The sequence below is a fragment of the Dreissena polymorpha genome, chromosome 2, assembly GCF_020536995.1.
Source record: "Dreissena polymorpha isolate Duluth1 chromosome 2, UMN_Dpol_1.0, whole genome shotgun sequence".
Classification (NCBI taxonomy): Eukaryota; Metazoa; Mollusca; class Bivalvia; order Myida; family Dreissenidae; genus Dreissena; species Dreissena polymorpha.
In genome coordinates this window covers 94,185,724-94,257,812 of record NC_068356.1, presented here as the reverse complement: position 1 = coordinate 94,257,812, position 72,089 = coordinate 94,185,724, and the positions used below count along the sequence as shown (strand labels likewise).

At 34.5% G+C, this 72,089-nt stretch overlaps 3 protein-coding genes and 2 long non-coding RNA genes across 5 annotated transcripts in view; 3 read left to right on the top strand and 2 right to left on the bottom strand.

Moving 5' to 3' along the window:
- Positions 1-2,502, top strand: part of LOC127868106 (gastric triacylglycerol lipase-like) — a 6,648-nt gene extending 4,146 nt beyond the window's left edge. Inside the window, exons 6-8 of the mRNA XM_052409707.1 lie at positions 1,220-1,291; positions 1,534-1,602; positions 2,231-2,502. Coding sequence (XP_052265667.1) covers positions 1,220-1,291; positions 1,534-1,602; positions 2,231-2,464 — 375 coding nt within the window. The 3' untranslated portion in view covers positions 2,465-2,502. The remainder of the gene's footprint in view (positions 1-1,219; positions 1,292-1,533; positions 1,603-2,230) is intronic.
- A 16,626-nt stretch (positions 2,503-19,128) lies between these two features.
- LOC127868105 (toll-like receptor 4) lies at positions 19,129-24,406 on the top strand. The gene is made up of 2 exons (XM_052409706.1): positions 19,129-19,288; positions 20,202-24,406. The coding sequence occupies exon 2, from the start codon at positions 20,202-20,204 to the stop codon at positions 22,974-22,976; it is 2,775 nt and encodes a 924-aa protein (XP_052265666.1). The 5' UTR covers positions 19,129-19,288; the 3' UTR covers positions 22,977-24,406.
- A 6,057-nt stretch (positions 24,407-30,463) lies between these two features.
- Positions 30,464-58,354, top strand: LOC127869911 (gastric triacylglycerol lipase-like). Its single transcript, XM_052412569.1, has 9 exons — positions 30,464-30,624; positions 50,948-51,173; positions 52,647-52,761; positions 53,484-53,685; positions 54,698-54,941; positions 55,968-56,126; positions 57,113-57,184; positions 57,860-57,928; positions 58,307-58,354. The coding sequence occupies exons 4-9, from the start codon at positions 53,576-53,578 to the stop codon at positions 58,352-58,354; spliced, it is 702 nt and encodes a 233-aa protein (XP_052268529.1). The 5' UTR covers positions 30,464-30,624; positions 50,948-51,173; positions 52,647-52,761; positions 53,484-53,575.
- A 1,178-nt stretch (positions 58,355-59,532) lies between these two features.
- Positions 59,533-62,144, bottom strand: LOC127870423 (uncharacterized). Its single transcript, XR_008044815.1, has 3 exons — positions 61,390-62,144; positions 61,094-61,221; positions 59,533-60,126 (listed from the first exon to the last, which is right to left on the bottom strand). It is a non-coding gene; the product is annotated as an uncharacterized LOC127870423 (long non-coding RNA).
- A 2,996-nt stretch (positions 62,145-65,140) lies between these two features.
- On the bottom strand, positions 65,141-66,712 carry LOC127865562 (uncharacterized). Its single transcript, XR_008042685.1, has 3 exons — positions 66,539-66,712; positions 66,069-66,242; positions 65,141-65,201 (listed from the first exon to the last, which is right to left on the bottom strand). It is a non-coding gene; the product is annotated as an uncharacterized LOC127865562 (long non-coding RNA).
- Positions 66,713-72,089: the final 5,377 nt, after the last annotated feature.

Here is a 72,089-nt window from a genome sequence, read left to right as displayed (position 1 = left end):
AGTGTCAACGAAAACTTACAGTACTCCAAAGGTAAATCACATTAAGAAGTAATAAGACACTTAACACAATTTATTTGTGTCGTTTTAACGTGATCGAGATGCGCATGATCACCGTGTGTGACGCGAATCTGGTAAACGTGGTGGAACGCATTGGTAAGCGTGGTATAACGAATTGGTAAACGTGGTAGAACGCATTGGTAAACGTGGGAGAACGCACTGGTAAACGTAGTAGCACGTATTGGTAAACGTGGTAGAACGCATTGGTAAACGTGGTAGAACGCATTGGTAAACGTGGTAAAACGCATTGGTAAACGTAGAAGAATGCATAGGTAAATGTGGTATAACTAATTGTTAAGCGTGGTAAAACGTATTTGTAAACTTGGTTGAAAGCATTGAAAAACGTGTTAGAACGCATCGGTAAAAGTGGTAGAACGCATTGGTAAACGTGGTATAACGAATTGGTAAACGTGGTAGAGCGAATTGGTAACCGTGGCAAACCGTTTTGACAAAGGTGGCAGAACGCATTGGTTAACGTGGCAGAACTCATTGGTAAACGTGGGAGAACGAATTGGTAACCGTGGCAAACCGTTTTGTCAAAGGTGGCAGAACGCATTGGTTAACGTGGCAGAACGCATTGGTAAACGTGGTATAACGCATTGACAAATGTGGTAGAACGAAATCGTAAACGTGGTAAAACGAATTAGTAAACGTGATAGAACGCATGGTAAACGTGGAGGAACGTATTGTTAAACGTGGTAGAACGCATTGTTAAACGTGGTAGAACGCATTGGTAAACTTTGTAGTTCGTATTGGTAGACGTGACAGAACGCATGGGTAAACATGGGAGAACCCACTCGTAAACGTGAGAGAACGCACTGGCAAACGTAGTAGAACGAAATGGTAAACGTGGAAGAAAGCATTGGTTAAAGTGGTAGAGCGCATTGGTAAACGTTGTAGATCCCATTGGTAAACGTGGTTGAACGAATTGTTTAACGCGGTAGAGCGTATTGATAACCGTGGTAGAACGTATTTGTAAACTTGGTAGAACGCATTGCTAAATGTGTTGGAATACATTGGTAAATATCGCAGAACGCATTGTTAAACGTGGTAAAACGTATTGGTAAACGTGGTAGAACGCATTGGTAAACGTGGTAGACATTATGGTAAAATTGGTAGAATGCTTGACCGGACATTCAGCGTCGCGTTCTTTCTGTTACAGAGCCGACTGCCAGTCTACATCGGCCAACACCCTGCAGGAACTTCCACCCAGAACATCATCCATTATGCGCAGGTTCAACAATCAAACAATCTGATTTGCTTTTTTTAAATAGCATAATGTTGTCCAATAAAAGTTCAAATTTAAATCCGACCTAATAGAGATGACTTTGGTCGTTAAAAAGAGCAATTTTTGATTATTGTTAATTTTATTATACAGAAGATCCTTTTTACTCACATGATAAAGAGACGTGTCTCGGACCGAATGTATAGTTATTGTTTAGTTTTTACATAATTGAATGCACGTGTATGTTTCAGTCAATCAACTCTGGCAAGTTCCAAATGTACGACTACGGTTTCCTAGTGAACCTGGCCAAGTATCATCAGGTATAATCTATGCTCATTTTTTAATATTGTTCGTACGAGTTGTATAACTTTTAAATATTATGTCCCTTTATTATGTGCGTCTTTACACATCGTTGAGTAATTTTTGCTCGTATTGTTCTGTTATGTATGGACTGAGCAGAAAATAAAGAAATTTGAAAAACTTGATACGTAAAACGCCCGTCAAGTAAAACACGTTATAATATGTTTTTCGTACCACACATATCTAGGCGTCAGCATTGGTAAGAAGTTAACACATGTAGTTTGTTACGAAAAATCCCATATCCTAATCTTTGCAATACTTATTAATTTTATGCAGTTAGTTCACGCCGTTAACGTATACTTATTAGAAGTTCAAATCATTCTTGAATTAGCAACACGTCGCGAGATTGCATCGTAAATATCTTACCTTAATGATTTTGTTTTGTTGTTCGGAACGATTTGTCGAGATGTATTAAAAGCAAATAATATCAATAAAAGCAAAACCGTCACGAGAGGAGCGATTTATATATTGATTTGTTTACTATTATCCTGCATAGTACAACGTACTTCTCTTAATACAGATTTTTTAACATACCGATTAAAGAGTGTAGTATTAAGCCAACAATCTTTAAGTCCCATTCTGTAACAGACGTCGGCTCCGGAGTACCGTCTCGAGGACGTAACCACGCCCATCCTGCTCTACACAGGCACGAATGACGCCCTAGTCACGCCCACTGACATCACGAAGCTTGTGTCACACCTGCCCAGTCTGGTCAAGCACACTATCATCAACGGATGGGAGCACCTGGACTTCATGTGGGCCATGAACGCGCCTGAAATGTGCTACAATGACCTGATTCGCGAAATGAAATTGCGTGTGTAATGTTTTCGTCAAATAATAAACCGTTCCCTTAAAAAGTTGTTTTCACTTTTGTTGCTGTTTTATTATGGTGCATGTTGTAATCAACTGCAATGAGCAAGGCCCTTCTTAAATAAAACTGGAGATGCCACGAATAATTGCGTGCTTTTTATAGCGATAAGATTAGCCCTAGATCAGACTTCCAAGTGCGCAGGCTTGGATTGAGCTACGCTGCCCGCTTATGCTATCAGACCATTATTAGCATGATGCAAATGTAACATTGTTATTGAATGTATATAACGAAAACTTCGTCTTGAGCAGATATCAAAGGTTTCGATGACGAGGCAATAAAGTCTTCATAAGCAACGTTAGGACAAATATGATGTGATCACATACGGGTTAAATATACGTGCACTTCATATCAAACACTTCATGCGGTGGATGTGCGACTTTTCAGTGAAAAAAAAAACAGCACAAAAATACTTAAATCTTTGTTTAAAATTAATAACTTACAAAAGTAAATTTTCTACCTTTGTTTTATAGTCAGGATATCCGCCGATTACCTGTAAAAATATACTTCTTTTTAATATGTTTAGATTTACTAAATCGGTACAGAAACTAAACGATCCATCATCAACACCTAAAAGCGCGTACACACCCCTGGAAACCCGAGATGCCGTGAAAAGATGGATGTGCTTGGAACAGTTGCCGATATATTTCGCTGAATTTCGGTAGAGTAAGTAAATTAAGTTCTATAATTGTTTAAAGGCATTTTTGAATTAAAATATATTTTGGTAAACGCAAAGGAGGTATTGTCATGTATGTTACTAAAATCCTGGTTACTATTATTAGGATTTATTGAAATATGGCTATTTAAAGTCGACGATGCAGGGATTTGTCCCATATTTAGCACTTTATTTACAAATTTCTTTAAAGGTATGCCAGTGAAAAAGTTTTTGCACCGACAATTATATCAACCAATGTTCCCGAGTAACATATCCGCAAGGGTTTCTTAAAAAAATTCGTATTGGTGGAAACATTCGACTTTACATTCAACATGTTGATGAAAAAAATATATAAACAGGTGCAGTTCAAAAGATGTCAAGATATGACAGGAGCGCAGTTCGTTTATAAAATTAAAAACTCACTATTACAGCTGATTAATGCGCTGTGCATGCTTGTTCCTTGCACTGAATTTTTTCATACTTACTATTTGGTTATCGTTTGAAATAAATGTCGAGTAAATGATACTCTAACGTAGAAACCCACACGTATATTTCAACCTCGTAAGAGCGATTTTTTACGGAATGAACCTCATTGTGTCAAGTTGTACAGAAAACCGGACATAAACAACCCCCTACTGTAGCTCTGGTATTTACGGACAGACAGACAGACACTTACAGAGACAGACAGAGAGGAGAGAAGCAGAGTGAGAGAGATTCACGACATGTATGCGAGAGCCGTTAATTAATAATCTACCTTATGTGGGTTTCTCGACTTGTAAACAAACTGTATGTCGTACTTAATATTCAATACGATAAATACTCTTTATCCATGACGTGAAACTTTAAATGACTTGTAAAGTAAAACACATACAATGACGTCATTTAATGAGAAAAGTGATACAAGACCAGAGCTATATAATTTAAAGGGATCTTTTCACGGTTTGGTAAATTGACAAAATAAAAAAAAATTGTTTCAGATTCGCAAATTTTCGTTTCAGTTATGATATTTGTGAGGAAACAGTATTACTGAACAATTACCATAGTCCAATGTGACCATTATATGTATCTTTTGACGATTTGAAAACCAAAAAATTATAAAGCGTTGCAACGCGAAACGATTGATTAATTTGGAGAGTTCTGTTGTTGTCGTTTAAATTTACGAAACTACAAAGATTGCTTATATAAGGTATAAAATACTTGCCCTGTGTATACTCGGCGGAATAGCCGAGAGGGCTAATGCGTTTTTGCTTCAGACTAACTCCAGGACGCCGGCGGTCACTGGTTCGAGCCCTGGTACCGGCTACTTTTTATTCCTTTTTTAAATTTTATTCTTGATTTTTTACTGGAGCTTTTAAGATCCAATGTTTACATTTATCAATATAAAGCATTTAATGACAAACTTCAAAATATGCCAAAATCTGTGAAAAGGCCCCTTTAAATGCAATCTTTAGGATATCTAAATATGCGTTTTACGTTCAAATGGAAAGTACGTCCTAGTTTTAAATGTTATAATTTGCTGAAATCTGACTGAATATATTACGCATAAGCAGGAGGCGTGAATTGTGTTTAAAAAATAAAAGTTTACAGTTTGCATATATCATTACCAAAAAGAACGAAAATAAACAGATATTGACACACGTGAATTGTCGGGGATGTTTTCAAATCTGTCAACTTTAAGCCATGACATATCATAGATCCAAATTTATTTCAGATTTATGAAAGTCTGCCCATAATTGGAACTTTAGGCAGACAATATTATTTTAAATGTTAAGATTGCCTAACTGACGTATATTTTTACCTGTTTGAATCAATTGCTTTACAATAACAATGATTTTCAAACAATAAAAAAGATACAAATCAGCTGGAAATTAACTGAACGTCAGAACGGATATTATTATGAAACCTCAAAGTTCAATTAAATCGATCTAAATTGCATCAGAGTGAGCTTAAATCAGCTGTAATAGTAAGCTTTTAAGTTTATACACGAACTGCACACCTGTCATATCTTGACATCTTTTGAACTGCACCAGGTCATATCATTTTTACATTTACATGTTGAATGTAAAGTCAAATTTTTTAACCAATACGATTTTTTAAGAAACCCTGGCGGATATGTAATTCGGGGACATAAGTTGATATAATTGTCGGTGCAAATACTTTTTTACTGGCATACCTTTACAGAAAGTTGTAAATATAGTGCTTAATAATAAATATGGGATAAATCCCTGCATCGTCGATTTTAAATAGCCATATTTCAATAAATCCTGAATAATAGTAACCAGGATTTTTATAACATATATGGTAATACCTCCAAATATATATTATATTTTAAAAAAAATGCCTTTAAAAAATTATATAACTTGATTTACTTACTCTATCGAAATTCAGCGAAATCTATCGGCAACTTTTCCAAGCACAACCAACTTTTCGAAGCATATCAGGTTTTCGGGGGTGGCACAGTATAATAGTTTAAACACCGATTGGCCGTGTATGGTGAAATTTGCTCCGGATTTTTAACATTAACACGACTACAGCTATCTTTCAGAAGCACCGTTTTTGCCTATCGGTCTTCTAAACCCGGCCACTCCATCATTAAACTATGACTGGAATTAGGTAAATAAAATTCGTGAAAAAGGAGGACACAATGAAAACAGAGCATTCCAATAAACACAGCAAAAGAGCTTTGTTTGTGAAACACACTGTCCCTTACTGCACTCTGAAGCCACACAGAAGCTACTCTAAACAGAATTATCAAGTCCAAGCAAGGTCGGTACTTTAGTTATTTAATCTGCAAGTCATTTTGGTAGACTCACACACCAAAAATAAGTCAGCATCTGAAAATGTTTCGAAAACTGATATATTTACGACAATTTTTAAGTCCAAAGCCCGTTACTTCGTCAAAAATCTATAGACTAAAATTTAACTCAAATTTGATCAGTAAAACATGTTCCTAGACTCACACATATACAAGCAGGTCAATAACTGCAAGCGTATAGGAAAAAAGTCCCGAAAACTGTCAAGAACATTTCGAAGTCCAAGGCCCGTAAATTCGTTAAAAATCTATGGACCGGAACGAAACTAGAACTTGATCTGTATGTCATGTAGGTGAAAACACACGTCAAAAATCGGGTCAATATCTGAAACCGTTTAGGAAAACAGTCCGGAAAACAGTTACTAGTATTCTAGAGAACACGTCTAAGTCTAAGGCCCGTAACTTCGCCAAAAATCTATTGGCCGAAACGCAACTCAAACGTGATATGTAAGTCATGGAGGTAGACTCACATACCAACAGGCAGGTAAATACCTAAACGCGTTGAGGAAAAACTACAGAAACAGAATACTGGACGGACTGACGGACGGACGTACAGACTGACGGACGGACGGATAGACGGACGGATAGACGGACGGATAGACGGAATGATTGACAGACGGACAGTCCAACTGCTTTATTCCACCCTGATGGAGCATAAAAACAATAAACATAAGCCATTCTATGAGGAAGCCCTGCATATTTAATAACTTCGAAGAAGATTAGTAGCCAAATGTGTGAAGGAATTCTCTCAAATGAGGCAATCCAATTATATGAATTATTCATTCGGTGTTTGCGATGAGAATGTTCTTCGGCATTTGACTGGCTGCTGTTAACGATCGACACAGGGCAAACCCGAGTAAGATTGCTCCGCCGAAAAAGACCTGAACAGACTTCCCTACGAACCAAAGCATACTCTGTAAGAAATACTGTAGGACCTGTAGACCCGCTCATCTGACTGACTTACATCTTTAACATACGCGTATGGTTGAATAGCAAATGCCGTGGGAAAATATGCCAGCATGTTGACACATGCAGCTCGGCTAAAATATGAAAAGTCATTCATTACCAAAGTCGTTTTATAACTTATTTCGTAATATGAATACGGTACGTATGGATCCGAAATATGGGGACAGAAATACATTTTGTAGATTTTGAAACAGTCAGTCTTATCTCGATGAACACCATGTTTTACTCGTATCGTAACTTTATACCTTATATTAAGGCGAGCGACATTTATGCAAGTCAAGTATATGTTAGCAAGGTTTGGCTATCGGTCCTTCTTTTAAATATGCTGGTGGCAGTTCTGAAGGGACAAAATCCCATTACAGCTCCAACAGCTTTTAACATGGACGGCTTTTGGAAGTTTTGTAGTTCCGAAAGGTTTATTATTTAAGGGCCACATGTCTTTTATTTAAATTATATTTTTGCTACGCAATCTCTGGTAAAAAAGATCTACCGTGTGGGGATTGGTCGTTATGTTTAGACCGCCACTGCAGCAAATAAGAAGGCAATACTCAATACAATTGTCTGTGAATAACAGCAACGCCTAGTCAACCAGACACAATAAGAATACATTTCAAGTAAAACAATAAATATCTTTAAAAAAAGATATATGGCGTTGATTGTGGTTGGAGTTGGTGAAAGGTAAAGAGTTCAATGAATGCGATCAAAGATAGCGAATGTCTTTTTCTGTGCAGTTCTTAGCTGCATCACACGCAGTACAGGATGTTACGTGGAGTTTTCGCGGCTTATTTTACATTATTACATATTGCTGGTCATAAACCTATAGATACACAACAGAAAACCAAAACAAGAATGGAAGTGAAATTAAAACATATGAGTCAACCGGCCACACGCGAAATATCCGTATATATTTTAAATATTCATACGCGCGTTCTTCGAACAAACCTGATATAGTGGTGTGTCGGGAATAGCTATTTGATTCGATTATTAACAGTATCGAGAATCATAGCGCTCATGCTTAATACATTAGTCACTATGGTGGAATACTTCTTGTTAAATTAATCAAAAATACTATTTATCATGGTATTGTTGAAAACATATTAAGAATCTATTATTGACATACCATAATTATATCGCCGAATATCTTCATTTAACATATTTCTGGTCTAAAGAAAATTCCAGTTCAACTGGTTCACGCGAAAGCGTCTATATTATATAACGATTATTTTACTGGCCGCGAACTGACCCTGATACCTGGCGGGTGAGGCCACGCTTCCACTGCTGGAACGACGGCTTGTTTAAAACTGTATACTTTTAAATGTTTAATGTTCAATTTCGAAAACAATTTAAAATGGTTTTGCCATTACGAATATCAGGATATGGAAAAACGATACTTTTAAGAACTTAAATATACTAGTACACAGACAGGAATATGGAAGTAATTACTAAATTTCGAGAACATAGCCTTTAAGTACAAACACTGGCGCTGGTAATCCTCTGAAAATAAAAGGTGCACGCACACACTGTATTGATGTCAAGAGTTGAGTGTAAAACTGTTCCATCAAGCCTTTTCATTATAATTTTTTTTTCATGCTGAACACGCAGCAAAACAGTGTTACAAAGTCGCGGCCATGATTCCAAAATACTGGAGGTTATGCTCAAATATGCTCAAATCGGCCTATGGAATAAATGAAGTGTATTCATTTGTGTCTAGCCGCGGGAAATTTTATTTGAATTTTATTGGACACTTACAAAGGTCAGGTAATGTGACGTTTAACAGCTACGCCGAAAAACTTCGCACACATAATTAAAGTAGTATGGATCAGCGAATGTCCCACCAACATCCTTTTTATACAACTAGCGCACAACGTGCTTCACACAATGTACACGAATGTCTTTACAATTCACAGTTTATATAATTAAATGAACACACCGATTTATACTGGTATACTTGTAATAAATCTGCTAGAGTTTTCCCCATTTATAGGTCATCCGGTTGCACGTTTTAAAATGCTAGTAAATATACATAAATAATACCAGCCTCCGCGCAGAGATTTGACTGCAGCCAGCATAGCTGGGTCATATCACTGCCTTCATAACTAACCACCTGATGATAGCCTAGCTGCGTGGTACAATGAGTTCACTGTTGTCATATTTAGTTGGTCGCGTAGTGAGCAGCTAATGTTGTTACTCAAAATTTCAAGTCGGTTCGGCTTATCTACGGAGAGCCTACTACCTGCCACATCATCTCGAGAAAGAGTTGTAAAATTTATACCACAGGTTTAAATTCTCCAAATATATTCATTCACAAATGGAACCATTATATGAATATCATGTTAAATGTAATAGTTTCGAACGGAGCTTATATAGAAAAGAATCAATACACAATGATTGTATTATACATGTCGCGGAAGAGATTGTTTATGAATGATTAAGATTGTTTATGAACAGAACAGAACAGATAGTTTATTTACGACATAAGCATATACAGCTCATTGTCAAAGTACAATAAATAAAGCAATAATACATGCACATGCGTCAAAATAACAACAACTTTGTTTATGCATTCTACTAATATAGGGTTTTTGTGAGAATGTTATATGTAAGAGAAGGCTCTTTACTATTCTTTTAAATCAACGATACGTGGATGTTCAAAATCCGTAAAATAAGTTATGCAGTTAGATATCATATACAAATTTGCAATTCTGAGGAAAAAATATTCTCTATACATTTCGGCTCTAAGTTTCAATGCTTTAATGCAGAAATAAGCAAGACGAATCAGTATAGATTTTCTAGTCACGTTCAATAATTGTTAAAATTTAAACATACTTGGTCTTCTTCTGTAAACATCAGGTATAAGTGTATTTCTAAAATTATCATATAAAGGACACATCAAAACGAAATGGTATTCATCTTCAATTTCATTAAGTGTACAAAATTTACAAATTCGTTCATGTCTTGGAATGTTTTGGTGCCTACCGGTTTCTATAAATAGGACATGAGAAGATAATCTTAATTTAACGTTCTAAATTAAGAGTTTTCTTTTTTGTCCAAGTAGATTGATCTTTCAAAAATCGGTTTTCATTCCTTGTAAAAATATAATGATGAAGTGTCATTAACATCAGTTCGCCATTTTGAAATAAACAGATCTTGTTATCTATTGCGAAACATTACACTAAAGCTGTTAATATTAACAGATTCTGGATATATCCATACGTAATTAAAACCGGTCTCTTGTAAAAGTTTTCGAACATTGGATGCCCATGACTTGTTGTGAGGGTAATCACATGCATCTTTACATTGTCTACGAATGATATTGCTTAAAATACAGTTGGACGATTTTTCGTTGAACAATTTTAAGAAATACTTAACTAGTAAATATCGACATATATACATCGGGTATCTTCCTACTTCGGCATACAAAGCATTTGAATTTGTAGAAGCTTTCACATTTAATAGCCATTTGCAGAATTTGCGTTGGACTCGCTCAATATTTTCAGCTTTAGTAAATCCCCACACCTCGTACCATAATTAAGAATGGAGGCAACATATGCATCAAACAAATTAAACATGATTTTAACAGGTACATTCAACGATTTTGTAACAATATAAAATGAGTTCATCGCCCTTAGCGCTTTGCCTGGCAAATTCTTTGTTGCTTGTATAAATGCGCCGCTGCTTGACATAACTTTTCCTAGATAATTGAATTTGTTCACGAATTCAAGAGAATTGTTGTTATACACCCAATTGTATCCTTTTGTTAATCTGCCTTTATGAAAGATGACAATTTTTGTCTTGTCGATATTGACCGTTATATTCCACTTCGTGCAATACTCAAGCAAATTGTTTAGAGAAGATTGTAATCCTTCAGCGGATTCAGAGATTGATACTGCGTCGTCGGCGAATAATAGAAGATAGATTGATAATTGATCAATAGTTATGCCCGCATTTATATCAGCTTGTAAGTGCAACTCAATATCATATAAGAATAATGAAAACATGATCGGGGAACATATCTCACCTTGTAATAAACCGATTTCGGACTCAAACAATTCTGAAATACTATTCAAATGTTTAACATCCAATTTAATCTGATTATACAAATATCGAAAAACGGACAACAATTTATCATCGATACCAGACTTAATTAGTTTGAACCAGAGATGCATACGATCCGTTAAGTCATATGCCTTTAAATAATCGACGAAACAGCAAAATAGTTTTTGTTTATTATTTATATGACTTTCAATCAACGATTGAAGCACAAATATTGCGTCTACAGTACTGTATCCCGGCTTGAAACCGAATTGTGCGTCTGTTAAAATGTCATTAGCTGTAGCCCAGTTTTGTAAGCGTTCGTTAAGAATATTAGTGAATAACTTCGCAAAACAACTCACAAGGGTTATACCTCGATAATTATTTGGTATAGACGGATCGCCTTTTTTATATAGGGAATAATCAGACCCGTTGACCAGCTGTGTGGGAATTTCCCGGACTTGAAAATATGATTAAATAACAATTCCAATGCGTTACCTATTATATGAACACTTTCTTTAAAATATTCGTAGATTATATTATCCAAAGAACATGCCTTATTATATCCTAATCGTTTCGTGGCAATGACAATTTCTTCCAGTGATATTGGTTTATCGAGTTCCGGGTAGGAACTATCAGAGTTATGGTTGCTGTCAAAATTGCGAACAAAATTTACACTGTTCTCATCATTTAAATTACCTTCATTTTTCGCAAGGTTTTTAAAGTGTTCAACGAACTCTGTTATATCAACTGTTTCTCCGTTCGGGGTTGCGGATCTTTTTTTTAACATTTTCCAAACTTCTTTAGGTGATTTTGATTTCATTCTGTCCATCTTGCGCCCTAACGTTCGATTAAAATGTGACTTACATTTGCGACAATAATATTTGTATGAGTTCTTTTTTTCGAATACTGACTGGCGATTGGTTTCATTGTTAATTTTGTTATATTTGTATAAAGCATCCTTAAATTCTTTGCGTTTTCGTTCACACTCCGCATTATACCATTTTTGTTTATTTTTGTCGTGTGAATCGAATTTATTTGAATCGGATTTACTAGTGCGAGCAAAATACGGATTTCCTTTAGTCGTTAGATACTGAGTAAAAATTGACACTAGGTACTCTGTTTCATCGTTATTTCTCGCGTATTAGACTTGACTCAAGATTTACAATATCGCTCGATAATTCAGAGATAAAAGTGTCCCTGTGAAAAGAATTCAATTTAACAAATGTTTTGGATCCTCGCGTATTTTTTTTTGCAATTTGTTCCAGTTTTAATATTATATTCAACGGGGGCATGATTAGAAAATTCATTAAAATAGTCAACTAAACTTTGCCCATTATGTGTAAAACACGTTATTCTTCCAATATTCTTATCATTATGTAATCTACCGTTAACAACTCGAATATTTGTAGCCATACATAAATCTAACAATGAGTCCCCGAAGCGGTTTGAATTAAAATCACAAGTTGCCCTAGGCATAGGATGGTCAATGTCTATAAAATCAAGATTAATTAAAATACGATCATACGCAATATCATCTAATTTTCGCCCAATTTTTGGATTTGTATCTCCAGTTAAATACACCGTGCCTAGCTCGCTGAAATGGTTAATATCAATAATCTTAAAAATATCCCCATCAAATCGAGAGTAAACAGGTGAATTTTCGGGTGCTATATATACTACAGCAATATACATGTCATAATCAGTATTAAAAAAGTGTTTATCAAGTTTAATCCATAGTAGACTTATTGAATTTTTTGCAATCGATACTCATTTTCTTATATTATCTCTAAAATATACACAATTATGCCACCACTTGCACGCCTCGCACGCCTATTTTGATAATGCCTATATGAATGTATTGGATCACTAAATCCAGAAATTTTAATATTAGATTTTGAATTGGTCCATGTTTCTGTTAAACAAATAATTTCATATTGTGAAAGCAAATTCACGAATTTCGGCGATGAAAACTTGTCCGCGGTGAGCCCTTCAACGTTCCAGGTTACACATTTTACAACACTCCCTTGTTCCTCCTAGGCATTCGACTTGAACTCACGGCCATCGATGAAAAGTTTGTTCACTCTTAGGAAAGCCTCTTTATTCTCCTCCCTAGCCTTTTTAATGACAGGAATAACCTTTTGTCTCGTTTCCATTACCTCCCTGGGGTATTGTTCTGATATTCCATACGGGGTCCCTTTGAGTTCCTTGGACGCCTTCCTAACTCTTTCTCTATCCGGATAGTATGCAAATTTTGCGACAATAGGTCTTATTTTCGTGCTATTTTATCGCCCTATTCTAAGAGCACGGTGTAATTTAATGTCCCTGGATGCATTTTCGATTTAAAGTTTTGACTCAATAAAGTCCAAGATTTTCTTCTCCCACTGCTCATCTTTTTCTTCGGGGATTTTGTAGAACAGTAGACTGTCCCGTATGCTTCGGTACTTGAGATCAGTGACTTCGTGCTGCATTAGGTGTTCATGTTCTCTCAAACGACCAGCTAACAATTCAATTTCCTTCTGTTTTTTATTTAAATTATCAAGCATATTGCTGTCAAATTGTCGGCTTTGTTCAATTTCTAGGATTTTACTCTCAATTTTGAAAACTTGTTTGTCCATGCACTCGCATTTCGACGTAAGAGTATCCATTGTTGATTGGATTGTTTCTAACTTTCCAAGTTTTCTATCTGTATTGTCCATCCTGTTCAAAAGCATATTTAACAGTTCTGTTAACTCTGTATTTTGTTGTGAGTACATTGGGTAAGGGGTTGTCTGCATATTTAATTGTCCATACCCCGGTGACGCCATGAACTGACTATTGTTGAAATTACTGTTAGAGTTACATGGCTGCGGTGACATTGTATTGAAACATTGACTTACCTGCAAAAAAATGAACCATTTAACTTTTGCGACTGAGTAGCATTCGTAGCTGTGGATGTCGCTGCTCCCGAGATACTTCACATTCCCGTTATTGCTTTATAACGATTATTACTTATATAATATATAATTTTATCTCCACTGAACATTTTCCAAACTACCGCGCTGACGCATGCGCACTATTCGCTTTTTATGAATGATTAAAATAGTCCACTTTCTGCTGCGTCTTCATGACGTAGTATTTTTGCTCAGTCCATTCATAAGCTGAGGCTATTTATAGATGCGGCTGCTGATAAACAAAGTAGAGTAGAATTGCACGGGTGATAACAACGCAATAGTATCAGGTTACGCTTGCTAATCTGAGGCTATTAATATATTCGGGAAAACAACGCAAGTGTATAACGTTACGCTTGTTTATATTCTCAATTTATAAAACGTTGAACATGAGTTCAACAATAACATCAGGGGTACCATAGACAACAACACAAATGCTTCATAATCGCTAAAACCGAATATAACAAACCATTAAATATAACACGAATGATCTGTTTCGTAACCTCTTTCATGCTTCTACAGCGGGGATTAATGGGAAACGTTAATTTGTTCTCAACAGATAGCGGCGATGTTTTGTATTTACCGGTGCTAACAACGCAATAGTAGAAGGTTAAACTTGTTTATATTCGCAGTTCTCAATTTATAAAACGTTTGACGTGAGTTCACCAATTACTACAGGTATACTATAGTAATCCTCAAAAATGCTTTATAATCGCTAAAACCGAAAACGACTAAAAAGAACAAGAAATATCTTTTTAAACTGTAGTCGGCGTAAACGCTGACTTTGAAATAAAGTTTGCAACTTACTTTTCTAAATAAAATAAATAAATAAAATGAAAACAAAAGTTTAATTATTTTGTTTTTTTTTACTTATAAGTTGCATATTTACCGCATGAAATGTGTGTTGTCAGTGTCAAACCACACATTAGTGTAAGAAGATAAAAATATACTACGGGAGTGCACATCATATGTGTCTTCACATGCATTATTATGAGTATATTTCTTCACTATCGAAATATATCGTATGTTAATGTTTGAATTAAACGCAGTTTTCTTCATTTAAATCACACTTTCATAGCCGCGTCATGCGAAAATGGGTCTTATGCGTTTCAACCAGCGTTTCTTAAACTCAACATGTTCATTTGCGCAGTCTGGCCAGAGGCTATGCTGTTCGCTATAAAATCACTCAATATGTTATGGTCTCATTATGTATCTCCTGACCAGACTGCGAGATGAGCAGGCTGAGTGGGCTATGCATTGTATATATATGATGGGCGCATATGGAATAAGACCCACTTTCGCATGACGAGGATCTCATTGCGAATTGTAAATGGCACATTTTAGCACAATGCTTTTCGATACAAAATTGAATTCAAAATAGCAAACTTGTAAATAAGGGCAGCCTATCCAGGCGTTCAGGAACGATTTCCAGACGTGCTTAAGGAGTACGGCAAACATTGTGGTTGGATAATTAAACGATTTTCTTCTTATCGTGACACTATACTATTTTGGTAATGATTTGTTTTCTCATCTTGAAAGCAAAACTGAAATTCTGCGAAATAGATTTTAACGCGTAATTGTAACTGGGCCACAATTTGTGTCGTTTGAACATTCAGAGAGTAGTCCGAAATTCCTTACACTGAACGGTGCTACATCCTTTGCGCTGAGCACAGACACAGTGATGCAGCCAAAGTTCAGAGGTTTTATCTCGAATCAGCCTATGAAATATTCGAAAATATTTATGCGTGTATGCTGGAGTTATGTAAAAGTCATTAAGATGAAAAGCTGAGTAAAACAGCTACGCCGAAAAAGCGCATGAGTGCTCTATACCTATGTTAAGGTCAGAGTTGTTGACACCGTGTGAACTGCTAGAGTTACAAGTAATGCATAAACAACAATGTACGGGTCAACAGGGCTGTCTTGATGACTACCTAATTCCTATTGCTCGCAGATTTATTATATATTTATTTTCATCAATGATCTTCTTTATATTTTGAATTTGTATATGGTGTCAAAAATCAAAAGATTTGTAAAGTGAATTTTCATCATGAAATTATATTCTTAGTGAGATAGCTATACGATATTCCAACAGCTATACGATATTCCAACAATATTAATTTAATATGATAGTGAATGCAAATTGTCTTTATATTCAGTTCTCACTGCCATTTTCATCATACTTTCTATGCTTTCAGAACGTCCAAAAAGGCCATGTTGTTTTTATTTTGTCTAAGTTATCTCTATGAAATAAATAGGATGATAAAAAGTGCATACAAAGCTCGATCCGTGCGTTATGATACCCCTTCATAAAGGTGAATTGTGTGTGTTTATTTGAAACTTGCGATTAATTTTGAAAAATGAATTGCGTCTTAAATTATGCAATAGCGAACAACTTCAGTGCCTTCACCGCTTTGATTACTTCTTTCGGCGTAGCTGTCTACCCCAGCTTTTCACCGTAGCCAGACCTTTGTAAGCAACCAATCAATGTGAAAATAAAATTTCCCACCGGTAGGCCTGAAACTTTTTGCAGTAGCAAACTTGCAATCTAAAAACATATTTCACATTGACACAAATGTGTTATTCAATCTGCTTTCTATTTTGGGGAAGTATAGGGTATGAAAAGTGATACTACAGTTCGTTTACGACGATGTTAACCGCGTATTCAGCATGAAACAGTTTTATCTCTTATGATAAGGTTTGATAGTTTTATTTGATCGTTCGTCTAAAAGTTGTAACTCTGTTACTCTTGTATCTTCAATGCAATTGAGTAATTAAATAGTAATTAAATTGAATGCGTTTTAATTCCCTTTTATTATTGTTTAATTTGAGTTACAATGCTATGACGTTAAATTTTATTTACACTTAAATGTATCATGAATATTGCTGGGCCAAGTGTGAGGTTGAGCGCTCTATAACCAGGTTTAAACCCCCAATGCTTTGCATTGACCGTTCCAAGGCGGTGACCCCAGCTTTATTCATATTTTGTGTTTATGTTGGTTTGTTTTGTGCTGTTTTGTACTGTTTGGGCAATCGGTCACTTGCCTTAAATAAAGGACCAACAAATTGTTTTTAATGAAAATTCAATACTGCTCCAGCAGCTGGAGTTTCACTTCTTTATAGTGAGAGATAGAGCAGTTTCACACTCAATTCCCGACATCAATACAGAGTGTGTGCCCCTTTGTATTTAAACGAATGTCAGCGCCAGAGCGTGTGTACTTAAAGGCTGTGTTATCATATTTGGTTATTACTACGATATTGCATTCTGTTCACTCATAAATTTTAGATCACATAAGTATTGTTGTTCAGTAACCCGATATACGCTTTGAGGAAAATTATTTGAAATTGTTTTCGAAATTGACCGTTAAACACGAAAACGTTTAGAGCTTTAAACAAGCCGTCGTTCCAGCAGTGGGATTGTTATTCCAACCCACAAGGTATCAAGGTCAGTTTGCGGTCAGTTACAGAAATTGTTATATAAACGCTATCGCGTAAGCTATTTGGTCCGAAAGATACCATATAAAGATATTTGGCAATAGTATTATGGTATCATAGATTTGTAATATGAAAATTACCAATTTTAATTAATTAGAAATATTTATCAATTTAAACCGATTTATTAAGCATGAGCACGATTATTCACGATACTATTATTAATGGAATCAAATAAGGTTCGAGTATTGCCGGATGAACTCTATGCTTTCATTTATTTTCATGCTTCTTGTGAAATATAGATATCTGAGTAATACAATACATGTATAATAAAGCAAAATAAGTCACGAAATCTTGCGCAACACCCCATAATTGGCGTGTGATGCAGCTAAGAACTGCGCAGAAAAAAAACGGCATTCGCCTTTTTTGATCTCATAGATATAACGTTTTATCGTTAATAAAAACCGACCTCCATCAACGCCGTAAATCTTTTTTAAAGATATGTTTTGTTTACATTTTGGTAATTTACTTTTATTATGAGCCTTAAACTGTACACTATTTTCAAAATGTGAAGAAAATATTACTTCTTTTCATATTATAATACTTAAAGACAAAAACAGAAATCCTACCAAATCTGGTAGGATTTTCTTGTGATGGCAGAGGTTGTATGTGAGAGCAAGGAACGACAACTCTGCGTGGAGATCGGAATACTACATAAGTTGATGTCAGTTTATGTTTGGAGTTCTCGCTCTACTAGTCATGTTTCAAATGAGAATCATGACTTTATAAAACAAATATGTATGTCCGTAGTTGAAGTTTGACTGTGGTTATTGCATTTTTTTATTTAACTTTGTTACAATCATTTAAATATCGCGTTTTTTTACATTATTAACTTCGCCGTATAAGTGGGTTTATTCATGTTAAATTGTTTAAAAATTTAACATGAAAATGTATTATTTATTATGTCACTATCACACTGTAACAACCTGTTTTAAACGAAGAGTTACAAAGGCATTGTATTTAACAATTAAACTGTAATAATTGCGCACAAAAGCTTTCAACACGCATCAGCATTCAGCGACACTATATAAATTATTATGTTTTCTAGGTTAGTAGGCTACAGATAAATATGTCATTGTATTTAATTGTATTTTATAACGTATTTTCTTGAAAACCAGTGCAATAGGAATGACAAACGAACGGTCAGACTGAAGAAAGAACAAAACTGTTGTTCACATGAGGGGAATGCATGCAGATATAAACTAAGTAGTGGTCGAATTGAGGATCGGATGGGACACAAAGCTGTGATCATAAAATGGCCTAAATTCTTAATAACGTTTGCTTATTTTGAGGGTTTGTATGAAATATATGCCGAAGCGTTATAAGTTGTTGTCGAATTGAGGTTCGGATCGCGGACAAAGTGGCGGTCATAGAAATGATATATCCTTAATTTTAATATGTTTAGTTTATTTTAAAGAATTATATAAAATGCAGAATAGTTGATAGAACAATATGGACTCGATTTCAGACCTATACGAATAAACACTTTAGTATTTCATTTTAAAAAGCTGTACGTATGAAACTTTGGCAATATTTATGTTAATTCTTTTTTTGGGGTATAAATAAGATCGTCACAATTTGCGTTGTTGTCAGTGGTTTTACCCGGACGAAAGTCTTCTTTCATTTTAAATCTTCCGCTTAAAGCTGACTGCACTTAATGCTCGTCAACCTAAGGCAATTACTTCCGCGTGATTGTATATCAATCTAAGCTACTCTCGGTTGATAGTTTAGTATACAAAGTATCAGTTTCACAACGATGCGCATTCAAGACACGAACGAGGAAGAATATGTTCGAACTGCGTGTGTATATGTACAAAAAGATTTGTATCAACAGTTCATGAAGAAACATTGGATAACGCTGTAAACCCGCACTGAATCGTATTCGGGCAAGGAGGTACGCAATTTATCCGTTGATGTATCGTAGATTCATTTAATTTTTTTCAATTTGAATAAAGTCATTTGAGTAAGTGTCATAGTACAGATATGATTTTATAGAAAACATTGAATTAAGTAACGCATATTTAAATGTTTTTCATTTAAATTCGATTCTTCGACGTGCAAAATCAGTATGGTAATACATTCTAACATTATGTCTCGGAATATATGCATGTTTTCTTGTTTTTATACACCCGTTCAAAACGGGATGTATTATAAGATCACCCTCGGCGGGCGGGCGGGCGGCGTCCACAGCAGTGTCCGCTCAATAATTCAAATAGTTTTCATCCGAGCTTCACCAAACGTGGTCAGAAGTTGTATCTAGACAATATCTAGATCAAGTTTGAATATTGGTAATGTCGGGTCAAAACCTAGGTCACGGGGTCACTTAGTGCATTTTAAGGATTTAGCATGGTGCCCGCTTTCTAATTAAAGTAGTTCTCATCTGATTTTCACCAAATTTGGTCAAAAGTTGTGTCTAAATTCAAGTTCAAATATGGGTCAAATAAGTTTCAGGGTCACTTTGTGCGTTTTAATCAATCACCATCTAGGTCACGAGTTTGTATGGTTAGTTATGCAGTTAAATAGTTAGTTATGTCGTTGTTGCTTAATTTTTACAAATATATCACTTTGCTACTCAAATGGTTAGTTATGACATAAAAATATATCATTTTGCCACTCAAATAGTAAAGTTATGTGTTGCTTAATTTTCAAAAATGTATCATTTTGCCACTCAAATGGTAAAGTTATCAAGGTGTCCAAAACCTTCAAACGGGCGTATCTTGTGACAGTTTGGCACTCTTGTTTCAACTTTAATTACTCTTTGTTTGGTACTGGAGGATGGTGATAAATCACGCTAATGATGATTTCAGATGATGACATCACACATCTTAACGTATCTTGTGTATACGTATCTTCGAGTCGCATTTGCAAACGACATATTCGAGAAATGCAACAACACACGGCCTTTCAATTCCACGATTGGCACATGTTTGAGGCAATCAACAGTTGCTAAATGTTTGAACGATAACTTTTCTACATACGAAGATGTTAAACGGTGTCAGAACAATAGATGCATCAAATGTTCAAATCTCGGCCTGTCATGCATACCCGATAAGTACATACTTAAAAGTCCTTTTCTGGATGAAAAAGCCTGCGGCCTTGACCTGAGCCAGAACTTGATCGACGCCCTACCCGATTACGCTTTCAAAGACACGTCCAATCTGTCGTTTCTTTACATACGCGTACTTTATCTAAATGAAAATCGGCTGCGCTGGATATCCTCGCATACCTTTGATGGATTGTCACATTTGGAATATCTAAACTTGACCGAAAATTGCCTTGAATGGAAAGACAGTTTTCAGACCGGCGTGTTTATGCCATTAGAAGCGATCGAAGTAATCAACTTTAAAAGGAACAAATTCTTTGATTTTATAGACCTAGATAACGAATTTCATTACATGACTAATCTCTCTCAACTGTACATCAATCCATATAACGCATCGGGGAACTTTACCCTCGGACCTGGCTTTCGTCGATTAACAAAATTGCTGAGGATAAGTTTTTCTGGTCTAAGTCAAAACGATTGTTCTGTCAATACTATCACACAAAATATGTTTACAAATACTCTGAATGTGCTAGAGCTATCACTTAGAGAGTGCAACATCACTGACATTGACGAGCAAGCTTTGCTGCCCTTGAACAACACGGTGGCAGATCTGGATCTGTCTTACAACAAGGAACTTAGTTTTACGGGCATGAATAAGGCACTTAAAGGTCTGCGGTACTCACAGGCATTGAAAAGATTGAGAGCCAATATGATATACAGCAATTTAGAGCTTGGAATTGAGTTTAAGGAAGAACATTTAGAAAACATAAAAACATTACAAAACATAGAAACGTTGAACATAGATTTGAATAAAATTGAAATTTTTAATAAGAAAGTGTTTGAACCAGAATCGCAGTGGCCGACCTCGCTCAAAAATCTTACACTCGCTGGAAATAGACTAACGGCTGGGAAATACATGAACAGCGTTTTTATGGCAGAACATATCATACGCCTAGATATTTCAAGGCAACATCTCGATTATGACCCATTCGCCAATTATGGCAGGATGGATAAGCAAACTTCACTATACAACAGACATAACATAATGTATACAAATATTTCGAATCACGAATTCCTGGAACTCAACTTAAACACCATAGATTGGTGGTCTGTGTTTAAAACATCTCCTACAACGTTCTCTTTAACATGTGAATGTGATAACATGTTATCAAAAAAAGTGATGTGTTTGCCGAAACAAATTGAAACAATTAAATGGCGACAAAGTTTTATTTATTCAGCTATTCCACCAGCTGTTATATGCGGTGCTTCACAATTAAAACACTTATACATGTCTTTCAATCTTTTTCACACTTGGCAAGGCCCAGTTTTGGGTCTCAGTAACCTGGAATTACTTGACCTCTCAGATAACTATTGTAAGAACTTGACCAAATATTTCTTCCTTGGGTTTCCGAACCTGTTAGTATTAAATATATCAGGAAATATGTTAGGTCGAAGCTTTAACCCGTTTAAGAACGACGACGCACATGATCTCTTCGCAAATCTTCAGCATATTCGAACGATCGACATGTCGTCGTTAAAGATTGTGGATTTATCACAATCCTTATTTCGAGACATGACATACCTTGAAAAATTGAACCTTAGCAACAATTATATAACAACATGGACAACAGATCTCCGCAGCCCCTGTCTTTATCATCTTGATGTTTCAGGAAATAAGCTATCTACGCTTCCTGAAAACCTAACGACGTATCTTGAGAATCTAACGAGGAGTGCATGCAACAAAGGTCGAAATGTAACACTTGTTCTTGGTAATAACCCTCTGGTTTGTTCTTGTAAACAACTGCCATTTTGGAAATGGCTTAATGTCGGAAAAGTTCAAGTGCACGGGAAATCTACCGACTTTTGTACGTTAAATGGAAACCCGTTTCCCTTGTCCAGTATGGCTGATTATAGACGTGTTCTTCTCGCACTCAAAGATATTTGCAAAGACAGATACTGGGTGAGCTGGGTTATCGGCGCTTCGAGTGGTATGTTCGGAATTCTTATGACTATTTGTGTAACCATTGCTTTGTACAAAAACCGATGGAAATTGAGGTATATGTATTATAACAGAAAGCGAAGACATACCCACCAAGGCTTTGAGTGCCTTTTCTCTAACGACGCAATGATATCATACGCAAAGGATCGAGCTAGTTTCATCAAGAACAAAGTTGTCCCAGCTTTAGAGAACATTCATCAACTGAAATTGTGGGTGGCAGATAGAGACAGCATGCCGGGTGCTTCAGTAGCAGAAAACATTGTTCACGCTATCTATTCCAGTAGAAAAACTGTCCTGCTCGTAGACGAGAAATATCTGAACTCTTCGTGGTGTGTTTATGACTTGAACATGGCTCGTCAGGAGTCAGTGGAGTCCAATAGAAACCTGATCATTGTGGTCATGATGGAACGAATCCCGTCAATGAAACTGCCTCTGAATATTATGAGAATGCTACGGAACGAAATTGTTCTTGAATATCCAGAAAACGAGCAATACCTTGACGCTTTCTGGACCAACCTAGCATTGGAAATTAACAAGTAGGAAGTTGCCATTATTGGGAGATGCGCTGTTGATGGCTATTTTCCAATGTAAAGTGATATGTATACAACTGTATAGCTTCCAGTAGAACTCATGTTCGTATATTTGTTTATTGTTTATAATTATGCTTTTAAACTCAATTTTGATATAATTGTGGTATAGTTTGCTTTAGTCTGCTTATTATTTCTTATATTTACATTATGTATATGTTTGTTTATAGTTTGTGTAGGAATACAATACTTTTATGATTATTTTGTCTTTGTCAATGCGAAAATCTTATTAAAAGAAAATACATTTTGTTTACCAGTCGTATTTTTTTATTCGCTTTGTTATGCGGTCTAACAACATAATTATAAGAAGTGAAAATTTCTAGTTAAACGTAGTTCATGGAGAACACAATGCAAGAAACGTTCATTACATATCTTTGCGTTTAATTTTTGCTTATTGAACTCAATACAACGCTCAAATGTTTGTGATATGCATGATTAAAGCGAGCCTACGCGACACAAGAAGTTGTGTGTCCGCTATGCCCAGAGGGGGTGTGGACAGTGTGTTTACTTAAGTCAAAATACAGATGTAAACCATGAAACACTTGATTGTTAAGTGTGCAAATTCTGACAGGCCATGTGCAAAGTCACGTGTCTAACAATTTCAACGTAGATATGACGTATGCAACGGAAAATAACGACTACATACGGAATTGACCGATCTTGGACGTTTTATACCCGAGGCAATGAAAGGATTTATTCAACAATGCACCAAATATTCGTTACGTTACAATACTGTGATTCCTATTTAATAACTGTAGCCTGACATTCGACTTCTGTAGAAATGAAGGGTCAGTCATGATCATCATATCACGATTAACCAAGTTTCATAATCATATCCTATGTACTTTTCGTTTTTCGGACGGACAAACGGACGGATGGGTAAAAATGAATTGGATTGATAGCGAGCCAAATTAACTTGAATGTCCACATGTAAAAAAAAATATTTAGGATATTTTGGCACTTTGTGCACTCCATGAAATACATTAAAAACTGCGAACATGTGTGTTATATAAATGAATGTTAAATATCAAATATCACGTACACAGGTAAAACAAGTTTAAAATAATGTTTTTTTACATATGAAAAATAAATTGAATATAAAACCAATATTAACGGGTTTTTGTCGGTCTGTAATATGTTGTCAATATCAGAAAAGAACATTGTTCCAAGCATAAGCAAACAAAAACCAATCACCTGAGAGACTCAGGTCCTTAGGGGTTGGGTTGGCTTTAATGGTCTTGGAGTAAAAAAGCGATGCTTTATAATGCGGTTGATCTGCGACCGTACCATGCTTTACGTTTAAAATTTAATACGATCTAGTTTAATTTGTTATATTCGTTTTGTTCAATTATTATTCATAATTAAATACATCGAGTATACTCAAATCAGTGTGTTTTGTTTCTTTTTGTATTTAAATATATTGAGATTAAATACGAGCCAAATATACAATTAAAAGTACAAACACTGTATAAATTAAAACACGTCTGTTCGTAGAACAAACGCCTTTAAATATTTGACATATTTAGTGGATTGATTCGTGTTGGCCTGATAATGATTCATATGTAAACAGCTAATATTTATTCCGGAAATCGCCTGTACAAAACACTTGGTGTGTTTGACAACCGATTGAGTACACGAAAGAAAGCATTCTCATCATATTATCTGGCAGAAATGTATCGGGCGTTTTTTATAAACAGGTATTGTGCACATGATAATGTATGATAAAACATGAACATATTTTATATGATAAAGAAGCCCAATGTATAATTTAACAAATATCTTAAGTATTGCTAAATATGTACAGGCACTTTAAAAACAAGCATCAACACTTAAAAGAGCTTACAGTTTACACCGATTAGCCGTGTATGAAGCATTCTGCGTCTCTTTTACTTTTAACGTGTAACTTCTTTATCAGCCAGAAGCATAGGCATATCCGATAGAAGACATCATCATCCGCTTTACAAACACTAACCGCGCTTTAATAAGCTGTGAATGGAAAATGGTAAATAATCATTAATTTATGAAACAAATAAAAAGAAACATTGGACAAAGATCATCCGCGAGTTAGCTTTAATCAAAAAGTAAATAAACTAAAGCGATCTGACTATATAATCACATTGAAGAGGATATATAGCCAAATTGTTGAATGGATTCTCTCAAATAAGTCAATCCAATCTTATTTATTATTTATTTGGGTTTATTGGCGGGAATTTTAACAAGCATTTTACTGGCTGTACAATTTAAAAAAGGCAAAAGCGGGCCCGGTGTTCACAAAACATTTTTTTACAATCGAAAATCGTTTTTGCTTGTCACTGAAAATGGATTTCCATTGTTGTTGATAGACAAAAATGAAAATTGATGTCAGTTAAAATCAATTTTCGATTGCAAAATCGTTTTAAATTGCTACGCCGCAAAAAACCGGAACAAACTCTCATATACACAAACCAATATCCAATCGATATCGTTTACAAACAAAACTGCAAACTCTGAAGACACGTTTCGCCTGACTGACTAACATATCTTACATACGCGTTCGGTTGACTGACTAACATATTTTACATAAGCGTTCGGTTGACTGACTAACATATCTTACATACGCGTTCGGTTGACTGACTAACATATCTTACATACGCGTTCGGTTGCCTGACTAACATATCTTACATACGCGTTCGGTTGACTGACTAACATATCTTACATACGCGTTCGGTTGACTGACTAACATATCGTACATACGCGTTCGGTTGACTGACTAACATATCTTACATATGCGTTCGGTTGACTGACTAACATATCTTACATACGCGTTTGGTTGACTGACTAACATATCTTACATACGCGCTCGGTTGTCTGACTAACATATCTTACATACGCGTTCGGTTGACTGACTAACATATCTTACATACGCGTTCGGTTGACTGACTAACATATCTTACATACGCGTTCGGTTGACTAGCAAATGCAGCTGACTTTAAATTTGGAACGTCTTTCGTGTCCGGAGGTTTAAGTGTTAACATCCTTAATCGTTGTATAACTTGTTACTAAATAAGAATACAGTAAGTATGGACTTGCAATGTCGGCATAGTTATACTGGATTGACTTTAGGGGAGTCTGTCTTATCTGGATGAACAACACGTTTAACTTGTTTCGTCATTAGTTACCTAATATCAAGGCGACCTACAGCCAAGCATGTCGAGCATATAATTGCCTCCTGATTGATAGATTTGGCTATCGGTTTCTTTTTGAAACTATGCTAATGGCAGATCTGAAAGGACAACATTCGTATAGCTCTACCGGCTATCCAATTGGAAGACTTATAAAACTTTTACATCGTAACTTACGAACCTTTGGTATAAAGATAAACCGTGTTTATCAAAACATGTATTATACCTCCATTCTTTCCGCCACTCTGCTTCAAGTAGAGAAGCTGTCGATTACTGGAATCCGTATGTACACTTAGCATTTGTACACCATCTAAGACAGGAAACGCGTTTGTAGGTTACCTGGCCACCATGACATGCCCTAAATCCTGTCTCCACGGTGTGATAACAGCGAATAATCTAACACAACACACAAAAAGAAAAGAGACCAAGGAGCACGATACAAATTCTGTGTGGGCCAACATTAATGAGCTTATTGCAGTAACACACTTTTTTCGCGCATGCTATTTTGTTCATTGCTATTTATTTGAAAGAAGTATATTAACTTAACCTTTTACATTGTTGTTGTCGACAAGACACGAAGCTGCACACTACCACAGTCTCGTTTTTGCACAGAAAAATAATTTCAGTATACGCTTGTAAAACATAAAAAGTACACTTGTTTCATTTATTCTGATCCGGAGACTTATACAATAAATAAAAACAATACTCTCGCTGTAATAAAGATGATATATATTCTATTGCAATAGGCTTTCAAATCCTTTGTTTCTGGTATATCAAACTGGTTTGCAATTTCATTCAAACTTTTCTTCAAATAAGGTTTGATTGATCATGATTCATCACCGTTCGATTTTCATACATGACCTTTGCAATTCATGGTCATGTGGTCAGATTTAAACTTTAACTTAGCACATAATTTCATTGTGTTTAAGTAAAAAAAAATAAGCAAAACATAACAACTTAAAACAGTTTTTTTAATAATAAAACTTTAAGATTTAAAATCAATATAGCTAATGCAAATCAAACATCGCATAAAATAATCTGTGTACAGACAACAGTGAATTGGCACGAGGTGAGGTTACACTAAAAGCCAATCCTATTTAATATTATTATAAAACGGCTAACTTACATTAAATGTTTATTGTCTTCCCTCAATTTCAGATTTAACTATAAGACTAACATGCCGTCTTAAGAAAATTTGAATTGAAAAGGTATGATTTCATGTAAACTCTAACAAAAGCCGACCCGCCTTGATGAAGACACTCGAAGAAAATACGGTATCCGCCGTGACATTTCGACAATTGTCAAGTAGCACACTCAATAAACGCACCCAAACGTTCATTCCAACATAGTTCCCATAGAAAAAAACATATTGGAACAGACGCACATATTAAATAACCAAAAGCAAGCAATATCAATGAATTGATGTCCCCCGAAAACTAACTTTTGTTAATTTGATGGGTGCAAATCACTCTTAAGGTAAAATCATAATAAAAAATTAAATGTATGTTAATTGTTTTTTTATGGATTGCAATTATCCTCATCGATATCTAAACACCCATGAAGTTTCATGTTGAAATCTTGTAGCGTATCTGAGATAAAGCCTTGAAAAGTCACATCATGCAAAAACAACAAACGGCGATAACTCTTAGTTATGAAAGTGCAGGGCTATTGTTCTCGCGCATGGTACTTCTTTCTCATTAATTTCTAAATAACCATGAAGTTTCATTTTGAACTGTTTTATCGTATATGAGATATAGCACTGAAAAGTTCCATTACACAAAAACAAAGAAGGGCAATAACTCTTATTTAAGAAGTGAAGGGCTATGGTTCTTAAGCATGGCACTTCTCCTTATCAATACACTTTTGAAGTTTCATGTTGAAATCTTGCATGTTATATGAACTAAAGACCTTAAAAGGTACACCCTACAAAAGCAAAGGTGAATAACGCGTATTACAGAAAAGCGTAGGGTTATGGTTATTGTGCATACCTTGGTTGTGATTTCCATAATGGCCTATACCAGACGATTGAACAAACGTCACTACACATTGATTTAGTGAAATGCAACCATTACCTGTAACCTCGCCAAATCGCCAATACTGATCGTTACTCGTAAGCGCTATAAATAGATGTATCGCGAAACATGTACTTGTGCATACATGCTTGTTTTGTGTTTGTTTTACAGTTTATTCGGATGTAAGGTTTCGTTCGAACTGTTCAGGAAACTTAGCTGAAAAAAAAAATAATTATTTTTGATAAAAAACTATTACTGTTTTTTTTAAAGGAGACTCTTTGAATGCATTGTAGTAAACACAGGTAAATATTATGTTGCTGTGATGATGTGGATTCTGTGCTATTATGATAAGAAGAAAGGTAAGAATTACTTTACCTATTCTGAACTCCATATTTGTTTCATTCTATTAAATTGTGCACTATAATACTTTTTAGTTTGCTTCATTTGAACAGTGATATCGTCTTTACTGTATTACTTTATTGTATTTGTATTATACTTGATGTAGTTCTTCTTGAATGCTCTGAGCTTTAATGAGTACATACGTACAGCTCAGCGACCCGGATTGTCAATAGCTGAGAGTTGGATTATTGCAACTAATACTTGACGGTTGACTAATTAATGATACGTAGTGTACAAAACAAATTCGTCAAGTAAACACACTCTGGCTTATATAAAGGGAAACGCATACAAAATATTGATTTGGAGAGTTGATCGTAAAGCTGTTATATCCGCTCATTATTTATTTGCTAGATACGATATTGTTATGCATAGATTATTTGACCATTTAATTTGTATGTAGTTGAATTGTATTTCTTTGGAGCTTCCGACGGGAAAATTCGTCGACATGTTATTTGTTGTTGATAAAGCGTAATTTTGTCAAAACCTTGGTTATGCGGCTACGCCAAAAATTATTTTGTTAGAATACTAATCGAAAAATATACAAGAATGATGAGTTTGTTGAAGTTTGTGCATTTATGCAATATAGTCATAAAAAATAAAATTGGGCATTTAATTCAATACAGTCATAATAAAAACTATAATTGTGCATTTAATGCAATACAGTCATAATAAAAAACTACAATCTGCGACCAAGCCTCGTATATATATGTATGTTTTATATCAAACGACGACGGTGAAAACAGTTCATATTCATTTTATTTGCATATTATAAACAAAGAACATTGTTCTAACAAACATAAACCGACTATCCAAAGGCCAAAGGACCCGGATCCCTCGGGTGCGGACAGGGGTTAAAGTTCGGGGGGAGGGGATTCCATCATTGGTTCATTTGTTATTTTCCTTTGGTTCTATTATTAATAAAACTAATTAAATACATCGAGTGAATTGAAAACTTATTTTGTTTATTTGTGTATTTTAATGATAATTAATACAGGCAAAATAAACAATTGAAACCAAAATCAAAGACCTATAGATTCTATAGGTCTTTGCCAAAATTCATGTTTTTACTAAAACATATATATAAGTAGAACACACGCCTCTAAATAGTCAACATATTTGGTAGCAATCTCCACGCAGAGTTGTCGTTCCTTGCCCCCACATATAATCTCTGCCAGATTTAGTGGGATTTTATTTTATTGATTTAAGTATTATATTATGGAAAGTATTATCATTTTCTTTAACAATTTGAAAATCTTTCATAATTTGAGGCTTATGATAAAAAATTAATTACCTAAATTTGAAAACAAACGGAAAAAAACAACGGTAAAATTATTGTACCACGTGGCTTGGCTATCATCACGTGATTGGTTATGAAGGTAGGCATTTGCTATGCTAGTTCCCGTCAAATCCCTGCGCGGAGGTTGGTTAAGAAGATTTATTCGCGTTGGCATGACAATGATTCGTATGTATTGAGATAATATTAATGCCGGAAAGCGCCTGTGCAAACACTTCATCGGTTTAAGAACAGACTGAGTTGACGAAAGCCAGCATTATCAACGCAATATGTTCACCCGTCCGTTTGACTGACTAATATATCTTATAACGATTAACTAACCAAAGCCGATGGAAAATATGCAAGCATGCTGAGACATGCAGCTATGTAACACTATTGACGTCATTCGTGATCGAGATTAAAAATAATGACATCCATTTTTTAACTTGAAACTTTATATGAATACAGTACGCATGGCTCTGCAATGTGGGCACGAATACGCTAATTGGATGATTTTGGGACAGTAAGTCTTATCGCGATGAATACCATATTAAACATGTTTAGTCAGTAGTGTTGACTATCAGGGCGACCTACATCCAATCAGATCATACATGTAATCGTCGCCGTGTAGCCTGATTTTGCTTTCGGTCCTTTTTGAAATTTTGCTCATGGGTGGTTCTAAAGGGACAAAATTCCTTCACCGCTCTACCAGCGTTTGATTTGGAAGACTTATGGCAGGTGGCGCAGTTCCGAAAGGTAAATTATTACAAAGCGGCAAATATATTATTCAATTATACATTGTAACATTTGAATCCATAGTAAAATGATAAAGTGTGTGCGCATTGGTCATGACATGCCATACCACCAGTATCGCATTTCCTCTGATTCAACTAGGCAGGTGTGTCAGTTACTGGCATAAGTATGTACACTTAGTACTAGTACGTCAGCTAACAAAGGAAAATGGACAGTAGGTTAACTAGCCGTTCTGATACGACTAAAATCCTGTTGAAAACGGCGAAAAATCCAACTGAAAAAAAAACATGTCACGGCATACGATATTATTTCTAGGCCTTACGATTGTAACAAACGCTTTTTGCACGGAAACTATAATTAACATCGATGTAAATTTCAAAGACGAAGATAATCCCAACCGTCAATACAATCAAGTGCAAAACTACCATAGTCGCTTTTGTGCAATTTTTATTTTTGCACATAAAATTGAATAAAACTGGTAAAACAACACTGCCTTGGTGATGTAACGTTTTAACATAAATACCGTATATGGCTATAATCATTAATATCATAATTAGCACTTATTATATTCCAGAGACTTATGCAATAAATAAAACGTTAATGCCATACCACATGGTATGATATTAAAGTTTTAAAAGTATGCCTGTTGCATGAGACACTGTATCAAAATCGTTTTGAAAATCCTTAGTTGTTGGTACATTAAAATAGTTTGCTAGTCGCTCAGTATAACGTTGATTTAGTTTGAATGTTTATCGAATGTTTGTGGCTCACTTATTCATTTATAAATAAATACTAATTTAAGTTCAATAATTTTAATGACAAGTTATAGCATACAACTACTATACTATATTGTAAGATTAAAAATATAACTATACTCATTATCTTATTTTATTGTATGCTTTCCGGTGGTTTATAGAGTAATATCAGTGAATTAAAACTGATAATTTCACTGTTTCAAACAGTGAAAATTAACAGTGAAAATAATCGATAATTTTATATGTTTGCTGTGAAATGACGTCATTTTTGACGAAGTGACGTCATTATCATGGCGAAATTCTTTAGTTAAACTCTTTAACAATGTATATAAACTGTGATAAAAAGCATAACATAAAAAGAAAATTTGTTGGATTCGGTGGAATATCGATTTTAATGCATAGAAAATATATTTTTTCACTCGTGAATTAAAATCGATAAGCCACCGAATCCAACAAATATCCTTTATTTGTTTAATATTGTTCTTTCTGGATACAGTAAACTGCCAACGTAAACCAGTATTGGTAACAATAAACGTTTCAATTTACATTGGAGATATCGAATGCAAATCTACCATGTTAAATACAGATGTACAGATATCCGTGAGAAGGTACACTTAATTTATGATAAAACTGCTAACTTTCAATGATTGGTTTCCCTTTCCTTTTTCATATTGCGTAAGGCTAGTATCGGTTTAAAGATTAAAATGTCGTTTTCCGAAAATTAATGTGTGATTTTTTTTCTTCTAAGAAAATCAATTCGCATAAACACGTCGTTAAATCGCCTCCAGCGACGACTGTTGATCACTCAGTACTGTGATAAATGCAGACACTATCAGAAAAAATAGTTTCCGCAGTGATATTTCGCTTTATTAACGTAGCATACCCCAAACCTCAACACACGCACTAATTTTTTTTATCTTGCTACATAGTCCCCAATGAAATAAGCCAAAATTGTGCAAAAACACATGGAAAATAACCGTTCATAGCTTGGTTGCGATTGATAACATTGATAGCTTTTATACTTGAATAGTAAATTATGATCTTTTACAAAAATCGCCACTACTCAATTATATTGTGGGAATGTATCGATGATTTTATCCTCGCCAATTCAAATATTGACACTGCAACGGCAGATCTATTTAACAGAGGATTCCGCAGATAGTCGATGTTTCACGATAACATTAATCGTGAAACATCGACTATCTACGGAATCCTGAGTGCGTTGAGGTCAATAACCTCCATTGACTTTAAAGCAATCGTAAGGACTTAAAATAAATCTATCGCAAAACATGTAATTGTGTATACATGCGTGCTATATGTTTGTTTCACAGTTTGTCGTGATCCGGTGTGGTCGTGCGAAAATGGTCAGGAAAAAAATATGCATTAAAAAATGTATGAATTACAAAAATAAAAACACTCAATTTATGCATTTTAGTAAAATAGAGGTAAATATTATGTTGCTGTGCTGATCTGGACGTTGTGTTATTGGTGGTATTAGTGTTTGATAGTCATGCGAATAAAGGTAAGAGCTACTCTTGTAAAGTCTGTACTTCATTATATTTATTGTATTAAATTGTGCACTAAAAATGTTTCGGTTCTTCATTTGTAACCAATCGCAAGGTATTCATTTATTGTATTTTATTACTTGACGGTTTTCTTGACATTGGGTGTGAATTTAACGATACATTTTGTATGCTTCTAAACCAGATTCTATGCACATTCAAGTGAAGGAAAAAGGCTAAAACATTATGAAATTTAACGGAATACTATCCGGCTATATGAGTCGCGCTTTGAGAAAAGGGGGTTTAATGCATGTGATCAGAGGTAAACATTATGTTGCTCTGTTGATTTGGATGGTGTGTTATTGATGAGATTAGTGTTTGATAGTTATACGAATAAAGGTAAGAACTATCGTATAAAGTATGTACTTCATCATTTTTAATTTAATTAAATTTTGCACTGAAAAACTCTTTCAGTTTGCTTCATGTGATCTTTACCGTATTCATATTCTGTGTTTTATTAATTGACGGTTGTCTTGACATTGGGCGTGAATTAAACGTTACATTAAAATCATTATATATGTTGCTAAATTCGCTGTACCTGGGGTGGTATTCCAGTAGTTCTTAAAAAATAAGGACACAATATAATCTTATCTTATTTTTTTTTCTTAACTAAGGATAAAATTGAGATATTTCTTAAGTGGTATTCCGAGGAAAATCTTAAGTAAATCTATATTAAGATTTGCCTTAAATCTATTTTTATCCTTAAGTGGAACGAATGCTAATTTGCATAAATTTTCGGTTTTTACCGTTCTAAATAAAGTAACGGAAGTTTCATCTGCGCATGCGCGAACATTTGTTGCCAGACGATAATGTCAACAAAGATGGCTGAAATAGAAAGCAAGAAGAAGCGGTCGGAAAACTTCAGCGCCAACAACTGCTTATTGCTGGCTCAAATTATGAATGAGCCGGCAAAAGAAGGGTCTATTTTGACCCGTTATGCTTATCTAAAAAGCAGATTCAATCCATGTAAGTATTAACAAACGTTATTTTTCATTATTCGTTATGGTGTAGCCTTTAAACCTATACATTCGTGCACCTTAAATTTCAATGGCATATCTTTCATGAAAAATCATTAGACAATAACTAAACTTGATAGATACTTTATGATTTATCTTTTGCTTAACAAATAACGAGTGAAATATGTTGGTTGACAGATAATAATAATGGAATTACGTACCTTTAAACATTCATGTATATGGTAGTCTGCGTCACACAGAATTACCATATACGATCGTGCACCGATTTTGATGACGTCACAGCGACGACCTGGGATGTGTTTATAATAGCCGATATATGTTTTTGACGATGCTGGAACAGCATCGTCTAAGGTATGATAACCATCAAAAAATTCTTCACAATGGCGACCTATTTAAAAGACCGAGCCAGTCCGATTGAGATAACTCGATTTTTCAGTTACTGCCCTTGGGCATTCGCCACTGCGTAGGAGAGTGCTCGTTGATTTTCATTGATAACATTTTCCTAGCAGAGTTGTCGTTCGTGTTTCAACATTCAACAATGGCCGCTCCCATGAGAGTCTCGATTCAAAACTTTCTTACTGCATAAATTGGCTTGTTTCGCAATGTAGAAGCTGTCATTTATGATATATGAATTATTTATTCACTAAATCTCCGCTAATGACAACAATGGATGGAATTCGAAGGATATATTCGATGTGAATGGATCACTTTCTACAACAATGGCTTCGCCCATGAAAGACTTGATAACACTCGTGTCAAAACTTTCTTACAGCTTAAATCGGCTTGTTTCGCTATTTAGTAATACAACAATAAATGGAATTCGAAGGATATATTAAATGTGAAATGAAGCACTTTCTGGACCTCGACAGATTGACAAGGCAAAACTGGCATACTGATGATACTGGTATTTTTAGTTATCAATTTAAGTCACATTTTGCTTTATAAATTTTGTTCGAGCATTTTGCGACTTATTGAATGGCTATGATACCCGATATCAACAGCTCGTATGGGATTTGCATATCATCAAGCTGTCCTGAAATACAACATTGATTACAAACTCTTTACTCAAATTACTGGTTTGTATGAATTGTTTCTTCTTTCTATTTAAGTAGTTGATATCATAGTCCAAATAATTAGACGTAATTTACCGTTTAGTCCATGTATATCGACCTCATATTTATAGGAGTAGATATTATGTAAAAGAGGCCTTTTCACAGATTTTAACATGTTTTGAAGTTAGTCATTAAATGCTTTATATTGATAAATGTAAGCATTGGATCTTAAAAGCTCCAGTTAAAAATCCAGAATATAATTCTTTTAAAAAATGTTATCCGCCGCAGGGCTTGAACCAGTGACCCCCTTAGTCCTGGAGTAAAAACGTATTAGCCTGCTCGACTTTTCTGCAAAGTATAAATGGTTGACGTATTTTATACCTAATATAAGCAATCTTCGTAGTTCCACACAATTAAACAACAACAAGATAACTCTCCAAATTATTCAATCGTTTCGCGTTGCATTGCTTTATAATTTTTAAATCGTTAAAAGATGCATATAATGGCTATATTAGACCATGGTAAATGTTCAGTAATTCTGTTTCCTAAAAATAACATAACTTAAACGAAAATTTGCGAATCCGATACAACTTTTTTCAATTTTTGTCAATTAACCAAAACGTGAAAAGATCCCTTTAAAGTTATATGAACTGTATCCCAGTAAAAGAGACATTAAGGCGATTGTGGCCAGTTTAGATCCAGTATAGCCTGCAGTTGCTTGAAAGCTGTTTGCTTAAGAGCGGTTTTCTGACAATGACAAATAGTTTAATTGGATACTGATTAGACTGCCCTTTTCCTGTGACCTGGCTAATTAAATTCAGAAGCCTGGTAACAGTTTAACTTTAATGTTACCAATGTGTCAGACCAGGGCCTGGATTTTGAAATCTAGGACATGCATGGTCAGAAGATATCATTTAAGATTATACATTTTTTCAAACATATACAAATGCATACAAATATAAATAGCAAAATGCCCTAAGTCAGAAGGCATTTGACTTCGGCTGGTGCCTTGGCACACCAGGTGTTTCGGTTGCAATAGTTTGATGGACTCACTACTTGGATGTGTAGTTACATTATGTACAGTATATCAAACAGTATTTAGCATGAACCAATGATTTTTTCAAACATAAATAATTATTGATGTAAAATGCTTGAAGGAATAATATTTAAGGTTTAAGAAGGCATTTTCTTTTTGTTTTAAAGGATATCTTTGAAAATTAAATTTTGTATGATTTTTTTGGCAACAAGGGGTAACGCATGTTTAATAAATGTAATTAATTTTCGACAAAAAACTGGTACCATAAGTAGCATGAAACCTTTTTTTAAAACATTTGTAATTGATGAAAAATGATCGCAACACTAATATCTAGGGTCTAATAAAGCATTTTTTATTTTATTTTAATAGGTTTCTCTGACAATTCTATTTTTCATGATTTTTTTTGCAACAAGGGGTTATGAAATTTTAAAAATGTTACTGGATTTTTAGACCAAAACTGGTACTATGATATTACTATAATCCACTTCGCCAAAACATTTATAATTATATTGTTTATTCTTGAAAATGTATTTCCCCTATTCACTAAAAATAACACTTTTGATCAGAAAATTCATATATAATGATGTTTACTTTTATTTTCAAGAAGCATACTGCCTCTTTTTAGTTGTATTCAGCCACAAGTTCTTGTCAGCCACTTAAGTGTTATATGTTGCCTTTCTTTTACTAAATGCAAAATAATTCTATGCTTCGAGACATTCATAAAATAGTTTATGTCTTTACAACACCGACAGGCTAATAAATTTATATATCAAGTACTTCCATACTAACAGGACCATTATAGGCGGGCAACCTAGCAACCTTGATTTGTTCATATCTTCCTATCAATCTGTTATATGTGTTATGAATCATTTGTTCTGAGAACATTTAAGGTTTGTTATAACTTTTAAATAATTCAATGTTCAAAGTGATATTGTTATTGACCTGATAAACCAACAAACTGATTAAAAGGGAATATTTTATTAATTACTTGCATTTTATCTTACATGAGAAGTATTTGCCTAAATGTTTTTCAAACTATAGAGAAATCTATATACAATTAATAATTGACGACGTTTATCAAAAACACATTTATGAAATGGAAGTTTATAGATAAAAATAAATAATTCAGGTTTTTGTCAGATATTCGTAATAATTTCCATTATAATTGAGTGTCTGAGCAAAGTGGATGAATGAATATATCGGATAAAACGAACACTTATCTACACTTGAATTATGATTTATTTTTCAATATTGTATGCACTTAAGTTTAGCCTTTATGCTTTTTTAAGCATTTATAGACAGTGTCCCTCCCCCAAATCAAGGAATTATTACTTGTCATTCATTTGTGTAATGGTTTGTGGTAGAATATTTGAGAAAAACATTAGAAACGAAACTTGTCAGTGATGAAATTTTCCATACGGTTATGGAAATTACCGATCGTCGGTTTCTAAAAAAACAATACGTCACGGTTTCCAAAAATATAATAATTGTGCCCAAATATTTTGGTGTTAATGAACATTACTGGTTTATAGGTTAATAATTTCGATTCTCATTTGATTAATAGGTAATTTCAAGGCTGATAAACTTGAAATATGCAAGCTATTCTTTCGTTTGCATATGTCTGTCGATACATCTGTACAATCGGTAATTTCCGTAACCACTCGTTAAATTGTAGCAGGCACAAGTTTAAATAAAAAAATTATGTTTTACACTAATATTCTGCCTCTTTCTTGCTAAAAGCTAATGTATAAATGATTTAAAAGTAATATTGCATCGTTTTCAGCCAGGAACAATGTCTATGACTGCGAAAAAAAACATAACAAACTTTTTGATTTACGATATTTACTTTATAAATAGCTTGCATGCGGCATGGCATTGCATGTTCCGCAAGATACATATCTCGACTTTATTTATTGGATGATTTCGGACTGTTTCATCCAATCAGATATAGCTTTTAAACGTAATTTAGACCCATGTTTAGCGAGAAAATTAAGTACCACTTTTTATACACTGCCAAATTGTGACATAACAAGTTGCCTCCCTTGTTGGTTCATTCTACTGTATTATTATGCCCCCCTCTTCGAAGAAGAGAGGGTATATTGTTTTGCACATGTCGGTTCGTATGTCCGTCCACCAGATGGTTTCCGGATGATAACTCAAGAATGCTTATGCCTAGGATCATGAAACTTCATAGGTACATTGAAAATGACTCGCAGATGACCCATATTGACTTTGAGGTCACTAGGTCAAAGAGCAAGGTCAAGGTGACCCGAAATAGTAAAATGGTTTTATGATGATAACTCAAGAACGCTTATGCCTAGGATCATGAATATTTTTGTGTACATTGATCATGACTCGCAGATGACCACTATTGGTTTTGAGGTCACTAAGTCAAAGTCACGGTGACCCGAAATAGTAAAACGGTTTCCGGATGATAACTCAAGAACGCTTATGCCTAGGATCATGAAACTTCATAGGTTCATTGATCATGCCTCGCAGATGAACCCTATTGATTTTCAGATCACTAGGTCAGAGGTCAAGGTCACGGTGACCCGAAATAGTAAAATGGTTACCGGATGATAACTCAAGAACGCTTATGCCTAGGATCATGAAACTTCATAGATACATTGATCATGACTCGCAGATGACCCCTTTTGAGGTAACAAGGTCAAAGGTCAAGGTCACGGTGATTCTAAAAACAGTAAAATGGTTTCCGGATGATAACTCAAGAACGCTTATGCCTAGGATCATGAAACTTCATAGATACATTGATCATGACTCGCAGATGATTCCTATTGAATTTCAGGTCACTAGGTCAAAGTTCAAGGTCACGGTGACCCGAAATAGTAAATGGTTTCCGGATGATAACTCAACAACGTTTATGCCTAGGATCATGAAACTTCATAGGTACATTGATCATGACTGGCAGATGAACCCTTTTGATTTTCAGGTCACTAGATAAAAGGGTAAGGTCACAGTGACTAGAATGCTTAGGCCTAGGATCATGAAACTACATAGGTACATTGATCATGAATGGCATATGACCCCTATTGATGTTCAGGTCATTAGGTCAAAGGTAAAGGTCACAGTGAGTCAAAACAGTTTAATGCTTTCCGGATGATAAATTAAGAATGCTTACGTCTAGGATCATGAAACTTCATAGGTACATTGATAATGACTTGCAGATTACCCCTATTGATGTTTAGGTCACTAGGTCAATATGTCAAAGTGACTCAAAACAGTAAAATAGTATCCAGGTGATAACACAAAAATGCTTACGCCTAGGACCATTTAACTTCATAGACTAATTAGGTACATTGATCATGACTGGTATATAACCTATATTGATTTTCAGGTCACTTGGTCAAAGGACAAGGTCACAGTGATTCATAACAGTAAAAATGTTTCCTGATGATAACTCAAGAATACTAAGGCCTAGGATCATGAAACTTCATAGGTAAATTGATCATGACTGGCAGATGATCCATATTAATTTTCAGGTCACTAGGTGAAAGGTCAAGGTCACAGTGACAAAACATTTTTCACACAATGGCTACCACTACAACTGACAGCCCATTTGGGGGGCATGCATGTTTTACAAACAGCCCTTGTTTGTCTTATGTTGGTTAATGTTCATCTCGGTCAATTCTAGGTTAAGTTTGAAAGTAGATCATATGTGGTTCAAACTAGGTCAACAAACCAAATCACAGAAAAGGTTAGTGAACACTCCAGAGGTCACATTTTCTTCCAGATGTTCATGAAAATTGGACAGAATGTTATCTCGATGAAATAAAATTTCAGTTTGAAAGTTGGTAGTTTGTCAAAAACTAGGTCATAAGTTCAAAATAAAAAAAAAATCCCTTACCTTTCTACAGGTCACATTATCTTCCTGATTTTCATGAAAATTGCTTACAATGTCCATCTTAATCAAATCAAAAGCTGAATTTGCAAGTTGGTCATGTGCAGGCTAAAGCTAGGATACAACTAAGTCAAATCATACACAAGTTGTTGACACTATAGAAGGAGTTTTGGGTGAGCGATACAGGGCTATCTTGTTTTAGAACAGCCTGTAGTAAGAAAGTGAAGGTATTGTATTTGTTTCAAAAGTAACATTTTATTGTTATTGGAACTAACTGAGCAATTATATGATGTCATAGTTTTGGTTATTTTGCTCAATTGTTATGATGTGACAAGGCGAGCTTTTGTTATCACTCTTTGTCTGTTGTATTATATCCAAAGTTTATTGTGAACACATAAGATATCATTTTACAATGTTTAAATTTGGGTGTCACCTCTTTGCCAGATTCTTATTAAACAAGTCACTTTTATGTCATTTTGGGTTTCATATTCTATCAACAATTAGGGCACTAGATCAAATATAAGAAAAGGTCTGTTAATACTTTAGTGGTCACATTCTGTCTCTGATCCACTTGTAAATTGGTTAGAACATTATTTTAAATGATTTCAAAGTCAAGCTTGAAAGTAGCATATTCAACATTTAGGTCACAAGGTTTAGTCTCAGTGATTAACAGGTCACGTTCCAAAGTTGGTCATGTGCTTCCAAGCATTTGATCAATAACTAAAATCATTAAAATCTATGTTAACACTTACATTTTTTACCTGATCTTCATGGCAGTTGATCAGAATGTTCAAATAAATAAAAGTAAGGAACTCGGTAACAAGACTCAACTAGACCGGATAGACGCAAATAGTTTGTTTATACTCACAATGCCTTTTTTCTAGATCTTCATGAAAAATTAGTTAACACCACTACGAAACGATCAGTTTCAGGTGAGCCAAATTTTGCTGTTAAAGCTATATATGTATAGTATAGATTGTTACAAAACCTTGTTTATCAATAAAAATAAATGAAAGAAATGACTTTCTAAAAGTTGTAGTCTTGGATGATATAATCCTCAACTTATAATCTACGATAATCTTTTGAGAAAAAAAAACAAAATTTGACTATTATTATACCCCAGCATACTGTGATTGGGCGCCTGCACAGGAATTCTCAATTAAGTTCCTCGAAAAATAATGGGTTAGCATATTGTTGCTGTTTTATCCAGTTGTCTGGACCATTACTCCCAAAAGAATTGTAAGTTCAAATATGAGATATTTAGGTAAATAAATATCATTGAAGGGAGTGCAGTGTCCAAGAACAAAAACGATTGCACCACAACCATAAACTATTGACCTGCGGATAAATGACAAGCAATAAAAATTACACAATTGCGGTGATGAAGATTAACTTAAATGGATGCTTATTAATGTTATGCTTTCCGGTTATTAATACAGAAATATCAGTGAAATAAACTGGTATTTCACTGTTTTAAACAGTGAAAAATAACAGTGAAAATATCGATATTTTTGCTGTTTTTCTGGGAATATCGATATTCCGCCGAATCCAACAAATATCCTCTATATATCCATCTTCTTCAAAAGCATCGTCAAACCAGTACTTTCAGTGCTTTGATCGTGAATATGTGTTTATTTGTATTAAATATGTGTTGTTTTAGATGAATTTCGTGAATAAACTGTATTAAACATAATGGTTTAAAGAAAACTGGTCTTCATAAAAACGAAAGATGAACTGTGATAACTGTATTCAGAGGTCTAGATAAAGTGTATTTACTAATGGAAAATAGCTAAATAAAATTCTATTCACAATGGGGGCATAAAACTTTAAAAGGCTGTCACCCCTTCTAATGACAGTTGTTTTGTGACAAAATCCCAAATTGACGCAGTGAGAACCTGTATCGCAATAGGCCGGACACGATCTTAACGTATGGTCTCGTGTCATCATTTGGGGGTAAAATTTTCCGCATATACAGCATACTTTAATCGTATTGTAATGCAAAGTGCACTGAGCAAAATACAAATTCGAGACGGGCTTCCAAGGGAAACTACTCTTACAACATTTTACGATCAAAACATTGACAAACGGGCGAAACGAATTACCCAAATCTACCCAAATTGACCCAAATCTACCCAAATGTACATAAACCCTTGTAAAAATAATTATTTTACATCATGTTTGTGTGATGGGCACTATTGTTTTGTTTAATGCTTCATCTTTACGCGTGGCAATATTTTATTTCCAAATAAAATGACTTTTACTAAATATAGGTTACACACCACTTACAAATTGATTTCTATTCTGGCCACTAGGACCCAATATCCGATACCCAATATATTTTGGTCATAAATGTTGTCGTTGTAGTATATGTTACCGTCCTGAATTTTTTTTTCACATTTTAAAGTTCACTTGTTTGTTGCCTTACTTAACATTTTCAACAATAAACTCGAACTGTCTGCCTACATGTATTCAACTACCCAAATCTACCAAAATCTTACAATATCTTCCCGTTATTGACCCAAATCAACACAAAATGTATACAAATAATTATTTTACATCACGTTTGTGAGATGGGCACTATTGTTTTTTTTAATTCTTCATCTTTACTCGGCACGATATGTAATTGTCCACATGCAGGTGGTTAGCGTGTTACTATGATACCTTGTAACACATATATTTAATTTATTTTTTTTCAGAAAAGTTAAATATTCGTTATAATTTGATTTTTTATCATTCAAAATAATGTTTTCACTTATTATTATCATAGCCACACGTTGTCCACCTGTGTAATTCCCCAATAAACATCAAATATAGGTTACACACCACTTCGCTAATTGATTTCTGTTCGGGCTACCCAATAAATTGTGGTCATACATGTTATCGCTGAAGTATAAGTTATTGTCCTTTAGATCAAACGTGTTTTAGATTTTTATGTTTATTTGTTTGTTGCCGTATTTAACAGTTTTAACAATCAACTCAAACTGCCGCCCATTCAACTACCTTAATCTACCCAAATCTTATCAAATCTACCCAAAATTGACCTAAATCTACACAAAGCTTTTGTGTGACGGGCACTTTTATTGTCAATGCTTCATCTTAACTCGTGACAATATGTAATTTCCTAATAAGAAATTACTTGAATAAATATGGGTTACACACCACGTACAAGTTGATTTATTTTCTGACTACTCTGCTACTGAATAAATTGTGGTCATGCATGCTATCGTTGTAATATATGTTATTGTCCTGTGTGTCATTAAAAGCAAACATTAGATATATAATCCCTCAAAAACTGGTATGGGGAATGTACGGTTCATCATAAATATTTACATGCTCATCATATGTGCATTGTTATTAAAACATAAGTATTTTTTAACCTGCTTTTGGCATTTGACTAATTTCAATTTAATACTGAATATACATCCTCATTGGTCACCAAAGTGCTAAATAAAAACAGGGTTGTCGATCGTATTACACACATTTACATTTCAGCAAAGAAATTTATACATGCCTTGTATTGAAGCATGAAATCTGAGTAGAACGTACCTAAACAAATGGTTTAAATACAAACTGGAGACGCATACACCTGAAAGGCAGGTGCGTACAACACGCTCTTTTTGCGTGATAAGTTTATTTTATTCTTCACATACCACCATAAGAATGGTATCAATTATCGAAACCTGTCTGTAACAATAAAGGTGCTCGTTCGTTGCTTTATTAATGTGTGTATTATCACGAATTGATTCCCGGTACGATTGTGACTTTTTATGCGAGTGTAACCTTTGGGACATAGACTCATTTGTTGATAATTAAATGAAATATATATAACAGTATCATTAAAAATTATATTAAGAGGGCATAAAGATCATATTCTTTACCTAAGATGTAAAAACTATCCTCCTGCTATGAATATATTTGTTGATATTTGCGTTGTGTTGTTTACTACAATTTAATTGTGTATGACAAATACTTTATGTGGCCAGAGAGAGAGAGAGAGAGAGAGAGAGAGAGGCCTGAGACAGTATTAGTACAATTTTAATGTTACGGATGACGGATAGGACGACACGGTATTGTAAAAGCTCTCTTAGATGAAATGTCAGTACCGATAATGTTGCAGAACATACGCACAGACACATTAATTGCATAACAATTTCCACATTGAAACCCTTTTATAAATATTAACTGTAACAAATCCAACATTTATGAAACGAAAATACAGATAAATTATACATCTGAATAAACTCCTCCGTCATATTTCGCTTGTACTGGACAGTGTACATATTATATTGGTTGACAATACATGTGATTTAATAACGATCAGTGTTCCTTGATAAATAATTTTGTGAACAAAGATAATAAGCTGAGTTTTCGTATATTTTTAAATGTCAATAAAGTACATTATATAGGAATCTTTTAAACCCTATTCACCAATGTTCAAATAACTAATGTGATACTTTGAAACTAATCGGGATACAAAACGTGGACATTACAATATGTTTTAATTGCAGATTCCATAAACTCGGTTGTAGACTTTTATTTCATACTGAAACTAATGTCAACGTTTTATATTAAATTGTAACCAATTTGACTGAAGAGATTATTATTCCCGTACACTTGTTAAAGATCAGATGTGAGACAATGTTGTTGGTAAGATATATATTTAGAAGATCGCTGAAATGATGAATACATAATCAGGGTGTGGGGAATTTAAAAACCTTGTCATTGAATGCATTGTAATTATGTAAAGTAAAATATACTTCACAATGACTTTCAACCTACTCTCTTCAATTAATACTGCAAGCCATGCTGTCAGCAAAATTGCAAACATTGGCTTTAATAATATTAAATTGCACCTGTTTGTATTAACAACGCTTGAAATATTCAAAGAGCATGATGTGCCGCATCAAATGCCAGATTGTTCATACAAACCTGCACCTGAAGAGGCGTAACAAAATACCGGACTCTCTTCTTGACATACAGTACATATTTAACATCTGTATAGATGAATATACATCATAACTATCATTTTACCGTAAATGATGGCACTTAAACACTCATTGGGTGATTTATATCTTTTGCCAATAAAAATATTTAAATAGGTTATTTGATATATATTTACTACCAAGATTGCATGCATCTTTGACTATTAAATGAAGTTACAGTATTCATGTTAAGCTATCTGATGACACATTTAATGGCATGCCATATTATATAGTTTCTTTCTAGGTAATGCAATATACATTTTAAGACGCTTTTAGCAAGGTAATACAAATTATAGACATATATTATATCGTAATAGCCTGCAACAATATGACATTTCACATATTTCAGTTTCCATTTATTTGGTAAATAAATTCCACAATATTATATTTCGCATTTTGCATACTAATATTCAACTTACACGCATATATTAACGTGATCTTTATGGTATCACAAAACATGGTTACATAGTGGGCTGATTATGATCAGTGGTTGTCCGTCATCATCAATGTTTTTAAATTATCCTCCTCTGACACATCTGGAACATTTAAAAATGTTAGTTATCAATGATAATTGGGTTGCTTTTACAACAGTACTTAAATACGATTGAATGAACGCATTATCGGTAAGGATGTGGACTATGTCCTCTATTCTTCCATTATATATTTGAATTAAAGTAAAATATATTTAAAAGCCTTACTGCTTTAGGCCAGTTTTTTCCTACATATATCAATAATGTAAACTTTAAAACTTATCCTGTCGGAATTATTCATTTGATTCTGAAGAAAATAATAACGGCTACCGGAAAAACTTTGCGAGACCGAAATTTCGCAAATTTAAGTACCCTTTTGTTCATAATTTACTACTTTGAGATAAAGTTTTAGATAAAAGTCTTATTTTAAAATAAAAATTGAGTATTCTTTGCTTACAAAATGCGTATTTTTTTCCTTATCAAATTTATTATCAAAGTTGGTCTTCCAGTGGTGTAGGTTGTGGTGGTGGTGGTGGTGGTGGTGGTGGCGGTGGCGGTGGTGGTGGTGGTGGTGGTGGCGGCGGCGGCGTCGGTGGTGGTGGCAGCGGCGGGGGTTTCGGTGGTGTGGGGGGTGGTAGGTGGTGGTGGGGGGTGGGGGTGTGGTGGGGTGGTGGTGGTGGTGGGGGTGGTGGGGGTTGGGTGGTGGGGGTAGTGGTGGGGTAGGTGAGGGTGGTGGTGGAGGTGGTGGGGGGTGGGGGGTGGGGGTGGTTTTGGTGGTTTTTGTAGCAGTTGTAGTAGTTGTTGTTGTTGTAGTAGTAGATGCAGTTGTAATACTAGAAGCAGAAGAACTAATAATAATAGTAGTAGTAGTAGTAGTAAAGGTAGTAGTAAAAGTAGAAGTAGTAGGAGGAGTAGTAGCAGTTGTAGCAGTAGTAGTAGTAGTAGTAGTAGTAGTAGTAGTAGTAGTAGTAGTAGAAGTAGAAGTAGTAGTAGTAGTAGTAGTAGTAGTAGTAGTAGTAGTAGTAGTAGAAGTTGTAGTGGTAGTAGTAGTAGAAGTAGTAGTAGTTATAGTAGGAGTAGTAGTTGTAGCAGGAGCAGCATCAGCATCAGCAGCAGTAGTAGTAGTAGTAGTAGTAGTAGTAGTAGTAGTAGTAGTAGTAGTAGTAGTAGTAGTAGTAGTAGTAGTAGTAGTAGTAGTAATAGTAGTAGTAGAACAAGTAGAAGTCGTAGTAGCAGTAGCAGTAGTAGTAGTAGTAGTAGTAGTAGTAGTAGTAGTAGTAGTAGTAGTAGTAGTAGTAGTAGTAGAAGTAGAAGTGGTAGTAGTTGTTGTTGCTGTTGTTTTTGTAGTAGAAGTTGTTTTTGTTGTACGAGTTATATATGTAGTAGTAGTAGCAGTAGCAGTAGTAATAGTACCTACATGATCCAAGCTGCCGTACACATTTTGAAAAAAATATTTATCTTTGTTGAATTTGTCATTATCTCCGATATGGTTACTTTATAGTTAACATAATTGTTTTCTTTATATTGATTGTATACGCATTGCACAATTAAAATTAGTATGCCGCCATTCAAAGTTTAAAAGTTAACAGCGTTGTTTTGTTTTTGTTTTAGTAATAAAAGTATATGTATCAAGATTTATAAAACGCTGTTTGATTCTACATATGTTTAATGATGATTTTACAAAAACGAACCTATGTGTTTTAACAAGTGTTTGATCTGGATGCTTTTACTGCTATTACATATTCGATCTATTATTAGGTGTAAGATTTTACAGCTGCGTCGAAATATTATGATATCAAATTTGGCTAAATGCAAAGTTATTTGCAAAATTGAGTTCGTGATCCATTTAAGAAAGTTCATCCACGTGTCTTATTAACGGAAACTGATCATAGAGATTGTCCTTCTTCCTTTTTAAGAAACAAAAATGCATTTTATATCGTTTCTAAGTATTGGACCGTTTAGTTAAAGAAGTGTTATCGTTTTGAGACATGCCTAAATATCTTTACAAAACAGCCATTAGCCAACACTTATTTTATGGTAGGTATGCATTTAAACTTTTATAGAAGGATTGTATCGCGTGAATTTGAAACATTTGAACATGATACACGTTGACCCTAGAGCTTTACTAGTCTACCCGTGTACAACAACTCATTAAGCAAACCCCTCACAACGGTTACCTCCGGCATTTCAACATTTGTTAAGAGATGTGAAGCTCATACACTTTAACGGCCTGCTAGGTAATTAATATTCCAGCATAGAAACTGAAGGTATACCTTATATAAGTATAACTATAAGTTACAATTAACATATCACTTTTAAAATGGCGATTTGTGATTAACCCGATTTCCGAAGAAGCTTATCCAATCACCTAGTATAGATATTCGTTATCATAAATCGGCTGCCAATATAAACCAGGTAATGATGGTCGATTATACCCTGTTTCATATCATTTATATTATTTTTCTGTTTGAGTGTTCAATACATAAAAGAAGGCCATAATGCCCCCCGAAGCATTCACATGGGTACATTATTCACCAATTGTCGTATACATTACCTGGTATACTTGTTTAAATACCACTTGTCACAGTGCGATACGAGTTACATAACAGACATCATCTTGTATTTGTCATAACAAATACGAAGTAAAATTTACGTCCACTGGGACATTACAAAGAAAGAGAAAACAATCAAGTTTGCTTCAACTTGTACTGCGACCTTGCCTTTCATCGAGGAGATTTACAGATGCACGCTACACATTGTCTTTTCGTGTGTAAAACTATTTCGAAATTATAGTTTAATACTTAAAGCTAAACAGAGGAACCAAAATGTATACTGTTGACTTTGAAGTGTGGCCTCGACTTAAAACCGATAAGGAATTGATTTGTATTAGACAATATCTGATCATGGAGGATTTATAGTAAAATCCTCCAAGGCAACATAAAATTGAAAACAAATCTAAGTTTCAATAACTTTACTCATGTATGTCTAGAATGTCATAAAAACTGTCTGTGCACATGTAAAGAAGCAAGTTACTATAAATCTGTTTAACATGGTTATTAATTTATTATTACATGCAAGAAAATGTTTTTGTAAACAGTGCACAATACATATGTAAAAACCAACTAATTATACTCCAGTCCATTATTGGTAGGTACTGTACATTTTATTTCATCAAGATACTTTATCATAACAACCTATTGATAAGATTTAATATTTACACATTGAAACACTCATTAATTAAAATTTCACTCTACACATTCCTAAGAAAATTCATCTTCTTTTTATTGCTCTATATACAATTATTCATTGCGCAGAAGTGTTATAACTTATAAATTATTGTGTTGTCAATAAATTGTATGAACACTTAAATTTTATTGTTTTAATGTGTTCGTCATTCATGCTATAAACTGTTATTATAAGTTAAATTTTTAGACAAACATTTTTGTTTATTAACAATTATTATTTTATAAATTGATACCTGTTGTAGGCACTCTGATTCCCTGGCTGTGGATTCAGGTATGGTGTAAGGAGCCATTCTGAACAGGCATATCCACTGTCGCTCAGAATGTTGTATTTGCCTCTAAATGGAATTTGCCCGTCTGCAAACATCTGGCGTAGACCACTGTTTTGGAGCATTCTGCTGTCATGTACACCTCCAGGCCAACGTGCAACAATATTTGTGATTTTATCAAAAGCGTCAATGACAATTTGCACATTCATACTGTAGAAACCTTTACGGTTTACATACACTGCTTCATCTTCTGATGGCGCCTTTATTCGCACATGAGTTCCATCAACTAATCCTACCACTCTTGGAAATCCGGCTATTCCATGAAACTTTTCTACCTGAACATCTTGCTCTTGAGTGGTGGTTGGAAATTTAATAAATCTGGTTACAAACTGGTGAGATGAAAGATGTTGTGTTACCTCATTAATTACTTTAGAAACGGTGGACTGTGAAACATGGTGTATGTCGGCATCATTCAACTGTATGCCACCGGTGGCCAAGAATCTTAAGGTCAAAATGATTTTTTCCATAGCAGATAGACTATCATGTCAGCGAGTAGCTGGCTGTATTCTAGGGCCCAGTAATTGTTCGAGATACACCAACCCATTTCTATCAAACCTATATCGTTCCAATAGTTGACCATTTGTAAGCAGATCAACTGTTTTTTCTCTTACTTGCATGATTTTCTACAAAAAAGGACGATACAACATTATTATTAAATAACGATAAAATATAAAATTCACTTACCTGCATTTCAACATGGATCTATATACGCTCTGTGATTTCAATTAAAATCCAATGGAGTCTTTGAACAATTCTCAGAAGTGCCAGTACTTACTTGTATATAAAACACGCCACTGTCAGAGAATGCATTCATTTATTAATATCCATTATCCCTCTAAATTATTACACATCACACAATTTCAATACACAGCAGTTTAATCCTTCCAATCTTTGTACAACAACATAACGTGTGTCACAATAACGGGTATTATTAATTTTATCAACCACCATTTCAAAATGGGTGGGGTAATTTCATTGACATTGAAGATAAATGAATATGCAATTCAAATGGCTTTTTAACTTGCAAACACTATCATTACAATAACATATAAACATAATGTTTAGCTTTTTTCATTTTTTCCTGAACAATGAACGCTTGGAAACGTTATTTTCGCAATAAACAATAATGTGTTTACTACTTTCATATCTTTACAAAGTGCAATCATTACAACACAGTATTGATTTAACACGCGAAGACAACCGACTAACTATAAATAAACTCGAGTTGTCGAGGCTACTTACCAATAGAACATCGCTCTTTATGAAAATTTCTCCAAAATAGCTCGTCAATATAAAAATACGTGTCAATGAACAATGGGCGCGTTCGTGTTTTTAACTTTAAGAACGAGTTTAAGGGAAGAATTTTGCCTCTTAAATTTTAAGGAAAAAACGAACAGTTTTAAGGAATTTCTTAATATAAGAAATTTATGGAATACCACTAAAGAAATTTATTAAATATTAAGGAAAAAACTGCTATTTTAAGTGAAAACTTATTATTTAAGGAAACTTCCACAAGATTAGAAGCTACTGAAATACCACCCCTGGTTTTATACACATTTTAGTGATATTTCCTTGTTCGAAAGTCGTGGTCTTGAGCTAGGTCAGAATGGCAAACCTACATGAAGACTGCGCGTTACTTATCATGATATAATTGAGCCTCGCACGGGTCTTAATGCATTTGCGTGAAGCGTTGTCCCAGTTTAGCTTGTGCAACCCGAAAAGGCTATTCAGAAACGTAACTTTCTGTTTAGCATGGTATCTTTTGTTTAAATAAGGTCTTTTATTTCGAAAATCCAGTTTATGACGTCTCTGATTACTTGCTAATCTTGGTCGACCATTGACGCATATGCTTTACGCCCCATTTTCCCAAAGCGATGCTTTATTTTAATGAATTTAACATTTGACATGGAAGATAACGTAATTTAACCGGAGTTCTTCTTGTTGAGCTACTTTCTGCATGTACATAAGATTTCTTAAAGTGTGACATTTAAACACGAATCGACATAATTTAGTGAACGCTGGTTCTATAATTATCGGCCTGTTCTAAATAAAATACTTTCAGATAATGCTGACCGCCACATCGGGCTGGAGTTCTGATAAGAGGGTACTTAAACCAGCCAAGGCCGAAAGTTGAAGACATTGAGGGAGGCAAAAACTATCACACACACCATGAGAGGAACGCTGTTACTGTTCTTATTAGTAGTAACATTTCTGCACCATCGGGTCGCAGGATTTTCTTCCCAAAACGCCAGACAGGACCCGTCGATTCCGATAAAAAATATAACACGGTAAGTGTCCGGTTACATTCAGTTGTTTCTATGTTTGCAATACACAGCAGAAAATGTTAATACGATCTGTTAAATCATAACGCGATAAAAATGAGATTGATATGTTTGTTGCTATTGCAATGACAGTAAATTATAGACCCAGAATGCGTTAGAAAATGGGGGTGTCGTTGTTCTGAATTGTGGACAAAATTGCATTGCTACATCATTTTTCTTATCGCATAAATACTTTTAAAAAGCACATCAAGTACATGTATTTAAACTTTAAGGTAAAATACACTGTACATAGCCTCAAATTACTGTATAAGAAAGAAAAGTCGTGTTTATTTATTCTGTTGGCCATGATAAGTGATGTCCCTTGATTAAAGCAATCGCAATATAATCTTATGGGTTGTATAGCAACTTTCAGTTGTGTGAAATAATCCGAATTTTATACAATTAGTGTTAAGGTTTTATATTCGACCTAAATATTGCGCAATTTTAATAATGCACATGACATGGACATATCATACCAAATGCGTAAATGAAAAAAGAAAAGTAAAAAGCACGAAATATTGCTCGTGGTTATCGGTTAAGTAGAGCTCGATTGGTAATTGTCGGCTCGGGTACTAGTTACATGTACCCCGGTTACACTAAAGTATATTAACATGTGCCCCGGGTACGGTAAATATACTAAAACGCTCCCGGGAATGTTAACGCTAAATCGGTAGTTGTCGGCAATTTTTTGGTTCATATTTCTGTCAATTGTCTGTTAAAAGGCCTCTGTATTATCGAAACTCATACTCAAAAAGCATGTTGATGCAGGTTTTTTTTAAGAAGTTTTTTTTTTCGTAAGTACGGTTATCGGTAGAGCGTTTACGAAATCGGGTTTTGGGCGGAAATAAAACTCGGGTACAGTCTAATATCGGCGGGGAACGTTTTAGTATATTTACCGTACCCGGGGTGCATGTAAGTATACTTAGATGCACCCGGGGTATATGTAAGTAGTACCCGATCCAACAATGACCAATTGAGCTTAAGTAAATAGTGTTCTAAGAAAAAAACAAATAACTACCAGCACCAGCAACAACGTGAATCCCGTTTGTTGAGTTGTTGACGTAACGCTTAAAACATACAAATGTTCAAAATAATTCGTAATTATTCACTACATATAGTTTAATGTTCTTCATTAGACATTTTACGACCAGAAAAGATCAGACAAAGCTTTAAAAAAAAACTGTTACAAAATCTCCGTTTATGATTGGGCTACCTTGCATTTACTTGTTTCCAAATCAAACAACATTCTTAGTTCGTTTCTATGTTAATATTTAATATGCTAATACTTTCCCAAGCCAAAGACTTTCGAAGATGTTTTAGAACTATTGTATTTACCATTTTTCTTGTATGTATGTATGTATGGGTCAAATGTATACATTTGTAATAATGTCATAATTTGCTTTTGGAAATAAGATATGTTACAAGTAATGTCATTTGTAGAGCGGACTGATCGCGAGCAAGGGGTACCCCGTAGAGGAGTTTGACGTGGTTACCAGTGACGGCTACATCCTCACCGTGCAAAGGATACCCTGGGGTCGGGCTGATAAGCCATCAAGTAGGCTTTGTGTGTAGTCAATAACATGTTGCTAAATATTGTCATGTCTCGTGATGTCAGTCAAAATCTCGTCAAATCCCATTAGATATTATTAGATATCGTGGTGACTGTTAAAATATCGTCACTTATCATTAGATATCTTGATGTCAGTTAAAAAAAATCAAATATCCTCTTATCTCGTCATGAATATTTAAACCTTGTCAATCTAATTACATCTCGTCTTTTCTATTAATACCTCGTCAAATCTCTCCAGATCCCGTCATGTCAATATAAGTATCGGCAAAGCTCAGTAAATCACGTCTGATCACGTGAAGTCTTATAAAATCGTAACAAATGACGTCATATATTAAAATGTTAAAATAATTAACTTGCATGTGGACGATTGTTTCTGGCAAATCACATTTGTCCGATACCTTGTTTAATTCTAACAGTTAATGTTTTATCGGTGTAAGACGGAAATCCGCTCATTGTTAATTATATTTGTTCTGGCAATAACGGATTACCAAAAATAAATGATATCAGACTTTTCTTCGTCGCTCTTTACTCTCGAAGAAATATGTATACGTTCAAACGTTAACAATTAAATGTTCTGTCTTTAGGATGGGGAATTCCAGAATTACGCAAAAACTAAACTTTGTCGCCTGACTTGCCACAGACCGTCGATCCCCACCCTCGGGAAACGTATTTATTTTGTATTAAATTTAACATTTTCTAATTTGTAGAAGCCGTTCGTCCGGTTGTGCTTCTTTGGCACGGTCTTCTTTCGATTTCATCCTGCTGGGTGAACAATTTCGCCAATGACAGCCTCGGTTTCATGCTGGCGGACGCCGGCTTCGACGTGTGGCTAGGCAACAGCCGCGAGAACACGTACGGACGTCGCCACATGACGCTGAACACTACGGACAAAGAATTCTGGCAGTTCAGGTACTTTGTTTTTGATGTTAGGACAAGGGATTGGAACGAATAATGCAAATGATATTTGAATATGCGTTTGTCATTATTCGAAGAAAATTTGAATATTCGATTTGTAAAACTTATATCTACCGGTAAATGTCCAAACTAACGACCGTCCGGAGCAAGTACTATTTCACACATGATTGCCACACTTACAACTGTAAATTGTATCTTGTATGCAGCTTTGACATACTGAAAAGAGTAATACCTTTTGAAAACGATAGTTGATTATTTTGCTCTTTTTTAACCAAATACGTTTTATTTTTTAAGATATAAGATAGATGTTTCCCGATACACATTATTGTAATTCGTAATTGTAATTTTGTATTTCATATATGGATAAGCAATTAAAAGGATTGGTAATTTAAATGAAAGGCAAGTGCGGGTTGTCTGTGTTTTCTTGATAGCGAGGCGCAATAACATGCCAATCATCTTAATAGGCAATATATTAATAAATGTATTTTTAAGTTATTAGCACCCATGTAAACTCCCAGATAAAACCAATGATGACCTATCCCTTTTCTTATACCCTCCAGTTTGCTAATTATCATATCGTTAATTGACGGAAGCTGTTACCTAAATAATAACTTAGACAGGCAAGACGTTTGTACTGAACCAAAACTGCGACTTTGCACTGAAAATGATGTGTGTTGTTTTAGTTTCTTTGCATAAAAATGGAATATTCGAACATGAAATTTGGATTCAAAATCCGTCCCCTTCTCAAATATTCGGATATTTTTTCCACCCCTAGTTATGATGCTATGTGTAAAGGTTAGAATGAATACAACATTTAATGAGGAGCCGAATAATTAATTGGGATCTCAGATACCAACTTTTAGAAAGTAATTTGTAATAGATTAATGAATATTTAGTCAAACCACCATTATTTCATTACTAGTTATAAACGCTAGTACAATCGTTCATTCGCATGTGTTTATTATTTCATTTCAAATAATACTGACATGTTCTTAATTGGTCTAAGCTGGGACCAGATGGCGCAACAGGACCTCCCGGCCGCCATTGACCGGATACTAGCTATCACCGGCGTCAGCAGCCTTTTCTATGGCGGTCATTCGCAAGGGGGCGCCATCATGTACGCGCTCATGTCACATGACCCATCATACGCCACCAAGGTGAAGCTGTTCGTCGCCCATGCCCCCGCCGTGTATGGGAACACGATGACGAGTCCTATCAAGTACATCGCGCCATTCTCGAAGGGTCTAGGCGTAAGTGTGCATAAAAGCGTAAAAACATATATTCTTGTATCGATCTGGGAAAATGGGGCTTAATGCATGTTCGTAAAGTTCTATACCAGATTAGCCCGTGCAGTCCGGACAGGCTTATCAGGGACGACACTTTCCTTAACTGGATTCTCGTTTACCAGAGACTTCCTTTAAACAATTTTTTTTCCATAAAAGCGGAAAGTGTCGTCCCTTATTAGCCTATGCCTGCGAACTGACGAGGTTTATCTGGGACGACAATTTACAAACATGCATTAAGTCCCGTTTTCCCAGGGCGAGACTCAATTGAATGTCGTTAATAATGCCGCTTCGTATTCTTCATGTATGTTTCTGTTGTAAACAGTTTGGTCAGCTTGGTACCTATACAGTAGCCTATTCCCTTCATGTTTTACTATATAAACAGTTTCCTCATTTCTGGGGAGGTGCTTTAACTCTAGGAATCTGTGGAAAAGACCCTTATAGCTTACAAGTAATCATCTTTTGCGACGCAGAGCGAGGTATGCAGAAATACGATGCAAATTCAGTATCTCTTAAGTAAAATAAACAATCATTGATATTTTGAAGTTCCTTTTATAAAATAAAACATTCAAAGAGATGCATTGAAACGTAAATATCCTCACGATTCGCTTTATACTTGCGTTTATTTCTCGACAACAGCTTTTCCCAATATCGGCGCTTTGATTCGCATTGTCGAATCTAACGGCCCATTGAAGAGCTTTTTATGCACGTATTGTTTCACATTTTCCCATTTTTGTGTATGACAGCCCAGTCGCGAACGTCGATTTTTTACGAGTTTTCACCACAGTTTGTTTTCTTACTACCCACCGGAAGGCCGTTTACGCATAGCGAGCTTTTTTAACATTTGTCATTATTATCATTACAGCCCATTTGAGAACTACTGACGCTTGGTGCATTGGTTCACGTTTTCACGTATCTCTCTCTTACAGCCCATTGGACAACTACTGACGCTCGGTGCATTGGTTCACGTTTTCACGTTTCTCTCTCTTACAGCCCATTGGAGAACTACTGACGCACGGCGAGTTGCTACCGCACAGCGAGGTGTACGACTTCCTCGCCAAGTACGTGTGCAATCAGGCCATCATTCCGGAATTGTTCTGTGAGAACCTGCTCTTTGTCATCAGTGGCTTTGACGTGGAACAAATGAACATAGTAGGTGACAGTAGGACTTCTTCTAAGACTGATTGAATGTAAAGCTTGTTGTACATTTGCTAATATGCTAATAAAAAACCGTTATGAAAATATTTTAAAACGTATATCAATGAAGTTCCAAAAGTCAAAAGCTCAAAGTGCGTATCTAGCGAAAATCTCATCGAAAGATTGAAAACAGCAGTCTGTTTTGTGAAGTAAACATGAAATCCATGTGTCATTACGTTTCATTACGTTTTACAAACTTGTTATTAACTTTCTTGACATTTATCTTTCCATAAAGTGTTAACTAATCCGATTATAAGAATATGTTGGCATCAACCCTGCTGGCGCAGAGGGGATTATCACGTGATAGTCAAGATGGCGACGACGATGTAGAGGCAGGTATTTTTCGCCTTTTTAAACCTTTTATAACTTTTATCAATTTTAAATGCCGCTCACTTACCAGCCATATCAGTAGGATAGTGGTTAGCGTTTATTTCGCATTCATATTTGCTGTATGTCTCGACTTGACTGTTAGAAATTTTGTAACGAGTAAAGTCGATATTAACCCATTTATGCCTAGCGTCTAGAAAAAAGGCATTGGCAAACAGCGTAGACCCAGATGAGACGCCGCATGATGCGGCGTGTCATCAGGGTCTGCGCTGTTTGCTTTAAGAGATTTCTGTAAGAAATATTCTAAATATATAAATAAATATACTAGACATCCCTAATTTTGGAAATAAATTGATCCAATTTAGAAGGATGAGAGAGTCCACTTGGCATAAATGGGTTAAGAGTGGTTATTACTACGGAATGCACCCTGATTCACTTTCTTGATGACATGGCTAGAATGTGAGCGGCCTTTGATTAATTAAAGTTATAAAGGGTATAAAACGGCGAAAAATACATTTCACGGCATGAACGTCGCCATCTTGATTTGAATTAAATTAAATCGTATTTTCTAAGAATAAATTTGCATTTGTGTGATTTCCATTTCGTTTTTTTAGTCACGTGTGCCAGTCTATATGGGCACTCACCCTGCTGGAACTTCGATCCAGAACCTGCTGCATTTTGCTCAGGTAATATTGTTATATCCGTGATTGTTTTCAACGCATTTCATAATAGTAGCATTCATAGTGAATGGCTCTGTTGAAATTTAAAGTGCGTATGTTGTGGTAATTTTGATTCCTTACATACACTCTAAAAGCACATCTATTCGATTTTCTGTATAAATGCTCTTTTTAAGAACGAACGAATATGTAAAAGATTCATTTACACGCTTATTGTGTGATTGCGTTAGTAAATAACCCTTGATGTCAGTTGAATACCAATCGTGTCATGCAATACCTTTTACACTGACTGTGCATTCTGTCCCGAGATTGCGCACTGGCATGTAAATAACGTCGCTTGATGTTGCACTTCGAGTTTGCGGTGTTCAAACTTTAAAGCGTGTTCCACGTTGTATCGTTCATGTTTAATGGATGGGCATATACATAGATACAAAAGACACGCTATGTGGTGATGATGGTGACGGATTTGTTGACACAACATTCACGATTAGAAATAATGGACAAACGTGGGATATTCAAATAAGTTGGATACAAAGAATTGCAACGGTGACTATAAAGGCGTGGTTGACATATGAACGAACAGTCGGTGGTACTAGCCAAATTACACATTTTAATATTAAACCATATTGTGTCCCATTTATATTATTCCATAAAATATGTGTGCTATTCCAAACAACATTTCAGATGGTGGAGAACCCCAACTTTCAGATGTACGATTATGGGCCAGCGGAGAACATGAAAATCTATCATCAGGTAGGCATGCACAAGCGCAGTCTCAAACGCGCGCAAAATTCATTTTTATTATCTCTAGCGGGTCCTCAGCTGTATTGCACTTGTGATTTTTTTTTAAATAAACGGTTAATGTGAAGATCTTAATCTATGTTCAAAACGGTAATATCTTTTGACATTGTTAAGTGCTCTTTTTCCTCTTTATAGCAGTTCATATGCCTTAAAATAACCTGAACAAAATAACATTCAGCAATAATTGAAGCGGAAATTAAGTTAAAAGTTGTATTCCCGTGCATGTATTATTTCGTTTTCATTTTTATGTAAGCTCATTCTTGTATCAAACTGATATTATTTCCCCCCATATGCCTTCATGTTTATATGTTGTTTTCTCGTTTGTGACAGAAAACCCCGCCTGTGTATGACATGAGCAATGCTACTATGACGTCATAGCTTCGTTTAAGAAAATGTTGTAAAGCAGTTGTTGTGTAAAAGTATGTTATTATTGGTAAAGAGCAATATGTTTCAAAGTTCGTGTTTTCTAACTTGTTCTTCGAAGAATAATTATTCTATGACACCATCACTTTATTCATCAACATGTTTAAACAAGTTCTAGTTTAATTGGTACAATTATAATATGTTTCCGCATTAATGTTTGGAACATTTTTAGTTTCTTCATTGTTTGCATCATCTGAAATGTTTGCAAATTTATAAAAATCGCTCTGCGAAACTTGCTTTATGATGTATTGATTAACACATTATTGGATAAAATATTCATATGCAAGTCTTCTTAATATAATGGCTCAACTTGACGTAAACGCTTTGTGAAAGAATATTATTTATACCAGTTTATTTGTTTCGTCAATATGTTTTACTACATTATGTTTGAATTCCGAATAAACGTCGAAAAGGATGCCAATGATATATTCATGATTAAATACCTGCGTTCAAGTGTATGTATCTGCATGTTTTATTGTTAACGTTTTATGTTTGTAACTTATGAGACTCCTGCCATTAAAATCCACTATTTGTTCACAACGTCATTGTGCTTGATTATTTAAACTATAATAAAAATGTCATTGCGCATACGTTGACGTCATCGCTTTTTCCAAAACATCTCATCATTTTAAACTTGTATCGATAGGATTATATCTGTAGTTTTAAATGAACGTTAAGCATTGTACAGTCATGTTCCAAAGCGTGGCATAAGAATGGTTGGATTAATAAACAAAACATGTAATTGTTATTATTCGTCTTTAAATAATGTTTACACAATAAATCTAATAGTTATTATGAGTTAAATACAATTGCGTTGGCAAATGGACTTAACTCAGTAGAAAACCAATTATGTAAAAAAATGATCGATTTCACCCACTTGGTAATGTTGCTTCTTCAAATATTCACTTCCACAATAAAATATATAGTAAAAAAAAAATAAGATTCAGATATTTAGGTGACTCGAACATTTTTAGTTGTTCGCTAGAACAACAAATGTCAAAAGCCGTGTTCCAAAAAACGGTATACTGTGTACTTCCGCGTGTTCCATGCTTTAAAAATGTATATTTGTTTCCAATCCACTTGGACATGACATGACATGAAATGACATGAAAAAAGCTACACAAGTTGGCAATCACGCCTTTAAGGCAAAACTAATTTATTTCCCATTTAAAATGTTGTTTATGCAACGTTTGGAATATTAATAAGATAACCCTTTAACGCGTACGAGAAGAAACAGCAACCATACCTCTGAATAATATTAAAGCGACGGGCCATCTATAAATTCAATTTACACGACTATTCCATGTAGCCCTCTTATCCCCTGATATTTTATTTCAATCCTAATGATAGCGGCAAACAAATGGTATTATTGCTATATGTATACTTGCATATTCATCTCAATGTATTTAAATACGAGGTCTACCTAAAGACATCTGGTAGAGTTGCTGTAATAGCTATATATTGATTTTAAATACATGTTCATTTGAATATGTTTGAATGTAACATTCTTTCGAACACAAGCATTTTTTATGTAAACCATTTTCTATGCCTTCACTAATAATAAAGCAATTGCCAAAATGTTTAAAAAAAATGTTTGTTCTGGGAGCTAGGGCTTGAACCTCTGTGGAAAAGTGTTGTCCAATTTAATGCTCCGCTGTCCTATAAAACATCTTAGCACTTGAATGTTGCAGTGTAAGAACCCGCTGTCACTTCTAGGTAGCCGTCACCTACAATATCAAAAATGTTATACAATGAACTTAAACGTATTTTAAGACAACAGAATCTTCGATTACACATTGATCTTCCTTATGTATACGTGTTTTCAGCCAATACATAATTTGCGTCCTTAATATCAGATTTTAGTTCAAACATACGAATGGTTGTTGTTTTAATTTGCAGATGAAAACATATAAAAAGGAACACGACCGTAAGCGACCGTATATAACTCATGGAATAAAACTTTTTTACAATTATCTAGTGCTCAAGAAGAACATATTTACTGTTAAGTTTTCGTCTTTCGTTTGTCTTAGTTCAATCTTATACATTCATTCAAGTACTAAACATGTCTATGGATTGTTTAATATCTTATACAGATGATTGCATCGCAGTCTTTGTGTATGATATCCATATATAAAAGATATTTATTACAATAGATATATCAACTGAACAACTTAAAACTTGTATTACCGTATATATAATCTCCATCTAAGAACACCATTTTAATAGTGTTAAAAGCCCATAAACACTCAAAATAAACGAATATTTAGTACAATATTTAGAAAAATAAAATTAACACATAAAATATCAATGTTTCTTACAGCAATAGCCAAAATGTCGGAAATTAGGTAAATTGTGTGTTCTGGTAAAATAAATTGAACAAGATACAAAATTCTCCTTTTGTTTGTGTATTTTTGTGTGAAAATATATGCACTACATGTTCGTGCACCATGTAAGTGTTCGTATGTCGTATGAATAGGTATCGTTGCGGGAAATTAAAATGGAATTTATTGTGCCACAAAAAAGGAGCATTTTGCATCTCGTTAAATCTATTTTACCATACCGCATCTAGCGTTGAAATTGTGGCTATTGTTATTAAGAACAAAAATGTTTGTATGGGTTAACTATATTTTACGAAATAGTTTGCGAAATATTCGTTGCTTTTGAGTATCTATATTACTTTAAGCATTTTTTTACCGTCTGCAGGGATGATGTAATCGTACTGATGGTCTTCGTGTGGAGCGCGTGCAGAACATTGATCATAAGATTGCTCTATGGCGGGTTGTGATCTTTCTGTTTACCCATTGTGTTGACCAGCTGACGTTCTTCAAAGTATGTATTCCTTTTTAATTCACATGTTTCTATTTTGTCATGAAAAGATGACGACCAATGTTGTAAATAAATATTTCACGTTATATATTTACGTTTTATATAATGATATCATCCGCTTAGAATCAAAACTGTGCATTACATTTGCAATAAAATTCACTTACCGACGTTTCTTTCTCATTTGGCAAATATAAATAACTAAGATGACCGCCAGAAGTCCAACCACCGACGCTACGGATACGGATGCAATGAAGCCAATGCTTATGGTACCGCGAGTTTCATGTCGGGCAGTTGTAGGCCCGAGTGTATGGGGACTGGTTGCTTGTGGGTCTGACGTTTCAGTTTGGTTGAGTTTCGGACTTTTATGCAAATAGAAGCAAAGTGAAACTTAATCTGCACCAGCACGAAAGAAAACTTAGTACAATGTTTAAGCCAAATCATATACGAAACGAATAGTTACATATTCAAAGATGATATCAATTTTACATAAACTTATTACATCATATTTAGATTAAATCATAAGAAATGTGCCACTTAAACGATGTATACATTTACAACATTCGACATAACAATATATATTTTGAGCGGCATATGGTTCAGCCGATTGCTGGAAATGAAACATGTTTAAACATGCATTTAATGTATAATATCAAGTTCATATCAACAAAACAAGTCTGTTTTGACGAAGGATAAACAATTTTATATCATGATGCATCATAACTATACAATGCGTTTTGCAGATTTCATCAGCGAGGGTCGACACTGATTTTAATTCGCAAGTGTTTACTGAAAACAAGTTAAACGTGTCGGTATCGGCGTAAACTTTTTCACTTACAAAAATAGTTCATATCACTCGCAATAGTACGCATTAGGCTTGTACTGCTATCAAAGCGTTCAGATGATCCTGTGACATATTGCAATACGCTGTGCAAACTTGGTCTTGTATACTAATTACTTAAAGGGGCCTTTTCACAGATTTTGGCATATTTTGAAGTTTGTCATTAAATGCTTTATATTGATAAATGTAAACATTGGATCTTAAAAGCTCTAGAAAAAAATCAAGAATAAATTAAAACAAGGAAAAAAAAGTAGCCGGTACCAGGGCTCGAACCAGTGACCCCCGGAGTCCTGGAGTTAGTCTGAAGTAAAAACGCATTAGCCCTCTCGGCTATTCCGCCGAGCATACACGGTATTTGTATTTTATACCTTATATAAGCAATCTTCGTAGTTTCGTAAATTAAAACGACAAAAACAGAACTCTCCAAATTATTCAATCGTTTCGCGTTGCAACGCTTTATAATTTTTAGGTTTTCAAATCGTCAAAAGATACATATAATGGCTATATTGGACTATGGTAAATGTTCAGTAATACGGTTTTCTCACAAATATCATAACTAAAACGAAAATTTGCATATCTGAAACAACTTTTTTCAATTTTGTCAATTTACCAAACCGTGAAAAGATCCCTTTAAAACCCCATTGCCCTATTTTTTACAAATTTCCTATACGTACGACACTTAAACACTAAAGTGTGTAATATTTGATCCGCGCGTCACGTTTTGGTATTCATGTGTCCTCTTTGGTTTGTATACGTACATTTGATTGTTTTTTATGTTAAAGCGGGTATGCACGATTTTTATATGTATTAAATTGTAATATATTGATAAAAACTATGTTACAATAACACAAAATAGGCAAGAAAAATTAAACATTGAAGACGAATTTCAAAATAAAATGCAGCACAGACAAATTAGCGCCCCGAGCCGATTGTGACGAAGATATTTCGTACATATTTTCCTACAATAACCGAAGCATTCGTCTTTTTATTAGGATCGGAGTAGGTGTTCGTGAGTCGTATGAATAGATATCGTTGCAGGAAATTAAAATGATCCGTAAAACTAAATTTAGATTCATATTGTACATGCTGGCGAATTCGACTGTACAGACATTTTTCATTTCAGAATGAAATATCTGGCTTATTTCGCATTTTTCGACACATGTTCTTCTTAACTTTTATTTTTATTTATATTGAAATATATGTATAATAAGTTTTTTTACACATTTTATATAATATTCGACAAAATCGTGCATTAAAGTGACATTATGCGCATCTAACTGTATATGCTATGTTTATAGGTGTCAATCCCAACCGTTGTTTATTTTTGTGTTTTTTTTTTCACTTCAAATACACTTATATTTGTCAATTCAGCATCAACATACAAAAACAAAATCCCGGAAAGAGAAAAATAATGCATTTGAATATTAACCGTACTTTCGTTTTGACAACTGACGGCAGAAATGATTCGATGTACGATGTGAATCTAAATTTAGTTTTAGTGCAGATTCGTTCATACGACACAAAGACACAATTTTGTTTTACGGATCATTTTAATTTCCTGCAACGATATTTATTCATACGAAACACGAACACTAACTCCTATCCTAATAAAAAGACGGTTCCGCTCGGCTTAGAGGACTGGGACAGTCATGTAAAGTATTGAATGTAATATATAACGTTTATAAACAACCGGTAGCAATATGAGTTGCAGATAATTGGTCAGTTACCACATTTTAACTAACTCTTTTGACCTGTTAATTCTTTTCAGCTCAATTCAACAGTGAAAAATGACCATAATATCACTTTAATTATAGGAATTGTGAGGGTTAGCTAGTCCACAACCGGTTCTTATACCCAAATGCTGTCATGGACGTTTGAAGTCGGTGATCCTATATTTACTGTTTTTATGTATATAGCTCGTGATCTGTTATAAAAAAACAAGAATTTCTCTACAGAAATATATTCAGGAGTATCATTGCTTTCTTTATTAAACACTAATATAAGAAAGAACACGTTGAAACCACTCTCATTACTAAACAGAATTTGTGAAACGTTAAACGTTTTTCGAACACTTAGTTTACTCTAGTTATTAGGTACGTTTACGGTAAAAACAACAAAGTATAAAACTAAAAATATGAATAAAACTGACAATAGTTGTTATGGCAGAGATTTACAGCGTTAAACAGACAAATAAATTGTCTCATATCACGTCTTTTCTTTGTTAGTTTAAGACCTTTAAACTACAAACTAGTCTGTGGACCGTATGCATTTGTATTATTTATCATGTTCACAATCTGAAGAATTGTTTGTTCGTATAAAGACTGTGGAAAATACCCCTTTAAAAACAGTGGAGAGCGTATTTGTAACACAAGGTCTTTGTTGCAATTGCCCAAATGCCAAAACGCAAATCAGCATATAGCAAAAGTACTTAAAAACAAAACAAAATCACTTAAGGTAAAGTAAACTTTTGAGTATTACCTCAAAGTAAATTAGAATCTAAACCCCTCATTTATACCTGAATTGTTCATTTATCGTTTGAGATAAAATGTCATTAATTATTATTAATCAACGGTCTGCGAACTTAAGACAATATGGACGAAGTAAATAACTGCTATAGACACTTTCTATATACTTCTAGAAATGTTTATTTCAGTAAGCATAATCCAAGCATTCATGATAAGTAGGTCTTGTTTTGTCAATTATTCCAGCAGTTACCATACAGTCAGCAGATCTTATGAGGATTCTTTACTTTCTGACAAATAACGAAATGTAACATACGAATGCGTGTCGGAGCATTATTCAGGTTGTTATTCAGACTGACCATACAGTTTGAAAGCACACCGGAAGTTATTCGGGAAGTTATTCATACTGACTATTCAGTCAGCAGAACCAATATGTATGCCCAATTATCTGACAAATAACGAAAATTATAACCTTGGCATACGAAGGCTTGTTCGAAATCACACCGGAAGGTATTCAAGTAGCAGTCCGTTTTGTGCTTAGCTTGGACACAATCTTCTCTGTTATCAGTACATTGGCTTGGTTCACCTTCATTCCAAAGATCGCTAGACACACCAGAGTAGTTGCGAGCACCGACGCAGACATCGATCGATATATTCGCTGCATTTAGTCCCAGCTCTGCACGGGCATTGTATAATTTTGAAAGTATAACATTATCAAGTCGATACAAATGTATTTGATAGTAAGTGTATTCAAAGCAATGTAAATGCACTTAAGATGTTAATTTGTTCAATGAACAACGGCAAATGTGCTTACAAAGATAAATATCGCACAAACAATGCATCTATCAGTGGCTTGAAAATGAATAAAAAATGAATTATAAACAATAGAATCATAAGACTATATATATATTATGTGTATGGCTAAAACAATTAGCTGTGTAAGCCTACATCGTTTCATTAGTTCATGAGGTTTTTACCGCATGCGACCTGGTTTCGAAATAGCCCAATATATATAAATAGCAAATGTTAGAAGCAATTATTTTATGTGTTTAAATATTTTTCTTAGAATGTCATCAAGCGTTTGAATCATATTGACGTGATGACTTAGTTTTAGATCCGCCTAATTGAAACATAAGAAATTATTATAATAATAAATCGGTCCAAACAAATATTCTGATAAAGTTTCATGCTGATTTGGCAAACTGTTTGTGACTCATGTAAATATGTTCCCGTTTTAGCTAATATGTGCACATTGTTTTCTGGTAGGGGCCTATTGTCACTTGCATTTGTTTGTTGTGCGTCGTACGGCCACAATTAAAAAAAATATATGCTAGTTTTAGTAAATTGTCACATTACTCATACTTAAGATCATACAAGGGAGCAATTCAAACTAAACATAGGTTTGTTTGTTTGTTCATATCGAAAATTATTTTCGAAACTCGTAAAGTTAGCTTGTATTAAACATGGCAGAGATTATATTGAGGTCGTCCTGTTTAAATTGCTATATTGTTGAAAAAAAATCATCAAATAAACTATGATTTACCTTTGGTTTGTATAATTGACTTAACAACACGCAACTTAGTCAAGCTTTCCAATTTGATAAGAAACGCGCCATCCTGCGCACACCTCTTATCGGCCTCGTTCCACGTTGAGCGACTTGTGTCATAGTACTTGTAACAAAATGTGTCAGCTATTTGATAACCACTGAAGCATGAACCTGGTCAAGAATAAAGAAACTACATCAAAAATAGTATTTTTAATAATGTACACAATACAACAAGTCGTTCTGATAATGTATACTGAACGGATCGGATTTAACAAAAAAAAAACACTGCCAGTGTGATGTTTTCTTATTTCCTTTATTAATCTTTGGAAAGATGCTATTTCTGTTCGAACTTAGAATATCATTTTCGGTTCATTTATTGATTACTGCTTTATATTGAAGGATATGCCGGATCTACACACATATGAACTAAACAAATTACACTATTTTGTGTGTGTGATAATACGTACCCATGTATTGTGATTCACATTTCGACATCACACTTAAAAAGAAACCGAATACACGTATATAGTTAACGAAAGCAATATCCATGTTAGAGTGTCTTATTCTTGACAATAATAGAGAAAAGGACAATCATTTTGATTGTATTATTGAATACTACAAGCAAAACAAGCAATATAGTATTTAATGAAAGGCAATATAATCGCACAACTGTTGCTGACATGATAAAACTCGGTTGAAGTGCTTCTATCCGACGTTAATCTAAAGTCATTATTATGAACTACACTTGATTATTATCCGGAAGTATGCACATTTTGATAACAAAACATGAAAAGTGTTCGTGCAAGGCAAAACAAAGAGGATCTGATCTTGATTGTGAGTATCCGTGGTATGATTCACAAAGAGGAGTTTATTTATATGTTTGTAGAACTAAAAGTGATACTATGGGCATCTAACAGTTTATTGGAGTCTATCGCAACCGTTGTTTATTTTTGGTGTTTTCACTTCATATACACTTATATTTAATGTAGCATCAACATACTAAAACAATATCCCGGAAAGAGAAAAACAATGCATTTGAATATCAACCGTACTTTAGTTTCACAACTAATCATGCATGTACGATGTGAACCTAAATTTAGTTTTAGTGCAGATTCGTTCATACGACACAAAGACACAATTTTGTTTTACGGATCATATCGGCTTACATGACTGGGTGTGTCACGTAAGAATATCGAATATAAAATATATTTTTATAAACAACTGGTAGAAAGAGATGCAGATAATTGGTCAGTAACCACATTTTAACTAACTCTTTTGACCTGTTAATTCTTTTCAGCTCAATTCAACAGTGCAATATGCCCATAATATCACTTTAAAGCAACGCTGTTGACAATTTTTTAGTTTTTGCCGATGTCCTTTTATATCTTTTTTTTTTGGATCAAGACTTCAAAGCTCCGTTGCTTTTAAACACAACAATATTGGGCTTTCTAGCGATGGATCTTGTTACAAAAAACGCAAATTCTAAGTCTCTATATGTCAGTTAACGGTTAAAAATATAGTTCAAATATTTTAAATTGTAGGTTGTTTTCAACAGGGTTTATGTGTACGTGTTAATTTACTATTAACTTTATAGTGTTATATCAAATTTTACCACACTCTATCAATTGTAAGGTGCCACCTCTGCACTAAATATCGTTGCTGCTTAAAGTGACCTTTTCACGTTTTGGTAAATTGAAAAAACAGTGATTCGCAAATTTTCGTTGTAGTTATTTGTGAGGAGACAGTAATATTGAACATTTACCATTCTCTAAAATATCCATAATATGCATCTTTGACGATTTAAAAACCTGAACATTATAAAGCGTTGCAACGCAAAACGATTTAATAATTTGGAGAGTTCTGTTGTTGTCGTTATATTTTGTGACTCTATGAGCATTGCTTATATAAAGTATAAAATACATCACTCATGGTATGAACACTGATGGCCGAGTGGTCTAAGGGTTAGACTTTTACTCCAGGGGTCAGTGGTTCGAGTTCAGGTGAGGGTTACATTTTTTCTTTCTTTAATTGTATTCTTGTTGTTTTTTTACTGCAGATTTTGTGATCCAATGTTTATATTTATCAACATAAAGCCTTTTATGACAATCTTCAATACATGCAAACATCTGTGAAAAGGCCCCTTTAAGATCCCACTCTCCTAGGAGTTTACTATAGTATATCTGCCAAAGTAGCAAAATTAACTGAAGCAAAAACAACCAAATAAATGACGAACTTAGATTCTTATAAGCAATGCACGTTTAAAATACGCGATCTTTTATTGCATAAATAATTCATGAATTACTGTCACGGAAACACTCCGGAAATTACTCTCAACGCCAATAACTCTGACGCTGTCCTTGAACTTTTTCACTGGGCAAAATTTATGAACAAGCAGTAAAACAAATGAAAATGAACCGATGCACAATGGTAATTCGCAATTCATTAAAATCAAGATTATTTTACAATATTTGCAGCAAAGAATCCGGACTTATTCTGAATTTGCCATTAAAGGGGTCTTTTCACAGATTTGTGCATGTCTTGAAGTTTGTCATTAAATGCTTTATATTGATAAATATAGAAAAATGGATCTAAAAAAGTTCTAGTTAAAATAAGAATAAAATTAAAGAAAGGAATATAAGTAACTCTCAAACGGGCTCGAACCACTGACCCCTGAAGTAAAAGCCTACTCTTAGACCACTCGGCCATCCGTGCTTGTACAATGAGTAATGTGTTTTATGCTTTACATAAGCAATCCTCGTAGTGTCACAAAATATAAAGACAACAATAGAACTTTCCAAATTATTAAATCGTTTCGCGTTGCAACGCTTTATAATTTTCAGGTTTAAAAATCGTCAAAAGATGCATATGTTGGATATTTTAGAACATGGTAAATGTTCAGTATTACTGTTTCCTCGGAAATATCATAACTACAACGAACATTTGCGAATCTGAAACATTTTTTTTAAATTTAATTACAAATTCTCATGATCGGATGAACATAATTGAATAAAATTATGCATTAAAGGGTGCATTAAACAAAAGAGGGGAATATTTTAGCTATCTCGAGGGAAGGACTTAGCCAACTCGGGGCCACGAGTTAGTCAGCCAATCAAATTGTTCCATATGGTCGTCCATGAAAATCTTTATACAGAGGGAAGTCATCATCACAATAAAAGCCCGCTTTGGCCAGCTATGTATATGCGTACAGAATATTTGCACATGATACGCAAAATTTGACTGGCTGACAAATTCGTTCCCTCGAGATAGCTAAAATTATCTCCTTTTTTGTGTAAATGCACCCCTCCTTTATTTACTACACCGCTCTTTTTTTTAATTGCACTCCTTTTTAATTTCGTTTTTTTAAGTTATTTAGTACACTCCTCTTATTTTCTATCTTGTGGCTCGACTTAGTAACTCGAGGCCACAACATAGCGTACTCGTGGCAACGAGTTAGTAAGTCGTGGCCTCGAGTTACTAGAAAAAAGGAGTGCAATTTAAAAAAAGGGGAATGAATGTCACTTCTATGCCACCGTAAAATACCGATATACAATAGTTCTTCTTCAAACTTAAACATGTGAATTGCAATTCTCGAATGAGCAGGACGCTAAAATATCACGATTTTGGGAAAAATCCGCGATACGTTTATATGTTTTTATAGTACTTACCAGTTAATTAACAAGTCTACTCGCGAACCGGTATATAAAATATACGTTATCGTCTTATTGTAGCTTTGTTGAACTGATCGATAGTTTGGCTTGGAAGATGACTTGATTCCAGTCGCCTTGTAAAACAGCTCGCGTTAGTACGACAGGAGTCATCAAAACGCGGGGACGCCAAAACGGATAGATTTGTAGATGAATACAACCATTGATCAGAATGCTACGCTGTTGGCAGGAACACCTCTCTCGGAAACGGTGCACGTTATAATTGGCATTACTCTCGTCATTGTCAGTAAGTTCTTGTCGTTTTTTTTTAATGTGGTATGTGCTTTGTGCACAATTATTACCTTTACATCTTTTAGCGTTGCTTTTGTGTATTAACGCGACGGTGACGTACCATATGTTATGCAAAATGTATTTTGTTCTATTATATTTTCTGTGTTTAAATTCATTTGCTGTTTTTTCATGCGTTTCAGAAGGAGACGTTTATTAAGTAATACAGTTTTATCGAACAACTATAGGCAATTGTTCACAGTTTGGCTATGTCAACACAATTAGAATGATCTAGATTAAAACAAGAATGCATGCTTCGTTACTAAGCAAGCAGGATGGCACTCGTGACTCAAAAATAGTAAAAATACATATTTGTTTATTGATATTAATCCATCGAAAAACAGATAAAGCGGTTGTAAAGCTTTTCATTGAATTTTTTTTTAAATACGCGTATAACCACCATAGCTTAATACATAAGTTTGTTTGGTATAGTGGTAATATGTAAGCAATTGCTTTTTGAGTACCCATGCTTGAATCACAGGACAGGCATATGCTGTATTATGTATGTGTCTCTGTTATTATATATTTTTTTAATATATTAAACATTATTTTCTTTTGATTTTGTTTTGTGTTTTACAAATTCATTTAAATGACGTGTTTGATTAAATACGAAAATATGTTAACAAGAACCTGTACCCGGCTGTGGTATACTCCATAGTTTAAGCTTTTTGCGATTCGCTTACAATATAATTGCGTTTTACGGGCAGCACATTCCAATTCCTTTTCTATGTTGAATAAATGCATGCTTAATAATGTTACATGTTAAATAAAACTCATCGATGGCATCGTTCTTTTGACACACATTTAACATTCTTCACCAATCACCCACAAACACCCTTCGATGAAATCCTTTGCTTCATAATACCCAATCTTTGTACCAGGTCCCGTTTAACATTTTGGTCATCCGCACATTAAGCTGCATGGTCATTTCAATTCGCGCGCGAGTATGAAGAGAGAGCTTCTTGATGACCTGCTTTAAATTTTGATGTACGGAATGCACAAATAACTTATACCATGAAAAAAAGATGAAGATAAAAAATATGACATTCAACATACAGAAAGGTATGATTATTGTTGTTGTCATGTTCTATTTCGCTATACATCTTGTTCAATTTCCTCAAATATCTTTTATTAAAAGTGTCCCTTATTTAAATAAATAATGATTCAAGAATGTTTCCTATGTTCTTGAAATATTACTTTAGTTTTAACGGAAAAACGTCATAATTGCTCTCACACATCATTAATTTGACAATTTCCTTAGTCCAGTCCAAGAGCTGTTTCTCATACAAATTATTATGTTTAACTAATTATTTGGCCTTATTTGGCAATCATTTAAGTGCCGTCATGACATACACACATTGTAAAGAAGTCTTAATTATTTTCTTGTATGAGCTTATGTTATTTATGAGCTTCTTTTATTTTCACGAGTGTTTACGTAGAAAATCTAAATTTGATCTAAACTTATTTTACCAGAAGCACGATTTATGTTTATAACTATAATTTGTTTGGCCATGAATGGATTGTCAACAAGTTTTTATTTTAATTTATGAATAGTTTTCGATTTTTTTTAAACATTTCAATGATTTAATTGATCTCGTTTTATCATGACGTGAGAAACGCATAATGGACATTGTTTTACATTACTTCTGTATACAATATGGGGAACAAAACGAATTTCTAACATAGATTTAGGTCTTATAAATTTATATCGACGTATCTATTGCAGCATATATCATTTATTTATTTATGTCATCGAAAAAAATTCATGATTTTTTGATGACGCACTTTGTGTAACTGGTAAAACATACATGTATTTAATAAGATTGTAAATAGAGTTCTCAATACTGTAATTTTCTAGGTGAATCTTATTTGGAAGCAAAACCCAATTAATTATGTCACCCGAACCGTTCGTTAAAAGCTATATTTTTCGTATTTAAACAACCCTGCATAGCGACGGACGAATCGTATTTCAGTAGTTTTTATGTCATAAATTTCTGATAATATCTAATCAGTCACCGTTACCACT

Excerpts from the sequence above, each read along its gene's own strand:
- LOC127868105 (XM_052409706.1), top strand. The coding sequence starts at position 20,202 with ATGATGACATCACACATCTTAACGTATCTTGTGTATACGTATCTTCGA.
- LOC127869911 (XM_052412569.1), top strand. The coding sequence starts at position 53,576 with ATGCTGGCGGACGCCGGCTTCGACGTGTGGCTAGGCAACAGCCGCGAG. Across the intron at positions 54,942-55,967 it reads CATTCTCGAAGGGTCTAGGC|CCCATTGGAGAACTACTGAC; the intron begins GTAAGTGTGCAT and ends TCTCTCTTACAG. Across the intron at positions 57,929-58,306 it reads ACATGAAAATCTATCATCAG|AAAACCCCGCCTGTGTATGA; the intron begins GTAGGCATGCAC and ends CGTTTGTGACAG.